The sequence below is a fragment of the Populus euphratica genome, unplaced genomic scaffold (genome assembly GCF_000495115.2).
Source record: "Populus euphratica unplaced genomic scaffold, PopEup_1.0 scaffold35.1, whole genome shotgun sequence".
NCBI classification, from domain to species: domain Eukaryota; kingdom Viridiplantae; phylum Streptophyta; class Magnoliopsida; order Malpighiales; family Salicaceae; genus Populus; species Populus euphratica.
The window spans coordinates 1,425,563-1,497,651 of NW_011499860.1; the positions used below are offsets into that span (position 1 = coordinate 1,425,563).

General features: G+C 31.0%; 4 protein-coding genes, 1 non-coding gene and 1 pseudogene across 6 annotated transcripts in view; 5 read left to right on the forward strand and 1 right to left on the reverse strand.

The window, feature by feature from the left end:
* The first annotated feature begins 16,719 nt into the window (after positions 1-16,719).
* Positions 16,720-19,870, forward strand: LOC105124554 (gibberellin 20 oxidase 1-D-like). The gene is made up of 3 exons (XM_011024620.1): positions 16,720-17,498; positions 17,970-18,291; positions 19,390-19,870. The coding sequence occupies exons 1-3, from the start codon at positions 16,945-16,947 to the stop codon at positions 19,660-19,662; spliced, it is 1,149 nt and encodes a 382-aa protein (XP_011022922.1). The 5' UTR covers positions 16,720-16,944; the 3' UTR covers positions 19,663-19,870.
* A 3,617-nt stretch (positions 19,871-23,487) lies between these two features.
* On the reverse strand, positions 23,488-29,434 carry LOC105124553 (probable methyltransferase PMT26). The gene is made up of 9 exons (XM_011024619.1): positions 29,071-29,434; positions 27,187-28,344; positions 26,955-27,104; positions 25,827-26,097; positions 25,500-25,610; positions 25,239-25,413; positions 24,666-24,938; positions 24,207-24,401; positions 23,488-24,093 (listed from the first exon to the last, which is right to left on the reverse strand). The coding sequence occupies exons 2-9, from the start codon at positions 28,303-28,305 to the stop codon at positions 23,865-23,867; spliced, it is 2,523 nt and encodes an 840-aa protein (XP_011022921.1). The 5' UTR covers positions 28,306-28,344; positions 29,071-29,434; the 3' UTR covers positions 23,488-23,864.
* Positions 29,435-32,709: 3,275 nt separating this feature from the next.
* TRNAL-UAA (transfer RNA leucine (anticodon UAA)) lies at positions 32,710-32,792 on the forward strand. Its single transcript has one exon. It is a non-coding gene; the product is annotated as a tRNA-Leu (tRNA).
* A 2,306-nt stretch (positions 32,793-35,098) lies between these two features.
* LOC105124683 (protein trichome birefringence-like 14) lies at positions 35,099-40,374 on the forward strand (annotated as a pseudogene).
* A 7,722-nt stretch (positions 40,375-48,096) lies between these two features.
* On the forward strand, positions 48,097-53,914 carry LOC105124555 (protein trichome birefringence-like 14). 2 transcript variants are annotated; one of them, XM_011024622.1, is made up of 6 exons: positions 48,097-48,397; positions 48,960-49,005; positions 49,102-49,260; positions 50,775-50,978; positions 52,435-52,630; positions 52,745-53,914. In XM_011024622.1, exons 3-6 carry the CDS (start codon positions 49,104-49,106, stop codon positions 53,571-53,573), a joined length of 1,386 nt encoding a protein of 461 aa, XP_011022924.1. In that variant the 5' UTR covers positions 48,097-48,397; positions 48,960-49,005; positions 49,102-49,103; the 3' UTR covers positions 53,574-53,914. The 2 variants fall into 2 exon arrangements, with proteins under 2 accessions (XP_011022924.1, XP_011022923.1); XM_011024621.1 differs by having other exon boundaries at positions 48,960-49,260.
* Positions 53,915-71,906: 17,992 nt separating this feature from the next.
* Positions 71,907-72,089, forward strand: part of LOC105124558 (uncharacterized) — a 2,092-nt gene continuing 1,909 nt past the window's right edge. Inside the window, exon 1 of the mRNA XM_011024624.1 lies at positions 71,907-72,051. The gene's annotated coding sequence lies outside the window, so the exon portion shown is untranslated. The remainder of the gene's footprint in view (positions 72,052-72,089) is intronic.

The following is a 72,089-nucleotide window of genomic DNA, read 5'->3' on the forward strand; positions in this document are numbered from 1 at the left end:
TTTCTCCATTACCGATCATCGAGGTTTAACCATCTCAACACTGAGTCGTTCATAATCAATAGCAAGATAAGTCATTTGAGCTTGAACTCATTACTCTAAAATCACTTCAAACTTCAAAGTTTGAGTACTTAGAATTGATTGCGAGCATTCAACGATTGAAATACTAGGAGTCGTCCGCAAATCCTCAACTGTGGTGTTAGAGAGATCATATACTTGATTTCTATCAGGTCCACTAAATGATCTTGCCTCCAACCATAATTCTGGATCGAGATCCGAATTAATTATAGGATCGTCACTGTATATCTCCTAGATAGTATTTGGTTAATTTGAAATATGATTGAAATACTAGAGGTCATCCGCAAATCCTCGACTGTGGTGTTAGAGAGATCATATACTTAATTTCTATCAGGTCCACTAAATGATCTTACCTCCAACCATAATTCTGGATCGAGATCCGAATTAATTACAGGATTGTCACTGTATATCTCCTAGATAGTATTTGTTTAATTTGAAATAATTTATAAAATTAGAATTATTTTTTATTTTTATTATTTTTTAACTTTTTTATCTATCATATTTGACCCTTATTCTTTTGATTGCTATTTTTTTAGTTTTTTTAATGTTATCTTGATTTATTTTATTTTTAAATTTTGTCCCTTATTGTTTAATTTCTTTTAATTTTTATACCAAATTTGGTCCTCATTCTTTTTATTGCTATTTTTGTTTTATCCTTTTCATGATTTCTTTTATTTTTCAATAACATCCCTCATTTAATTTTTATACAATTTTTTATCCTTATTTTTTTATTGCTATTTTTTTTTTAATTTTGGATGATTGGGAATTTTGCTTCATGACTATTTCGATTTTGCCTTTTAAATGGTAACTCAATCTCATGTCATGAGTTTTGAATATTGACTTGATTTGACTTTAGTCTTTTTTTTTTGTTTTTTTTTTTTCTTTTTTTCTTTAACATTAAGTTATTAGGCCTTCAAGTTCATGATTTTCTCCACTTTTGTTTGTATGAAGTTATTTCGGTCTCTTATCTCGATTCATGAGTGGGTTCAGTTAACCTAAGTTGACTTAGTTTTGTTTTATGTTTTTTAAATTAATTATTTTTTAATTTCACCTTTTATTATTTAGTTTACTTGAAAGTTGATCTTTATTATTTTATTCAATTTTTTATATATAAAATTATCCCAATCTCCCAACCAGATTCTGAATTTAATATGCTGACTTGAGTCAAGTTTTTTTTTTTAATATTTATTTTTTCTCAATTCATCTTTTAGTGTTGATTTGCTGGTAATTAAGCTTATGATGTTTTTTATGTATTTTTTTATGAGTTTATTTTGTTCTTATTTCATCTTTTGCTTTATAATAAAATAAGAATGTTGAAGCCTTTTTAAGAATAATGACAAGCATTTATTTTTTTCGGTTAACCATTGTCTTTTTTTTTTATTGTTGTTGGCTTTTTTTCTTTTTATAATCATGTTATTAAATTAATCAACTTATTAAATCCATTCAAATCAATGACTTGAGTCCTAAATTTCATATATAATTATAAAAATGTAAATATATGGCATAATAGATTAATTTTTAAAATATTATTTTACTTCTTTATTTAGATATAATTTTATTTTAAAATTAAAAAAAAAAGTAGAGGAGAGCTAGTGAATACCACAAGCATGTCTAGGCCTTCAATTCCAGATTTATGGGCATCTCAAGAATTGTTTTTGAAAATTGAGGACTTTCTCTCTTATATCTTAGTTTTTTTAGACTGAAATATAATAAAAATAAAGTTATGAATAGCAATATAAAATTCTAAAATATTAGGGACCAAATAATGCATAGATCAAAATAAAGTTTTTGTGGGGAAAAAAATGAAATTATTTTTTTATTTAATTTAGTCCTTGTTCTTTTAATTAATTTAACTATAAACTTATATTCTATTTTTGAGAAAATGATATTTAATTAAACTCTAGAATTTTCTAATAGCATTTAATTAAAGAGAAGCAAATCCTAGTATATAAATGACATCAACATAATCTACGATGAAAAACTTGAGAAGAAATAAAGTTAATTGATGAAAACGAAAAAAAGAAGAAAAAAAGAGCATTGTTCCTGGAATAGTATTGCTCACAGTGAAATATGTCAACATTTAACTAAATTAGTTGATGTCAACTTTATGGATCGCAATATAAAATTCTAAAATATTAGGGATCAAATAATGCATAGATTTAAAGTTTAGGAATCAAAATAAAGTTTTTGAGGGAAAAAGAAAATAAAATTAATTTTTTATTTAATTTAGTCCTTGTTCTTTTAATTAATTTAACTATAAACTTATATTCTATTTTTGAGAAAATGATATTTAATTAAATTCTAGAATTTTCTAATACATTTTGAGTACGGGAGGGCATTTAATTAAAGAGAAGCAAATCCTAGTATATAAATGACATCAAAATAATTTACGATGAAAAACTTGAGAAGAAATAAAGTTAATAGATGAAAATGAAAAAAAAAAGAAAAAAAAAAGAAAAAGAAAAGGAGCATTGTTCCCGGAATAGTCTTGCTCACAGTGAAATATGTCTATAACTACAATAATGAATCGAGAATCTTAACTTTATTTTCTATATTAAAAAAAAATAAAAAACCACAAGTATTGGTTTTGGAAACCCAAAAAACTGAATCATTTAACTTTAAAACTATTTTTTATAATTAAGAAAAAAAATATCCATTAGAGAAGTTATTATTTTTAATGTATGCAAATAGGTCCTTGAAGCTATTATGTTTTCATAATCTAGTATTCTTCTTATCTTCTTCTAGTGTTATCATCAATAACTTTTGTAGTAACAATACAATAATTATTATAATAAATTTAATGGAAACCATCTTTTAAATCCAGGAAAAAGGACACAAAAGCATGTTAATAAATAAGAAGTCTCCATTCCACCTTTGCTTATCACAGCTACCACAACTTTTTATCTTTTCTTCTCTTTTTTTTTTTCAAAAAAACATTAGCACACTTTTAGCTAATTAATTGCTTAATATGAGCACAAAATGTTTAAGAGTTTTCATCCATAGCAAATTCACATGTAATTAACTTGTAACTATTTGTTTTTTTCGTGTGTTTTTATGGTTTTGATATGTTGAACTTGAAAATTAAAAAACCCTAAAAATAGTTATTTTATTGTATTTTTAAATAACAATATACTTTTAAAAAGTATTATGCACCATAATACTAAACACATACTAAATATATATTACTAAGTTTTTACCCATGTTACTTTAGATCATTTTCTTTTATAATGCTTAAAGAAATGTAAAGATGTTAAGAATTCAAGGATTTGATATATAATGGATGAATCAATTTTAAAATATTAAAGTAATGATATTTTGGATGAAAACCTTTTTTAAAAAGAATATTGAGAAAACAATTTACTGGAGTGTATCGTTGCATCCAACCATATTTAACCCATAAAATCTACGATATGGGGTATGAACATATTATAATTCCATGGAATTAAAATTAAAAAATTAAAAAATAAAATTATAATTAACTAAATATTGAAGACCTAAAAAAAAAAAAATTAATGACACTAGCAAACCTAGATTGGTGGCCCACACTATGCTGCAACCTAGATCAAATTGCTTCTAACATTAAAAAAAGATGCTCAAGCATTGCAGAAGATAGAAAAATTTAAGACTCCAGTTATTTTAATAGCTGAATTTATTAAGCAAAGCTAATTTAATAAAATGATTAAAAAATTAGTAAGAACAATAAATAAAAAGACTAGAGGTAACCCCTGTAGTTTTTAAAATTAGTAAAAAACTCCAATAGAAAGGGAAAAAATAACAATTACAAAAATCAATCTCTAAATAAATAAAATATTAAAGGATAAAACTGAAAAAACACGAGCTTAAAAAATAATAAATGATTTTTTTCCTCGTTTTACGTCACGAGCTGAATATTTTTGTATATTCTTTAAAAAAAATGTAAAAAAAAGGAAGATGGTGACACAATAGACAATATTGTTTCTCAAAAAAATATTGAGAAACTAATTTAATTTAATTTAATTAAAAAAATTCTTTTTAAATAAGCTAAATCTATCAAAGAAGGAAAAATAAAAAGACCCAAGATAATTTACATAATTTTTTAAATCAATGACAAATCCTATCCAAGGACAATAAATAAATAAATCATGGAAACAAATGTCTAATCAAATCAAATTCTATATGATAAAATTGAAAACAAATTTTTTTTAAGAAAATGACCCCAATTGAATTTTGTAAACATGGGTTTAGCTCTCAACAACTTCATAAATCCTAAAGCCAAAGTTAATCAAGAACCTCAATTTAATATTAAATGATAATATATATATATATATATATATGTATATATTAAAAAAAAACTTGTGAAGGTAAATTAACAATAATCAAAATAATAAGGATAAAATCTTATATATAAATATAATAAAGGACAATGAAATTATAAAAAAAAATAATTTAAAAAATTACCCAAAATAAAATAAATAGAAAAAAAAGAATGAATATCGAATTTGAAATTAAAAAAAAATAATAGAAGATAAAATTAAAAAAAAACTCAATTCTATAAATCAATTCAAATAAATAGAATAACAATTAAAAGAATATGAATTAAAGGACTTATATGAAATGTTGCAAGGCTAGACACGAGAATAAAGGAAGGGAGAGGGGAAAATTTTGAAAAAGCAATTCAACACCAAACCGAGGGTAATTTAGTCACGCATGTCAAGGAAGTCCTTTTTTCACCTTAGTGAGCCATTGATTAGTACTTAAAAGTGCATTCTCATTAAGGATTTATGTCATCATATTGCACCTAAAGTATCATTAAATTCCCTAACAAAAGCATGTTTTATATTAGCAAGTTTAAAAATATAATATACCTTTAATTCATGGTAAATGTTCATCCTAAATGCAGGTCTATTACATAAATAAAAATATTAATTGATAAGTTTAAGTATTGAAATTGAAAAGACAAAGAGAAGGCCAAACTTAGCAAAGTGTTGCTGGTGCATTCCAAACTCGAACACCATTCAGTAATTTGATCATATCTGGAGCTGTAGATATCAGATTTAGGTCCATTTTATATCGATGGAAAGGTAAGACATAGACCTACAACTTTCATATGAAGTCAAAGACTCAGTTCTGCCGTTTTCAAGCCCAAATCTTAGCAACAACGAAGACGTCGGAAGCTGTCCTGCAGCTCAAGCACTATTCGGTTTTTGGCTCATATCTTGAGTTCTAGAAGTCCAAATGAGCTCTGGTTTTTTTTTATGGAAAGCTGAGACAATTGCCCACAGATTCCACAATTCAGTTGGCTATAATTCTGATGTGAGCAATGACGTTTTGGCCAGCCAACAATATCAAAAATCAGCCCACAATATCAAAAAACCAGCAGCCATTAATGTCAAAAACCAGCCACCAAATCAATGGATGCCCACCAATTCTTCAATCAATCAATAGTTCTGAAACTTAGCCTATAAAAGGAGGCATTGTCCATGTATTTAGTCATATTAATTTTCAGTCTTAGTCTATAAAATGAGACATTTGCCATGTATTTAGTCATATTAATTTTCAGATAAAAGTTATCTTCTTGCTTTCTCTCTACATCTTTGTAATGTTCAAGTTTTCTTTTATGCTATAGTAATCTCTTGTTTATGCTCTTTCATTTCCTTTCCTATACTTAGTTAGCTTATATTATGTTTATGTTCTTATATTATTTATTTGTGTTTTTCTCCTTCTTAATGTTTAGCTAACTTAATTATGTCAAGGTGAAAAGGTTTTTCTAATAGTGTTAGAATAGGTATAATATAAACTCAACATGAGCTTTAAATGTTTATATCCAAGAAAGATTGTTATTAACATGTTTTATCTTTTTATCTTACTAATTCTTAATACCTTGCTTATTAAATGTTTAATTTAGATTTGTGTTGTATAATATTTGGTACATCAAATGCTTGATCTTTCATAGTTTTCGGCCGAAATCGTTATTATGATAGAAACTTGATTTGTTGTTAACATAAACTAGCAACATGAATGCTTGATGATATTTATAAGTATGGTGTTACTTAGATTAGATGATTAATATGATCATATTAATAATTTATAATAAGCTAATAACGAGAAATCATCTGATTGGAACCTCCTTTGTGTGTGGTTTCCAGTTGAGTAATAAAAAGAGTTTATATTATATTTATTTAAAATACCATTAGTGAATCTTATAACCTTGACATATGTTTTATTATTGTTTAATTTTTACATCAATATCACATCTCAAAACTCTCTTCAACTCTTTTTCTGTTATTATTCTCTTCAAATCTTTTTCTTTATTTGTAATTTATATAATTCACCTTCCTGTGGTTTGATCCTGGTCTTGCCAGGTTATTTTACTTTGACACTCCTGCACTTGAGATAAGACATCAACTCTTTAATTGTGTCAGCCATGACACACACCGCCCGAAGATAGCGAGGTAGCTTACTTGTTCACGTGTATACTAACAACTTTTTTTAATTAAAATACCAAATCACCACTAGGACCATGTCATAATTGCAAGAAAATAAGGATGTAATGATGAAAATGCCCATAAAGTCAAGCCTAAGATTTTTTTTTTCAAGGGTGATAAAGTAACTACACTGTGCATGGCAAAACAAATGGTCAAAAAAACTCCTAGGTCAATGTTAATGTTTTTTTTTTGGCTATAACCAAGTAATTTAACTATAACTATGTAAAAAATTATGAAAAGAGAAATTTGGCTTTTAAGAATAACCAAGTAATTTAACTATGTAAAAAATTATGAAAAGAGAAAGTTATCTCCAAATAATTTTAAAATGATAGATAAATTTTATGAAAAGACTCTTTTACCTTTCAAGCTAGTTCATTAGTTTTTTTTAGTGAAAATAAAAAATATTAATTTATTATTATAATCCATAGTGAATAATTTCCCCACATAAAATTGTTTCTATTAATTGCCCTTGCAATTTTGGCCTACTGCGTGGGAAAGGGCGGTCACATGCCTTCTACAAGACAAACATGGTATTGGAATTTGGAATTTGGAAATTGATTCCAAGCAAGATTGGGCTACGCTTCCCACGAAGACATTGGAAATCATGCATATTTGACTGATGCCTTGCTTTAGTATTCTAGTCTAGACTATAATAATAATAATAATAATATTTTCGAGTTAAAAAGCAATTGTATGTCGTCAAGAGTTTAGAAGTTAAAACTCTCAAATGCTTCTCTTTAATGTCCTTCTAAAACTAACATATTATATATATCATATGCGGGAGTAGCTGCGTGAATGAAAAGATTTTGAGAATTAATATATGCACAGGAAGTGATCTTTGTGAGGAAATATGATAAAACTATATTCTTGTCATCATTGTTGATCAGGACTTGGATAAAATTTTGAATACCACTGTTTGCCCCTTCAAAGCCACAAATCAACCCAAATAATCAGGATGATGACAGTTGAAGGATAAGAAGGCCGCAGAGGACTATGACAATAAAGATATTACTACCTACAAATCATACATGCTTGCTTCTCTAAGATGAAAACCTCTTTATAAAATTTAAATCAGAGCATGAATATTAATAAATTAACTATTATGGTAGCTAAATTTATTATAAAAAGTTAAATTATGTTGAGATTGGTGAAGGAGAGGGTGATTGTTTGTTTTAGAAAAATTGCTTAAGAAAAAGAGAAAAATAAGAGAGAAGAAGAGAAGAATTTATTGTCAGGTTATAAATTAAATATTACTGATGGATTTATCAATAGAATTATTCTATCATAATAAATTTTACTATCAAAGAAGCATCTCACCTAAAAACTTAAGCTATTAGGTGAGGTCCCAAGATATGATTTATATTATTCTCTAACACATCTCCTTAAGTGAAAATTCTTTGGGCTTGAAACTTGCACAGACCAACATTATCTTGTGCTTAATTTTTTTATGAAATAAATGAGGATGGTGATATTCAAATTCGTGACCGCTTGGTCATCAAGGCTTTAATATCACGTCAAAGAACTATCTCACCTACAAGCTTAAGCTATTAAGTAAGGTTTCAAGATATGATTTATATTATTTTCTAACATTTACCGTCAGGTTAATTTAATTAGTAAAGTTGTTGATAAAAGTTACATGTTATCATACTTTTTTATTCTTTTTTTTCCCAATGCAATTTTTTTGATATATACTAATAAAATGTTTATGTTTGTGTTTTTCGACATATATAGTAATAAAAAATTCTATCGGTAAAATTCACTGCAATCTGTTGAAACAAAAATTATGTCGATATTTTTATTTGTATTTATCAATTTTTTAATAATAGTGATATAGTAATCAAATATTTAACAGTAAAATTCACTGCAATCTGTTGAAATAAAAATTATGTCGGTATTTTTATTTGTATTTATCAAATTTTTAATAGTGATATAGTAATCAAATATTTAACTAACATCCTAATTTCTACTCTTTCTATAAAAATGACTTTGAAAAATATTTTTAATTGTACTTGTTTTTTATTTTTTTATATAAATGTGTTATAATACTTTCAGTTATTTGATAGATAATAACAACAAAATATGATGATAATATGCAATATTGATGGAATGGTGATGATTAAGTCATGGGCGATGGTGGAATAATAAGTGAACAAGGTGGTGATTATGGTGGTTATAACGAAGATAAGATAGTGGTGGCAAAGTGGTGGTTACGGTGACACTACTAGCCGCAATGGGGTGCTGATCTGTTTACAGAAAAGCTAAGTTGAACAGATTTTTAAATAATTTTTCGTACGATATTGTCTTATTGAAGAAGATAAGAAAATGCCGACGTAGTTGGCCCTTGGGAACCAGCAACTTCAAGCAGCAGAAGAGAAACAAAAGGCAAAAACAAATGATATATAGTAGTGGTGCATGATGATTTTAGTTTGCTTTCAGATTCTAAAAATTAAAGTATATAGTGTACCAATCTTCAAACTGAGAGTGACCAGAGCGGATGAAAGGGCGACCCCTCGTCTCAGCTGCTGGCTCCATAGCAACCCTCCAAATCTTTAAATGTCGATCTTTCCAATGATCGACGGCATTTTGGCCTTTCCCCTCACCCTCTCTGTTTTTCGTTTTTTTACCATTTTATTCTTAGCTGGAGCGAATCTATTAATATTTGAAACTATTTAGTGTTATCGCTCTTGCAACAAGAGGTCCAGATTTTGAGTAACAAAAAAAAAAAAAGAGTTTATCAATAGACCAGGATAGGCAGAGTTACGTGGGCCTTCTTTATGAACAATAATAATATAGTCTTCGAACTCTTTTATTTCTTTCTTTCTTACGTACTCTCTGTATTTTATGTATCTTGTCTTCTTTAAGAAATTATTGCTGGGCTTGTCATAAATTACAGACACAAGTAAGAAACATTAAACTCGTGTATTTGTAACCTTAGCTTGCTATGGAACTAAATAGCTAATTGGAGAAGTCAGGAACTCTGAGTCATATAAGGATGTAATATTTTAAGTCAAGATTTATTTGTGAGTGTGTATTCTGTATATTTTAATGGCTATAGAAAAGACAAAGTTTGAGAGTGATTTCTTTTGCACGTGTGAGGTAGCTTTGTAGAGAGAAGAGAATGGGGATTTTTTATTTTTTTTCCTTCTTTCTTGTTTCACATTGAGTTATACAGTAAGTTTTGAGTTATTTGAAACTTTAGGTGTGAGAGCAATTTTGAGTGATACTTTATAATATTTAGCTTTCATATAATAGATTTCTTCAATAGTCTCACCTATAAAATAAATCTAAGTTATTGAATCATATAAATTATTTATGTGATCATGGTTGTTGTTTTATATTTTTGTATTTGCCAATTGTTTTGAGATTAATGGGTTATTTCCATAAAAACAAAATGGTATCAAAGCATCTCATACCATCAATTGGCTTTTGTGAAGGTGGTAAGAATGACATCGATGGTGGAGTTCGATGTAAAAAAATTTAATGTTAGTAAAAAATTTTCAGTCTTTGAAATATTAAGATGTGTATCTTGTTACTTTAACATGGCTAATTTAAGGCATTAAGATCTCATTTGTTTTTGTATTTTAAAAGTGTTTTTTTTAAATAATTTTTTTTTTATTTCAATTTTTTTGTATTTTCATATTATTTTGATGTGCTAATGTCAAAAATTATTTTTTAAAAATAAAAAATATTATTTTGATATATTTCCAGGCGAAAAATACATTGAAAAACAACCAATAACACATACCCAAATAACCCCTAAAAGGTGTAAACACTTTGCCTGAGATGGAAGATAAGGAGAAAAAAGATATTATAAAACAAGCATATAATATTATTCAGTTTTGTTTGTTCGATGAGATTTTAAGAGAGGTTGTTGATGAGACTACTATTACTAGGTTTTGGAAAACAAAATCAAAAGCTCTTTAAATAGCCAAATCCTTGAAAAATAGATTGAATTTAAAAGCATCAACCGGGCACTCTCCATATGGAAGAAGATTTGTCTATCAAAGACCATTTTGATAAATTCAATAGGATAATTTTAGATTTACAAAATGTTGATATTAAAAATGAAGATAGCACTGAGCCTTGATTTTGTTTTGTGTATTACCTTTATTTTTTGATCATTTTATTGACACTTTACTATATAGAAGGGATATTCTTGGTTCATAACATGTTAAAGATTCTTAAACTCATGGTAGTTGAAAAAATAAGTATCAAAGAGTGATAATGATGATCATATAAAGGACTTATTTGTGAGGGGTAGAAAAATAATAAGGGCTTGAATAGTAAAGATATGTGTAGCTCAAAGTTGAAGTCTATGAAAAAATAAATTCTTTAAAGTGTCACAAAACAGGTTCTCTTAAAAATAATATTTCTAAGTAGAAAAAATAAATGATGAAAAAAGGAGGAAACCTTTGATAATATATAATGTTACTAGTAAAAAACAAAATTAATGATGTTGAAAATGCTCTTGTCGTATCCATTAATAGTTATAATGATTAGTGAAATCTTATTCGAATTACATATTTATATTTGTCCTAATAAAAGATGGTATGTTTTATAAATAAAAAAGCATTTGATTTCTTAGAGTGCTTGAGTGCTAAGGTTATGGTTATTCCACTAAAGATGAAGTTTTGAAGTTTATAAAGATGCTCTTATCATAATAAAATGATAACTAGTTATTAAGCTTTATCATCATAAGGCTTAATAGTTGTTGATTTAGATAGTGTTTTTTTCTCAATCATAGTATATGTAACTAAGACATATGAGTGAGAGAAAAATGATCAAGTTAAGCCAATAAAATTTACTATATGATCATAAATTAGGTAAATTGAATTTCTATGAGTATTGTATTTATGATAAGTATGTGTAAAGTGATTTTCAATATAGTTATTCATCATATCTACAACACTATGAATTATATTCAATCTAATCTTTAGGGCTTATTCTTTTATTATATAAAAGGTAGAGCATAATATATGCTAAACTTTATTAATGATTATTTTAGAAAATTATGGGTATATTTCTTGAAAAAAAAAGAGTGATATGTTCATCACCTTCAAACATAAAAAGCCTTAACTGAAATGTATATTGGTAAGAAAACCAAACTCTTAACAATTGATAAAGGTTTACGAAAACACATGTATTGCTAAACATCACATTATATAAATACATCACATCAAAATATGGTTGTGGAATATATAAATATAATACTCAGAAAAAGCACCTTGTATGCTTTCACAAGATGAATTATCAAAAGAGTTTTAAGATGAAGCAGTCAATATATCTTTTTATTTAGTTAACAAGTCGCTATTAATAGTTATAAAGTTGAAGAGTCTATTTGAGGTACAATCTAGTTTAACTACTAATTATTTTTAAAGTGAGAGTATTTAATTGTCCTATTTATACTCATGTTAAAAAAAAAGATAAACTTGATTAAGAGCAAACAAATTTATATTTGTAAGTTATGCATTTACGACGAAGGGATGTTAATTATGGTGTGTTAATCCCAAGTCACATAAGTTTATGACTAATAGGGATATGATATTTGATAAGTTTGATATATTTTGTAAAGAAAAAGAGTTGATTTGTTAATATTAGAAGGGACTAAAATATTGGAAAGCATGTGGAGTTTGAGATTAGAGCTTTAGAAATAAATAAAAGCATTAATTAAGTATGGTTATGCTAATTTAGGTTAACTACAACTTTATGAGCATAATATAAAGACAAAAGGCACATATCTTGTGTTTCATATATAAGTGTAGCTAAGAGTATTATACACATGTGTACACATATACACACACTTGTCCAACCCTAAACATTATTTGTTTGGTTAGTAGTTTTATAAAATAAAATCATGATAAAGTTTATTAATGGGTTACGAAATGGACACTCCATTCTCTCAAAAGTAATATATATTTTGGCTTAGTATATGATAAACTAGGAACACTAGTGGCAGTGTTGTCTAAGAATTAGAGGTTTGGTTGGTAATCTTACTTCAACACGAGAGTTTACTGTCATGCATTTTGATAGCTAGAGCGTTATTTATTTAGCCAAGAACCATATATACCATGAAAGAACCAAATATATACCAATGTTAGGTATCACTTTATCTAAATATCATACCTTATGATAAATAAATAAAAAAAGATTTCTATAGTTAAAAACCCTTCAAATATATTGACTCATGCATGTGGTCAATTTTAGATGTCTTTTGCATTTTGTTAGTTCGTGTAATATCTGAGAGGATCTTAAAAGAAGCCATTGGAGGAAAGTTTAAGTTTTGTAAAGTTAACTCAATTTAAGTTAAGGTGATTTGTTAGGTTTATTTTAGATTATGGCCTATAAAAGAAATAAATAAATTCATGAGCTTGTAAACATAGCCTATTATAGAAACCTAACTAAAAGAGCTTATTAGAGAAACCAAGATAATTAGGTCATATAAAAGTATAAGGTTGTTATATTGTAGGATAATGCTTATTTTTTAGTACTCATTCTTTATATTTTAATGGCTAGAGAAAAGAGAAAGTTTGAGAGTAGTTTCTTTGTTCTTTTTTTTTTTATGAGGTAGCTCTATAAAGAGAAAAAAAAATAAGAAATTATTTATTATTTTTTCTTGATTATTTGTTGATTCAAGCTAGAATATATAGGATAAGAAAAACTAAGCTTTAAATTACTTTAGATTGGATGAGAAAACAATTGTAAGTGACATCAAGTAATCTTCAACTTTCACATAATGGATTTATTTGATCATCTCAACCATAGAGTAGGCCTAAGTTATCGAACCATGTAAATTCCTTATATGTTTTTGTGCGATTGATTATAATTATTGTTTTATATTTCTTTACTTTCCAATTTTTTTTAGATTCTTGGTATATTTTCATAACAAATATTATTTTTATTATTCATTGTGTTTGTATTAGATTTTATTATTTTGATGATTCATGGTTTTAGTAGTATTAGATTTGATAGTTGAGTTTAAGTTTCCCTAGAAAGATTTAGAGATTTAACTGTTAAAGTTGGTTTCTTTTTCAAATATATATAATATTAATAGTTTTTTTGTATATTTATTTTAGATGGGATAATTTCTCTATCAGTTATAAAATATTAGAATCTAATACACCAATCAATTAAAGTTTCATGTTTTCTCAAGTGTTTATTTATGAGAAAATTAAATTAAGTTGTTGTTTTTGTTCAACCAAATTTTATAATAGTTTTATATATTTTTCAAATTGGTTAAAAAAAATTTATAATAATGATTATGTCAAAAAATAAAATAAAAAACAAAAAGGGAGAGAAAAGGGCTAATCAGGTCATTAAAGCCTAACCCAAACAACCTTATGAAGCCTAAATAGGTTGTCCTTCATGTTTCTTGGGCCTCGACCTAATACTCCTATTAGGTACATACCTCTATATATTTTTTAATTCCATAAAGTCAGAATAGCACCGTGCACCACCTATTAGAGCGCATTGAATTTTCTATATAGAGTAGAGACTTCTTTTTTCTCACCAATGACTATTTCTTGCACACATGTCATCTCAAACGGTACCTATCAATCCCAAACTCTTTACCAATAGTACCAAGGTTGTTAAAAATATATTTTTGACACGACATAGAAAATACAAAATAAACTTAGATCATAAAAACATATCGTAAAATCATAAGAAATTTTAAAATACATTAAAAAAATAAAAATTCATGCTTCAAATTAGTTTATTAAACCAATTTCTTAAAACCATAATCTTTATTACAGCTTTTAGAAACAAACTTGACATAATTCCTTATTGAATACCTATCTGTTGAAGCATTGGAGGAACAGCCACAAGCCACTAAATCAAGTTTAGCCCTTTCAAAATCAAGATTATGGCATGTCATTGACATCAATTTTAATAGCAACACCTCAAAAAAAGTTAAAAAGAGACAATTTTCTCTTAAATGGAAGAATTTAGGTAGCATATATTGCTCAATTTGCCATATAACAACCAGCAGTTACTGAGAAATAAAGCGAGAAAAACAACAAGAAAGCTCTTGCTCAAAACTGAAAAGAAAGAAAGGAATGGTGAAAAATATGCCCCCGTGTAAAATGAAATCATCACCACATTCAATTCTCTCATATAAAAAAATCCTAAAACTAGGTTTCATTTTCTACTAATCACAACATCTAGATTATTAACATGCTACAAGAACCCAAAACTAAAACTTTCCCCACTATTATTCACCAAAGTTGCTGCAACTCTAACATTTCTAATAACAAAGTCTAACAAAATAAATGAAAAACCCGTGACCTGATTTTTTTAGCATCATACTGAGAATACCAGACAAGACAGAAAAAAATAAAAATTAGGAATAAATTCTTAGCTTCTTCTCACCAAGAACATCCCAGATCTTGATACCAAGATGAGAGAGTGGAGATTTAAGCCCACTTGACTGGACCCAATATTCACTTTGTTGTATACTAGCTCTTAATATCCTCTTCATTACATAATAAAATTGATCTAATAGACTAAAACTCTATTATTTCATAGATTAAAACCAAGTACTTACCTAAATCTCATACTTGAAACTTAATGTTGTTGTACTGTAGGGTTTCTACATTGAATGCAGTCGTTACACCATATAAAAAAACATCAGATTAGCAAAAATTTAGAAAAAAATCATACGGTAACATAAATTCCTAACTCAAATTTTCTTTCTTTTTTAAAAAAGAAACGCACTTGGGATCGTGGAGACTACCTCTTCCATTTGAAGTCGATCTAAATCACAAAAATAAAACACACGAAAACATCATAAATATGTAAAACTAGAAAAACCTAAAAAATGAATAACAAAAAGAAAGTGGGGTGGTTACAAAGAATGGTGGTTTTGCCAGCATTATCGAGGTTGAGGACAAGTATTCAAACTTTTTTATTACCAAATAAATAAGAGAACATTTTACTAAACAAAAGACCTATTTTTTCCTTTTTGTTTATGTTTTTCACACTTCAAAAATTTCTAAGTGCATGTTACGAACTTGTTTAGTTTTGCAAGTTTTTGTTCATACCAACTAGAGACAATTAGATTCAGATCAGAGGCGCTATTGGTGAGTGGAGAGTGGAGAGTGGAATCAATTTTTTAATTTGATTTCTTAATCTACTGGCGATTTGAGGAAAAGAAAAGGGGGAAATGGGAAGGGTGGAGTGTCTGGCGGGGGAATGGGGATTAGGGACTCATGTGGAAAAGGGAGTGTTGACTCAGCACTTAGCAGCTGTTTTAATTTTCACGTGAAATCATGAAATCGGTCTGGTTTGAATGGTTTTAATGAGTTGGACTGATTTTAAACGAGTTTGATCGATTTTACTGGTTTTTAACCCAATTTAACAAGTTTTTATGTTTTGACTCATTAAATCACATGATTTTACGAGTTAAAACACATTTTTAATAACCTTGAATAACACAATAAAACACCATAACTAATAACGTGCATCAACATTTCCATAAAGATGTAATGATCAATAACTTATATTTTTTTCACTCACTATAAAGTAGCTCTCCATTATTTCTCCATTCTTTGAGAGATAAGTTAACTTGGCCAAGGTCTTTAAATACCTTAAGTCACCATGTAAGCTAACATGAGCAACTACATAGCATAAGAACAAGTGTTTACAATAGAATCCCTCATAAAAAATAATAGATCACACAAATACATAAGACCACACGCTACCATTTCCTAGTTAGCATCTCTAGTCATTACTTCTTTTTAATCACTACCACTTCTTAGTTAATACCTTTTGCTCACCACCTCTTGATCATTACAACCACTTCCTCACCCCATGATCACCTCACATCATGATCTCCTTTTTGCACCTTGTGCTTTTTTTTGCATCTTTTTTCTCTCATGTAGTCTTTTTATATATATATTTATTGACTTAAATATTGGATGAATTACTTCTACAATTAAAAACTTGTTTTTGTAGATGAGTATGAGTTTTTGTAGATGAGTATGAAAGTAATATTGTCAACTCACTAGACTAATGGTCAGGTCCAATCACTTCAAATGGTGTCCAAGTTCATTATCCCACTACCTCATCAACTAGATCATCACACTATCAACCCTAAACACAATTTTGAGAAAAACCAATCATGTTTGAAGTTTTCAAGACTTGTCAAATAGTTATTGTTCACTGGGTGTCTTTGAATTCCATAAGTAGCCAACTTAAAATAAGAATTGTGTAGTATGATTCGAATTGTGAAAACTGAGGCGTCTTTTGATTTTTTCTGAAACCCAAAAAAAAACACCTTATAACTGATTTCGTTCAAGAAATCATGTCCATATAAAATTTATCCTTCTCTAACCCTCTCTCCGTATCTCTCGTTTTCTTCTGAAATCAATTCAATAAATAACTTGTCCAAAAAACCAGCTCCTCATCAATGTCTCTCCTAATGGACTCAACTTCTTCAAGTCTTCTCTTGTGTCCTCCTCCGTATCTTCCAAAAGACGAAACTGGGGCTCTTGTTTTTGACTCATCTTTCTTGCAAAAACAAGCCAACTTGCCCACAGAGTTCATGTGGCCACATGGAGACTTAGTTCACAACGAAGATGAGCTTAAAGAGCCAGTGATAGACTTGGAAGGATTCCTTAAAGGTGATGAGGTTGCAACTGCTCAAGCTGCTGAGCTTGTTAGGACTGCTTGCTTGAACCATGGCTTCTTTCAAGTCACCAACCATGGTGTTGATATAAGTCTCATTCATAGTGCTCATGAAGAGATTGGCAAGATTTTTAAACTGCCTATTGACAAGAAACTCAGTGTCCGTAGAAAGCCAGGTGATGTGAGTGGATATTCTGGTGCCCATGCACATCGATATTCATCCAAGTTGCCATGGAAGGAGACATTTTCTTTTGGCTACCACGGGGATGATGATTCTGTGCCACTTGTTGTTGACTACTTCAAGTCCGCCTTAGGAAAAGATTTTGAACACACTGGGTAAGATAGCTGCGTCCTAAGTTACCGTACTATCTTGTCTCTTTAATGGTAATAATCTAGAAGTGACTTTTTTCTTCACGTTTTGTTGATTATTTGAAAAGTCTTTCCGGCACACTATGCCTGAAGCAGTCTTCTCAATATCCCAATATTGTAGTTCTAGAAATTTCCAAGTTTTTTTTTTATATAATTTACAAAATCTTTTTACCAAGAAAAAAAAACTGGATTTTACTAATTTATACAAAGTAAACCAAAGCTTTCTAACCGTATGAATAAAGTATACATGTCTCGAGTTTGGTAGCCCTACGGTGCAAATAATTTTGTTTCCTTTTTTTAATTACAAAACAAAGATTTAAACTTGAGATTTATTTTTAAAAATGACATAAATACCAGATAAGTTAAAATTTATTGTAGTTTTCGTCTTTTTTAAAATCACGAGGACGCAATATCAAACATGAACATTGCTATGTGAAGGTGGGTTTACCAAAGTTACTGTGAAGCAATGAAGAAAGTATCCCTAGTGATATTTGAGTTGTTGGCCATCAGCCTAGGAGTTGATCGTTTACACTATCGCAAATTCTTTGAAGATGGAAGCTCAATAATGAGGTGCAACTATTATCCACCTTGCAACAATTCTACACTCACTCTTGGCACTGGTCCTCACTGTGACCCAACTTCCTTAACAATACTTCACCAAGACCAAGTTGGTGGTCTTCAAGTATTTTCAAACAACAAATGGCTAGCAATCCGACCTCGTCCTGATGCCCTAGTTGTAAACATTGGTGATACCTTCATGGTAAGTTAATTTCTCATTAACTTTTTTACAGCTTCTATTTTATCTTCACTGTTATTTTACATTGGTAGATTTCAAACTTAAAAGAGCTTTCAAGGGTGTATTATAAAATATATTTTTTTTATTAAAGGTAAGGAGGAAAACAATTAAAGGACACTATTGAAAGGTTAAGCAATTTTGAATGATATGACATCACACACACAAACACACACACACATATATATATACATGTTTTTAATACTTTTGAAAAAAAATAAAGGGGACAAACAAATTAGTACGGAAATATGATATTAAAACTTTATTAGCCAAATTCTTCAAAATTTGAATTTTATTATCTTTATTTTTTTATAATTAAAATAATTTAATAATAAAAAATTAATTTTAAAAAATATATAACCAAGAAAAATATAAAATTATATTTTCTTCCAATGAATTGAGATGCTTTTTTTTCAAATAGCAATAAGTGATTACGACTGGTCTATGTAGGTACAAAAGAAAATGTCGCGTTGGAAAAGTTCATGTCATGATGAATTATTTCTAGTTTAGATTAAGACATTTGACTTTAGACAAATATTGGCATCACCACAAATTTTGAAGGGAAAAAAATATTTGAAACCACATATATATATATATTAACTGATTGATGTATTATTGAATGGCCAGTGCCAAGAAGAGAATGATGTTAAATGAATACAAGCCAAGTCAAAAGGAAAAGGAAGAAAAAATATGCACAACCAAAACAGACCATTAAATGTTTGTCCATGTCAAAAACCTTCAGGGCCTCGAGCTAGCGTTTGGACTGCAGCTGTTTCTATATGCTTGTCAACTCAAAATCGTCCAGATCACACAAATTGAATGGCTATCATCGCTTCAAAGAAGTAAAAAGTTTCTACGAGTAAAATGTTCAGATGCTTAGTAAAGTTTTAAGATTGTAATATATTCTGATTAGACAACACTCGCGGAGTTTCAAACGTTCAAGTCTTAACGTATACATCAAGTACATTTTTGAACCCATGTAATAAATACATGTTGACATGTGTGATTCAATGGCTTTTGTACTAGCTGAAATCATTTGATGTCATTTCCTTGTTCGATGCGTAGGCATTATCCAATGGGAGATACAAAAGTTGCCTTCATCGAGCAGTGGTGAACAGGGACAGCGGGAGAAGATCACTGGTTTTCTTTGTTAGTCCAAAAGAGGAAAAAGTAGTGAGACCCCCACGAGATCTTGTTTCCAGAGAAGGGCAAAGGATTTACCCAGATTTCACATGGTCGGATTTGTTGGAGTTTACTCAAAAGCACTACAGAGCTGATGTCGCTACACTCCAAAGCTTCATTCAATGGCTTTTATCTTCTAAATCATCTACCTTTTAGTCGCTTTGGATACTCTCGATGATTGTTTGCCTTTGTGTATCATCTAATTTAGCTAGGCTAGCAGCGATCTCCTTTTATATTTTCTCAAGTGGGTGCCTGGGTTGCCACCAGTACCTTCTATGTAGCTTTCTGAATTCACTTGCAAGAAAAATTGAGCGCCAGTGTTCTGCCTATAGCGCATTCAAAGAACAAAAAAACTATTCTAGTATCCATCCCTTTTTACTAAAATTATTATAATTTACACTTTAATTTATCAAGATAAACTAAATAGTTATCATAATCAGAAACTATATGTTTAATCTATTTGTTTTTAAATTTACTTATACCTTAATATTTATTTATAATTTTTTTAATCAAACTATATTTTTTACATGTTATTTATGTTATATTTTGAACCCACCAAATTTATTGTATTATGTTATGGTAATCTTCATGTTAGTTAATTTTCAACAAATGCTGAGGAGGAGTTGGATAAAGAGATTTCAAGGTTTATTTGATGAGTTGGGTCTTTTTTTTCTTTTTTTTAATAAATTCTATCTTCTTTTTTTATTGAATCTTTTTTATTTTTTTTTAATTTCAGCCTTCAATATTTAATTAATTTTGAACTTGTTTTTATAATTTGTTTTGGTTTACTTTTAATGAGGTTATTGCAATCTCAAATAAATATCCGGTATTTGCTTGGTGCTCAAGTTTTTAAGTATTTATTTTTGTTATCATATCATTAAATAAAAACTTGTTTAAGAAAACAAAGTTATTAAACCCAATAAAGTTCATGATCCGAATCATAGGTTTGATTAGGTTAAATAATAAAACTCGTGTCGATCTAACATGTCATTATCTCAATATTAAAAAAAAGATATCATTTTGATTTTTTTTTAAACTAAATTAATCTTTTTTATTTATCATTCGAATTGCTTTTGAATCCATCAAGTTATTGGAATCATGTCAAGACAACTCCCATGCAGGTTAAATTTAAACTTGAACTAGGTAATGAGACAAGTAAAGAGGCTTAAAAATTGACCTGCTAGGTTAAGTTTAATAAAAATATCAAATAATTGCTTACAAGTTATTATTTTTTTTTGTTTAAGCTACAACTTAAATAAAAAAAAGTTTATATAAAAAAAATTTATATTACAAAAACTATTTGATATTATTATTAAATTTATCTTAACATATTAACCTTAAAATTTTTCAACCCAATTAAATTCATCTTAACATATTAACCTTAAAATTTTTCAACCCAATTACTTGCCTAGAACTAGTTTAACATTAAATCGTCTATATGATATCGATGCATGATTCAACTGGTAGAATAACGTCCAACAGGAATGGTTCAGCTAATTGGAGCAGAAGCAAAGCAAGTAATTGATCCACTCGTTAAAATGGGCACCAATCCCATCTGTTTATGCAACAAATATATTAGATTGTGTTTACTATAATGTGGCCAAATTTTTATTTTGATTAGTAATTGGGAGAACTTTATGTTAACAAAAAAAAGATAAAGGTTGAAGAAGGATAAAATTGAAATAAAATATTAATTTTATAAAATGTTTTAAATAAAATAATTAATAATTAAATCTAACAAATAAAAAAGTTAAAAAATAAAATTAAAAATTTTTTAATTTTATAAATTATTTCAAATAAAATAAATAATAATAAAAAAATCACATAATATAATATATAAGTTTATTGTTTTGGGATATGACAGCGAAGATTGTGACTGTGGAGGAGGTTTGATGGTAGTGATACAAATGTAAAAATAAATTATTATTTTATTTAATTTGTGTAATAAAAAATAATTATTATTTTATTTATTTTATAAAATAAAAATTAATGGCAAAATATTCCGTCACAAAATAATTTCATCATCGTAAACCATTCAGCAACGAAAGAAAGATTTTGCTACAGGTATTGCGATGAAATTAATAGATTTTGTGCAGAAAATTCTGTAACTATTTGCTTGCTTTCTATTATTGACATCAGTCTTTCATGTTATCTCGTTTCTATAAATTCTAACTCCCTTACTCTTCTAACTTTTTCTCTTCAACTTTGAATACAAGTGAGAATAAAATGATTTGAACCATTTTATTTCCTTTACCAATTAAATAACGATTTCAGTGTCCTCCAACATTCAAGTGATCTAAGAACAGCGTTCCTTTCTTTGAAGTTCAAATCTTATTTTGAAATAAATTAGCTGCTAAATTAATTGGAAAGTGAAACTAGAGATCATTTTCTTTGAAGGGTGGTGAAAACGAAAATAAAGAGACCATGTGAAACTACAGATTACTTGGCATATATCGATTTTGGAGTTGTAAATGTTTCAGGATGGAATTAGGAGAGAAAGGCGAAGGAAATGGTTGATGATCAGCTGTCATAAAAGATGGCGGCTGAGATGTAAGATGTGAGGAAGAATATACATTAGTGTAAGGTAATATCATATTTTGTTCTTGTTGTTGTTGATGATGATGCTGTTGTAACCTTTGTTGTTCCCTTCTTTGTTGCTTTGGAAGATTAAGCTTTTCTCCTTCAATCTCTAGGGTTGTGATAAAACTTAAGTGGAGCGATAAAGTCTTCAAACCCTAGGGTTGTGATGGCCAAATAATATCATCACCATTAATAGTCTCTCTTCTCTCTTTGGCATTTATCAAATGCTTCTCCGGTAACAAAGCTGATGACGCACTCTTGAACTGACTCTTTCGATATTTCCCCATTGTCTGGAATCGCTTTATTCATAACTCTGCCAACATTTGCTATAGGAAGGAAGTGTCGTTGCTATTTAATGTTGTGATTGTTGCTGCTGCAACTCTTCAAACATGGGTTTTCTGGGCTTCCCCCACCGTAGCCATCCGTTCTATTTCCACGGTTTTCACCTTCCATTTCTCTCCCATGCACACACACGCCCTCTCCAAAGTGGAACAGATTGGTTTTAACGTGGATAATAATGTTAAGGCTTGTTTTGTGGAATGAAATAACTGGAAAGAAGAACCAAGAAAATAGGCATGTGCAGGGGCGGAGACAGGGGGAGGCTGGCAGGGCCCCGGCCCCTGCAAGGAAATTTTTTTTCCAGTCTTCTTTAAATTTATTCTTAGTATTCTTATAAAACACTGCATAAACAGCATTTTGGCCCCTCTTGATTTTATATTTTGGTTCCGCCCCTGGGCATGTGAAGAGAGAAAATAAAAGACTTGACTGAATTTTTAATAGATAAGCTGCTTTCGTGGATACGTAGATTACTGCCATGACCTAATCTAACTTGTGTTCAAAGTATTGATCGGTTTTGGCTTTGATATATATACCCCCATCGTGACAAGCTTTGGTTTAATTGTTGGGGTTAAGGTAAGAGGACGGTTTCACATGGTTTCTTCTGAACCTCTTCCATTGAATCTGGGAAACTTGATAAGCAGTCAATTTTGTTGCAACTTACGTAGTGATTGAAAGAATCTCATCTTAGGTTAATTTAATGCTCCTCACTTTAGTAAAGCTATACATATATAAGCTAAAATAAATTAGGGTTTTATGAACAAAGGGGAATGTTGTTCATGCAAATTGCAAACTGGTATCATTTTTCAGATGAGGTCCAACCTAGATAGAAACAATGTGCCATTTGCACATCATTTTCCTTCGTAGAGAACATACATGAGGTTCGGTTTTTTGACAAATATATTTCTGAGAAAGGCAAATGGAGTAAAATAGACGGTCTGCAAAAATCAATTACAGAACTGCAAAACAATTGTTAAGACAGTGAGGAAACAAAAATTGAATCTCCAATAGGAGCAAGTAAAAAAGGGTCATCATGTTCTTTTCAAGGGCCGTACAAAATGTAGCTGTCCACAATCAACTTTTCTTTCATTGAGATGCAATAGAGACAAATTCAGCATTACACATTTCAATATGATATTCAAAAAATTTGATGTTCGTCCAAACCTATAACAATTGGACTTTACACTTGAAGAATGTATTGTCATCTTTTTAACAATAATATTAACTGAAACTGTGACACAAATCTTGGGATGAAGAAATCATAAAACTAAAAGATACGGAAAACATCTGACAATGACAATCCTAATTATCATGGTAGATAAGCTAACATGGAGATGCAGTTACATGAATTGTAATTAGCAACCAGAGCAAAAAGAATACCTAATCTCACTTGCAATAGAACACCGAGAATGGAAATGCCACTGACTGGGCTGGAATCATGCTTAAGCAATAGCATAAGTGAGTGTCTCTGACTCACTGGGTCGCCACATGGATTTCTGGACACACAGCAATCCTTCCTTGTCCTTAGAGTAGGTCATACGAACCTCCCACTGCATAGACCTTGCCATGTTCTCCAGCTCATTAATGGTCTCAACATTGTCCCGGACAATGAGCTTCCCTTCTGGCCTCAGAATTCTATCAACTTCCGCAAATACAGCCACCATACTGCACCTGTAAGACTCACAAACCATTGCAAGGTTAGACACAGAAAGCAGAGAAACAGTGAGGTTTATCAAGTGCAACTTTCCACGGTAAGAAATGCACTTTAGATGATTATTATATACCTCTTTTTAACCTTGGAGAATAGATGGTCCGCATGGAGAAGATCATAAGATCTAGGATAAGTGCTGAATGATTCACACCAATCATGATAAATTCCAAACAGCCCACGTTCATAAATTATAGGTAGAGTATCTGGCGAGTCTACTGTGATCACATTCATGACCCACACGTTCAAATCCTTCAGAGCTGCAGCAAAACTGCCAACACAAGAAGAATATCAGACCAAAGAAAAAGGGCAATATTTACATTTTATTATGTAGCTTGGAAAAAGCACCAAACCCTGCTAAAAGGGAACGTGGGGAAGTAGATTATTCTTCTTGCCAGCATAACAAATTTTTACATTATAAAGAATCATAGCAAGAAAGATACAGAGTTGTTAAGTGTGGTATTTTGCCAGAGAAATAAACAGGAGCATTAATCATTTAACACTTTCAACAAGAAACAACAAAAATTGTGCTTACCCTCCATAAACAGATCTCATGTCCATGGCATTTCTCACAGATGACCAGTTTATTCCAATTCCATTTAGATATGAATTGGAGACCACCCGCTTCCAGTGCTCATAATCTGCAGTGAAATCTTCTGGTGCTGGTTTACCATAAACCCCAACTTGGGAACTCAACATCCAATAAGGTGTTTTACCCAACCTTGCCGGCCATTGCTCTGGCCATTGAGACCCACGTTCCAGTGAATCTACAGGCACCTTATGCATACATGCTTGCAGCGGCACATTCCTAAGCACAAGAATGAAATTAAACTATAAAAGTTATGCACCTTGTGATGCATGCTAGCTATTCCTACACACAGAAATTTGTTCCAATAAAAATTGTGGCAACTCCTTCAAATTCAATGCATGTTCTCCAGATTCACATGCAACTTTTCTTTGCGTGTATGTGTGTGAATAGAAATGTAAAAGAGCAGAAAGATTTCTTGAGATACATATGCATGGAGCAATGGTTGAAAGACATATCCACGGAATTTTAGCAGTAAAACATTGATTATTACTATATTCCTCGCCTTAACATTAAAATTACCAGGCTGCGTTTGGATCATCAGATGCTTCACAAAGTGGAGGCTCTTGTTTTGATCTTTGCTCATAGCAGTCATTGGAAGTAGGCTTCCTGTATGTAGCTACACCCACTCCATTAATTGTGTCCTTGTTAATAGACACAAGTTCCCAGCACATAGTTTTTGTTAGTTCGGTCATGGCTGCAAGCAATACCCATGAAAAGCACATGTTAGATTCCATCAACTCTCTCAAAAATCAGTTCATGTTTGGTTAAGAAATCACCAACCTTGCCAAATTTCAACATCTTCAGCTAGCTTCTGATAAACAGGAGTAGCAGACCACACAAAGAAACCACCAGGCCGCAACACGCGATTCAGCTCCAGAAGAAGTTTACCACCTGCATATGTCAATTGCTCAATTAAAATAAAAACAAAATTGAATTTTATATTCTCTCTATATTTTGTTAAATAAAACTAAGAAATCCCATTTTATATAGTATCGATCAGAAGAGATCAGCACATGGAGCAAATCAAAGAACATGGCCCAAAAAGGAATATAATATAAGTTTGGATGAGCTTAAACCTATATGAGGAAATGCAAAATAAGTGCCCACCTTCAATATGCCACGGTACTCTACAGCGCGCACAATGAACAGCATCAAAAACTCTGCCAGGGTAGGGAAGCCTCTTTGTTCCCATCACAGCTGATATAGCTGGGATTCCTCTTTCAAGAGCAAATTGTACTTGAGCTTCATGCTCATCTTTAGGGGCAAATGACATTGTTAGAACATCTCTGTCAAAGAGATATCCTCCAAAGCTAGCAACTCCACATCCAACATCCAATATCACACGGGTTTGTTTTCCCCATACAATGTCAGGCACAGACTGCACCATACAAGTCTCAACATTCAGAATCTCACAGGAAAATGGAACACAAAATTCGAGTAAAAGCAATTGAAAGCTTACGCATCTTGTTATATATATTATTAAAAAAAACAGTAAATATGTAAGGCATTGATAAATAAGCTTTTCAACATCAAAAGGCAATTTTGCTGGATTTTGGAAAAGTTAGGATGCTGTATTATCAAAGATTTTCAGATTTAATGTAAACAGGAGAATTGGAACAGTGTATCTAAGTACAAATAATCATTCAACACACATGACAATAAATGAAAAGCTGACTGAATAATCCCCCCCTTCACAAGACCATGCTACCCGTTTCTCATCATTTTCCAACTCAACTCCCACACTGCAGCTCATCTTTCTTCCAACCTAAAAATAACTTCTGCACCTCCCTTTGAATTATTTTTCCAATCTTTCAAGTTTTTCAAACCACATCCTAAAGCCTCCAATACCCATGCTTATTTAGTGATGACTCAAGAATTTGGAGATACCATGCATCCAAATTTATATCCAAGATGCAGGCCATCAAGTGCAGGGGTAACCTAGATCCAGCCAAACTAGAACTTTATTGATTATAATAACCACCAATAGTAGGGGTCAAAATTATTCATGAGGCAAAGATCTTTAGACAGCTTACCACTCAACCACAATCTTAAGTTTACTTTCAGAAAACTAAAGACAACAATATTTGTAATGATAACACACAGCCACGTATGCACAATCACATTAGTAACTCCAGAATGCTTGCAACCCAAAGGGAGGAGAGTAGCAAAGTAGCAACCATACATTCATAAAACACATAAAAAGAGGGCATTAAAATAACATATAACTGGGTTCACCTCACTTATGAAGTCAATGTAATGAAGAGCGCCATGCTTAAACTGGGTTCCACCACCAGGGAAAGTGAGGAATTCACCAGTAACTTTCACCCAGTTTTGATGCCCCTTAATTTGTGCAAGCTTGGTGTGGGGAACATTATGGTACCATATCTGCAACAACACCGAGTATTAATCCAACATTGCAAGAAAATGGTGGAAAGTCAATGAACTTGCATAAGCTTATTGAACCTACCTTTTCCCTGCTTGTTGGCCACTCAATTGGGCGTTTATATCCTTCAGGAAGAGGAACAAGACAGGTTGGGGGTTCTTCAGGACAGTGCCTCTCTCGATGTTCATAGTGCTTTGTAGAATGAAGACTCCTAATTTTTTGCCAATTGTCAAGACATGGGATGTAATCAGGCCCAGCAGTGACATTGCACAGTTTCCAATTGTACCTCCCTTGCTGATTAGAAGACTTTTGAGTTTCCTTCTCATTCTTTGACTCTGCTGCCTGAGTTGACCACGAACCACTCTGAGTGGTCGTTTCATTCAAAAGCTCTGACTGAGCCCCTGAAGGAAGTAACTCACCTGAACCCTGGTTGTTGGCCTGCCCATCAGAACTTTTATCCGCCTCCTTACTATCTTTCTGATCCACCTTCTCATCTATCTTATCATTCCCTGTTTCCCCATCCTCACCTTCACCAGTATTCTCATCCAATTTTGTTTCAGTCTCATCAGTACCAGGTTTCTTCTCCGTTGAATTCTTCTCAGAATCTCCTTGTCCAGCTGCATTACTTTCTCCATCATCTGGCTTTGTCCCTCCATCTTTTGTGTTTGTTTCTCCATTGTTGATCTTAGTGTCAGCATCCTCTGCATTAGTTCCTCCATTTTGTGTCTCAGTAGTTGACCCATCATCGGACTTGGTATCTTCATTTGATTTTTCCTCAGGCTTCTCCTCCGGCTTCTCCTCAGGCTTCTCTTCTTGCTTCTCCTCCGGCTTCTCCTCTGGCTTCTCTTCTTGCTTCTCCTCCAGCTTCTCCTCTGGCTTCTCCTCTGGCTTCTCTTCAGGAATCTCCTCGGGCTTCTCTTCAGGTGTACTGCTGTCTCCTTGTGTTGCATCCTCAGGCAAATCACCCGGGCTATCCTCAGGTTGCTTAGGATTGATTTCATTGCTTTCAGGAACTTGTTGCTTCACCTCATTCTTGTTTTCCTGAGCAGGAACATCAACACTTTGTCCAGGAACCACAGAAGACGATGTCATCATCCATACCCCAACCAAGCAGAGACCCACAAACACCGTGATTGTCACTGTCGAGCAGTAACTCGAATTTTGTCTTCTATTGTCTACCCTGCTGTATTTTCCTAACGCCATGTTCTCCTATAGCCAATCAATTCTCAAAATTTTGAACACCTGCATATCAAAGTTGAAACCATGACAAATCTCACAGCGACACAGCCTACAAAGCATAAATTTTGACACATCGGTCAAAATTTTCAAATCGCATTTCATCATATATTTTACACGCATAAAGTCGCATAGCTCCCAAAATATACAAGAAATTCATCCCGATTTGTGAAGTCCAACCTTAAAACAGTAATACATCCACATTCGCATGGTTTTAAGCGTAACTGGAAAACATAAAATCTTTTTATCTCATGAAATTGAATTGGCATCGAACACAGGGAGCACAAAACAAATATTAATGCTTAGATCGAGAATGGATCAAATCAACTAACCTTCAAGAAAAAGTAACAGATTTTTAGCATGCATAATGACAAACTTCAACAAAAAAAAAACTACTACCACAAAAAAGCAAGAGATTCAAACTTGATAAAAGGTTGTCGTAAAAATCCCATTACAAATAACCACAAAACACAACATTACAAGCAAAAATAAGAAAGTTGTAACAAGAAAACAATGCAGATCTATATAATTGAGCCTTATAATGACAACCTTTTGCTAAAACCAAGTATTATAAAGGGATCGCATCAAGATCACATAAGATCCATTAAGACTTAGTCATGTCTCACATGATTTGCAAAAATTAAAGAAGCCCAGATGATGTAAAACAAATCCAAGATACAATGATGAATGAGCTGAAGATAACAGGCACTGAAAAATAGCATTCTGGCATACCTTGTATTGATAATACGAAGAGAAGCAGATCTCGGGTGTGAAAGATGCAAGCTTTTATAGCCTTATTTGTTCATATTTCTAAGTTGGCAAAGAGGGAGGGAGAGAGAGATTGATCCAAAGCTACTAATTGACAAGAAAAGGGAAAGATAAGGATAAAGAAATAGAAGTAGGAGAAGAATACGAAGAGATTAGAGATGGGTTAAATAAGAAGGATCAGTGTTCACTTTGGTTGTGTTAGTACAGAACTCCTATAATCTACGTAAGAGGGAGAGGAAAAGGGACGGTCGAACAAGACACGGAGAGTTAAAGCCACAAGAATTGCCGTGAAATCAGCTGCTCTTGAGAGAGAGGCATTGCTGATAGAAGACTACCGCTTATAATAGAGTGGAGAAGAGGACCAATTTTATTTTGCAATGTTTGCAGGTGCAATGATCATTTTGGTGCTTGAACTTGTGTACATTATTCAATTTCATCTTCAATTACTGTCTCTATTGTTATCATATTTCTATCATTTACAAGATTAACACCCACGCAAGTACATATGAGGTAGTCAGGGGTGCCTGTGTTCTCAGTACTTGTTGTTTGTTATTTTTAAAAGTATTTATTGTTGAGAAATATATTAAAATATTATTTTTTTATTTTTAATATTAATATTTTATTTTTTATTTCAAAAAAGTATTTATTGTTGAGAAATATTAAAAAAAAATATTTAAAATAAAAATATTATTTTAATATATTTTTCAACAAAAATTAATTTAAAAAACAAGTTATACCATAACTCTATAGCTCCAAACACGCTAATAATTTCCTCCGCTCTAGTTAGCTAGGGATGTTTGAAATAATAATTTTCGTTATTTTTAAAAATATTTTTTACTTAAAAAAATATTTTTAATATTAATATATTAAAATTAAAAAAAAACAAATAAAATGAAAACTTTTAAAAACTCTCTCGTCGAAATATGTCCAAACATACTCTTGAAGGAGCGTTTGGCAAATTGCCTAGGTTGGCCTTTTTCTCCTTTTCCCTAATAAAATAAAATATAATATAATTACAATTATGGTTTAAGGCTTAAAGTTCAAGCAAAGGCCATCTTTGTTATTAAGAGATTTGCTTGGTTTACACGATGGATGGAGGGTTGAAATTGCACATGGTTTGCTACTCTTAGGACTCACTCGACGGAGAAGATTTGTTGCCGTGGTTTTCAACGCTTTCTAGATCTTAATTATTTTGGGTTATTTTTTAATATTTCCCATCAGCGATATATTCAACGTTACATTAAATTTATTCAAACTACCATTTTATTTTTCTTTTTACAATAAAATGGTAGTTTGAATTAATTTATTTTATTTTTTTATCTACTAAACTATTCTTCTTTGATCGGATCTTAAACTTCGCCGTTTTATGAGGTTTCTTTTGGTATTCAAATCACATCCATTACTTAGGGTTTAGTTTTAGTGTCATGAAATAAATAACAATAACATGTTTCTCTGTAATTTTTGTTTTGAAAATAAAAAATTAATTTTAATATCATTTCAGAAATATATTTATTTTATATTTTTTATCTAAATCTCTCCTACAAAACACGATAATTTTTAATTTTTATTTTAATATCGATCTCGATTCTTATTGGAGCCAAGAATACAATCGAAACAAGCCTGGCTTCTGTTATTCCATGTTAAAGAAGGTTGCTTGAATCGGCATGCATTCTCAATTGTATGAAACCCTAGAAAGTTCAGTAAAAAAACATAAATTACTCCTGGCTACAAGTCATGAAAAGATCTGTCAAAAAAAAGCATAGAACACAACTTAATTTCAAGAATATTATTTGAATTATTAGACAGTTGAGATATCTAGCTGCTTTGAATGAAATTGATCGTGGCCATATTTTGCTTTTCCACCTTACAAAATAATGCTTTTTTACCTGTCGAGAGAGCCGTGGAGATTTACCAAAGAAGAGAGTGATGACAATGGCACTGACTGTTTCTGTGTTCGGCAAAACCATTGATAGAAATAGGAGGCTGTAGGGGCCAAGGCTTCGGAACATCTTGCCAATTGATGAGGTTACATGGCATGTTCCAAATCATTTGATGTGAGGTCACACATCCACGCTTGATTGTCTCAGTATATTTTTTGTGTTTTAAAAGATTTTTAAAAAAAATTATTTCTTTCTTTAAATTAATTTATTTTTTTATATTTTAAGAATATTTTAATATATTGATATCAAAAATAATTTTAATATATTTTTAAATTAAAAATACTTTAAAAATTAATTATTACTATACTTTTAAATACATTGTAAACCAGGCATTGATGTACATTTTAAATTACGTTTCTCTTCAACAAAATATTCAATGACTTTTTATTTAACATAATTTGAGTTTATTTGGCTCTTTTCAAGTTAATGTATTTGTGTTTTAGAGATTTTTATGGTTATGATTTGAAAAAAAAAATAAAAAAAAAAAGTATTTTTAATTGTAATTAGTTGAATTTAAATATATATTTAATAAAAATTATAATTAAAGTTTATACGGAGTAAAAAATATATATAAAGTATTAAAATAAAACCTTTTAACTTTCTTACAAACAATAAAAAGGAAACCAGTAAGGATTTTTTGGTAATTTTAGGCAAACATATTAGGAATATTACAAAACTTGATTAAAACAAATATATAGAAATTGCTGTATAATAATTATATTTTAAATTTAATTTTTTAATGGGCCTTCGCAACATAAAACTCATTTCTTTTAAAAACCAAACATGTTATTGAGTATAATTCACAAACATGAAATCTCCGAAAAACAATCACAGTATTAGTTTTAACATGATATAAAAGAAGAAAATTCTGGCCTTTTAAATTATAAGAAGATGGCTAGAATTATTATATATATATTCACATTAAAAATAATTAAATTAACTGATTTAATCACATGAAAAAGAATCTGGAGAAACGTCATTCCTAATAAAAACTCAGCCCATCATTTAATTTTAATGACTGAGATTAGCACCAACTTAAAAGGAGCCAAATCTAAGTTATAACGAGAGTAGATCTTCCCTTCCTAAATCCCTTTTCATCTTTTTTTATGCTTTAAACATGATATTAATTTCCCAACGACGATCTTAAATCATACCCGTCGAGATATCTTCTTGAGACACTGTATGGATCGCATTACACCATAAGAACAATGATTGATTAAGATTTGGAATATAGCATGATTATTGTCACGTAATGTATATTATTGTAATATAGCATGACCTGATTATCTTTTTTTCCCTGAAATTAATGGTAGTATTTCAGATATTTAAATTTAAATTACTAGCTAATATCATTCATTATTCTTAATTACAATTCTTCATTTTACAGCCCCACTAGTCTGAAGTTGAATCGAAGATCCCACTTAAAGAAATCGAATAATACAAGATATACAAAACAATTACTTACTAATAAATTACAACCAACTCGTGTTTATACTAAAATATTAAATTAATTAATTAATTAACAATTATATTTGATTAGATGAGTTAATAATCATTCTGCCATAACTTTAACAACCTTCTCTGCATAACAAATGCCATATATGAGGAACATAGCTTGGAAAAATTATATAAATATATAAAATACAATCTCTCATTCACATGAGCTGGTTTGCCCGAGAGGTTAAGGGGGAAGACTTAAGATCTTCTGTACATAAGTACGCATGGGTTCGAACCCCATAGCCAGCAGCGCTTTCTTCTCTAAACATTGATTTTCAAATTAAAACTCGGAGATCAACAAGATATCTCTTCACAACCAATTCCTTAGAATATATCTTATTATTTTTGTATATTTTTAAATTGTTTTGGTATATTAATATAAAAATATTTTTTAAAATTAAATTACTTTAATATATTTTTGAAAAAAAATTAAAAAAATCATTCTGTCGCCGTCAAACACCCTCGTAGTAAAAATGAAATGAATGTCGGTGTCACCGCGTACAGCTAAGAAACACCCATTTTCTCTCCTTTAAATATTCATTCCTGAATAAGGCCGCCGGATGCGCCACGTGCCCAGACAAAAGTTATTATGATCTCAAAAGATCAAACAAAAACCATTGCTTTTTTCTTCATCTTAACGATTATGAGATTTACCCGCCAGTTTTCGTAACAAGAAAATTAATTATTTTTTATTAAATTCAAATCTATAAACTTTTTTTAGCATATTCTTTTGAATTCAAAACTATACAGTCACGTATGAATTATGGACAGTTATTATATATTGTATCGCCTAATAAAATCAATATCGTATATTTAACACACGTTTTGGATAATATATTAAAGTTTTTGTACCATACATTGAATTATTATCATTGTAACCAAAATTAAAAAATTGAAGGTCAATGTACAGCGAACCTCTCAGCCCAGTTTCTTTTATTTTTAATTTTTTTTAAATTGCGTCATTTTATGGTCTAATTATATAAAATTAATATCTAAATTAAAATACTGAGAAAATACATAATTCATCCGAAATTTATAATAATTTTAATTTTGATTCAAATTTTTTTAAAAAAAAAACAGCTTCATTGTTTTTTATTAATTCCTGGAATAACACACAAAAATTATGAATTCCGTGGGCGTTGTCCTATGGGAGGAAGTAAAAATGAACATATATAGTTTAGATCCATTGCCGACAAAAGAAGGTCACAGGGTCCCACGATCCATATCTGGTCCCACTAGACCGTGCACGTGAGAACTGGAATGCTCTGAATGAGTACAGAAGAAGAACCCCAACGTGTAGGTCACTGGTTCTCACTCTCTGCCTTGCGCCCTGGCAGTAGTGTTTTTTAATAAGGAGATCCAGAGCCCTATTGCGTCTTCACATGGATATCTCGGACCGATCATGCTGAGGCGTGGCGTAAGTAGATACCATGTGAATGGTTGTTTTTTTTTAAAAAAAATGTTTTAAAAAAATTAATTTTTTATTTATTTAAAATTAATTTTTTATGTTTTTAGATTATTTTAATATCTAGATATAAAATAATTAGTTTATTATTTTAAAAATATTTATTTATTTTTTATAATTTTATGAATAATTGAATTACTCTATTACTCTTCCCATTCAATTTTTTTAGTACTGGCTTTAAAAGCTTGATTATGATTTCATAAAAGTTTTTTTCTGTTATTGTTATTTAGTTATAGGAGCATTTCTTATTTTATACATATATAAAAAAAAAAATGTTAATGCATGCTTGACATTTATTAGTCGCTTCATTACTTTTGAGCAAGGAGTGAAGTTGATTACTTTTGAGCAAGGAGTGAAGTTGATGTTGATAGTTGAAATCAAGTTTTTACCATATTATTGAATGTGTCTCAATGTCTTTTTTCTTTTTGTGCAATGCATGTATAAAAGTAAAGTCTAGTTTGATGTCAATTAACTTTTTTTTTTAAATTGTCCAAAAAAATATTTTGAGGATGTGTTCTAACTGCTTTGATTTTTATTAAATGAATGATTTAATAAAAAAATATTTTTTTAAAATTAAAAATGTTGATAAAAAAAAAAAAGCAATGCAAGTGAGTTTTAAAAACAAAAACAAATCAATGAGAAAAGGCATAAACATGAGCAAGCCAAGTAAGCTGGTAATATCTAATTACACAAAAAGAAGTACAGGAATTGACAATAAATGGATTAAAAGTACAGGAATTGACAATAAATGGATTTAACAGGACAAAAAACAAAAGAACAAGAAGATTTTATGAGAACTCGAATAAAAAAATGTTAAGAAAAATGAAAAAGAAAATGAATCTTAAATTCTAGCCAACCCAATGACACGACTAAAAGGTTGATGTCTTCTCCCAAGTGCAGGAGTGTCGAAGTAATAAATAACCCGGCAAGACCGGGGTCGAACCACAAGGAGGTTAATTGTACAAATTATAAATAACAATAATACAACAATAACAATAATAACAACAATAATAATAACAATAACAATAATAATAATAATAATAATAATAATAATAATAATAATAATAATAATAATAATAATAGTAGTAGTAGTAGTAGTAATAATAGTAGTAATAATAATAATAATAAAGAAAGAGAAGAAGAAGAAGATGATGAGAACTTCGAGATGGAAAATTAATGTAAGGATTAAACAATAATAATAACAAATGTCAAGGTTAGAGGTTCCACTAATGGTATATCAAACAAGTATAGTATAAACTCTTATTATTGAAATGGAAACCACACACAAAGGAGGTTCCAATCAGATTATATATTGTTAACATGATTACATTAGTCATCTTATTCAATTAATGCTAATACTTGTAAATCTCGTCAAGCATTCATGATTATAACTTATGTTAACAACAAATCAAGTTCCTTTCATAGCTCAGGTGTCGGTTATACCATACATTATGGGCTATGAAAGTGCCAAGCATTTGTTGTACCAAGTGTTATACAACATAAATCAAGATTAGTCATTTAACAAGCAAAGTATTAAAGAGTGAACAAGATAACAAATATAAAACATGTTAGTATCAAACATTAAAGTCCATATTAAGTTTACATTATACTTATTCTTACACCATTAGTGTAACCTTTTCACCTTGACATAACTAACTTAGCTAGACATAATGAAAGAAAGCAAAATAGATAAACAAAATAAGAACATAAAAGTTAACTAAGTAAAGGAAAGGAAATAAAAAGCATAAACTTAATATTAATGAAAGCAAAGCATAAACATTACAAAAAATACAAAGAGAGAAAGGAAAAGCATGATCTTGATCTGGAAACCAAGATGCCTAAATGCATGGCAAATGCCTCCTTTTATAGGCCAAAATTGGGAACTATTGATTTGATGACTAATTGATAAGTGGGTGGCAAACTTTTGACTTGGTGACAATCCTTATCTTCTCTTGTCTGCCCAAAACGTCATTGATAACGTCAAAATTGGAGCCAGTTGTAAACATGAAAGTTGTAGGCAATTGTCTCAGCTTTCTTGTGTAAAAACTTCAGCTCATTTGGACTTCTAGAACTCCAGATATGGCCAAAATACCGAACAGTGCTCGGGCTGGAAGACAGATTCGAGCTTCTTTGTTGTTGCTACAATTTGGACTTGATAATGGCCTTTCTAGATCTTGGGCTTCATATAAAAGTTGTAGGCCTATGTCTTACCTTTCCATCCATATAAATTGGACCTAAATCTGAGATCTGTAGCTCCAGATATGACCTAATTATCGAACAGTGTTCCGGTTTAGATTGCACCGACATCTCTTTTCTAAGTTTGACCATCTCTTTATCCTTGCAATTTAAGTTCTTCAAGTCATCAATCAATCCTTTCATTTATGTGATAGGCCTGCATTAAAAATAGACATTTACCACAAATTATAGGTATCTTATATTATTAGATACATTATTATAAAACATATTTTAGTTAAGGAGTTATTGATATTTCAAGTGCAAAATGATGATATAAAACCATGATAAAAATGCACTTTTAAGTATTAATCACCCAACACAAAAAAGAATAAAAATAAAATAAATAATAACTTGAGCAAACTTGAGCGAGCATATCAAACTTATAATTCAAATCATGATACCAAGATAATTTAATAAAAAAAATAAAAAAAATAACAAAGCTAATTTTTTAATAAATTCAATGAAGAAGAATGAAATCAAAAAGAAAAAAATCAATTAATAAAAAGGATAAAAAAATAAATACCACCAAATTGAACAAGTCCACCAAACTCCACGACTCGGATTATGCGAATGAGAATTTGATAAAAAGAAAACAAAAAAGAAGCACAAATCTCAAATGTTGAAGGATAAAATAAATTTTATTTTTTTTAAAGATAATCCAGAAAACTTGAGTAAACTCGGATTAACTTATTAAATCTGCAATATAGGGATGTTGTCAGGATAGCTGAAAATAAATGAAATCAAATAAAATCATGAAGTCCAATTAAAAACAAAACACCAATTAAAAAAAAACATAATGTGAAATAATAAAATTAAAAAAAAAATCAGTGTAAAAAATCTAAAAAAAAAAAGAACAATGCTAACACAAGTTAAGTTTTTGAATTTACAACTTGGTTCACGAAACTGAGTTCACTCTATTGAGAAAAAACATTAAGGCCAATTTTCAATAACACTTATGCTGATTGATAAAATTAAAAAATATCAATTTTATAAAATAAAAAAAAATAAAGATTAAATTAAATATTAAAAAAAACGAGAGAACATTTTATATTTTTGAATTAAAGAATGAAATTGAAAAAATAATTCACAAAAGAATAAAAAACCGGTTAAAAGAATGAGAACTATATTCAAAAAATAAATAAAAGAACAATCTATTATTATTATTTTTTAATTAAATAATAAAATTAAAAATAATTTAATTTTTGAAAAGGATTAAAAAAAAATTAACAAGGAATTGGATTCTAAATGAAAATACAATTAGGGACAATACTATATTGAAATGGCTAACGTGAATTTTAGGGATAAAAAAAAGAAGAAAAGATTAAAAAAGAAGAAGTGTGGTTGATGATAGACCATCTTGAATGCCCCACGTGGAAGAGAAGGACACCCCATATTGAAAAACACCGTGGAAAATCGAATCTGGCCACCGGTCAAGGCAGCATGCACCACCAAAGTGTGACGCCCTCCCTCACTCTCTGCCATGTGAAGCACATATGCTAGCCAAACCTCCATTGCCTATTAACTACAACCCTTATATTTTTCTTTAAAATCCAATTTAATTTCTGAATCTCTAATTCTTTTAAATCAACAAAATTCAAACATGTTTTTACAAATTGAACATCAACCGAGTGTAAGACCTTTCTCTTGACATTGAAGATCTTTATATCCAGGCAATTAAAATAAATAATTAATTCAGTTCCTAAAAAAACCTTGGGAGAATCAAATTAAAAAAGAAAGAATAGGCACTAAAAATTAAAAAAAAAAAAGAAAAAAGTATTTTTCTTAACCATGCAACCTAGCCTCGAAATATTTCTCTGACACCGCGAGGTACTTATCCGTAGATAAACAAAACGAAAAGCCTATATTCCTATAATTGCAATGTCAAAGAGCTAAATAAAAAATAAAAAATAAAAAGAAATTGAAGGATAAAAAAAAAATACTGGAGAATATTACTGTAATACACAGTGTTTACCGAGGAGGTGTACAGTAATTCCTCCATCAGTTTCAAGTTTTAGTATTCCTGTAATGTAATGCTTGATAGTAGGATATCTAGAAATGAGAGTTGTTCAAAGAAAAGGTGAAGCCCATCGATTCTCTCTTGTTTATGCTTTTAGTCCAGAGGGGCTCCAGCCCATATAAGCTTTACATGTCTAGATATGAGGATTGTTCTTAAAAAACCTTCTACTCTCGAAGATGAAGCAACCCAGCCCTAATAACGTTGTCTAATCCTATATTAATTAAAACTAAGATACAAACACCACTGTTTTTTTTTTTTTTTACATACATGTTATATTAATTAAAAATAGGAGAATTATCATCCTCCTCCTCTTTAATTTCCTCTCTTTAAGCATACAGGAGAATGGTTTAAGCTCTCTGAATTTTTGTTGCACAAATAGCTAAAACAAAGGCTAGAACAATACCCCTAAAGCTTGTAATGGATTATTGCTGAAGGTGTTCATCTTTGTTTAAAGGCTTCAAGGAGTTCTATCTGTGTGCAGAGTATCTATGCTGATCAAAGTTTAGGGGAAGACATCTTTTCCTCTCTTTAATCACTCTCATTATTACATATATTGTCATTCGGACGGGAGAAAAACAAGCCATTCTGTTTTCACATGTAATGAACTCTTTTTTTTACTTGGATTTCTTGCGGATACCATAAACAGTAAAGAAGAGCTTGAAAGTTTTGGTCATGAAGTAACTATATCTTCAACTTCATTCCCTCCACAAATAAATGAAAACACTGGGGCTAAATGGGCTCCTTCCAATGCAGAAGGTAATCAAAAGTTCCCCTGTTTCAGTAGCAATTTGCATGCATATCAAAAGTGCTTCTCCTGTTTGCTCAATCCATGAAATCTTTTTTATATGCTTCTTGACACAGTTTGTAACTTTTCCAAGGGTAGATGGGTTGACAGCAGGTGGCCTTTGTATTCCGGTAAGAAGTGCAGACGTTGGTTGTCAGGAATGTGGACTGACAACCCGAACGGATATTTCTTACAAGGGATATCGGTGGCAGCCAGAAAATTGTACCATGCCAGAGTTTGAGCGGACTGCTTTCTTGAGAAGGTAGGCTTGTCTGGCTATTTTAATCATATATAAATTCTCGATCAGTTTCGTCGGACAAGTTCATATGCGGTTTTGCATCTGTACAAGTTCCTAACCATAGTTTTCGAGCAAGTACTCGCTGAAATATTTGTCATTGATATCAGATACTTACAATTGAATTTATCCACTTATACCCTTCAATAGCCGGCTGTTTAGAAACGACTTCTAATGTTCAATTCTCTAAATACGTCTGTTACCTTTCAGAATGCAGCACAAAACAATTGCTTTCATAGGAGATTCAATAGGAAGGCAGCAATTCCAATCTTTGATGTGCATGGCCACTGGAGGAGAAGACAGTTCTGAAGTTGAAATGTTGGTGAAGAATATGGACTTGTCAACTTCCTGAAGCAACTCGGCCTAATGACTTTGCTTACAGGTTCACAAACACCAACACCACCATTCTATATTACTGGTCATCAAGCCTTTCAGATTTAGAGCCCTTAAATAAGGCGAATCCAGACTCCAAATTGCAATGCGTTTGGGCCGTCCGCCAGCTTTCATGAGCAATTCCTCCATCAGTTGGATGTTTTAGTTATCAATACAGGAAATCATTGGAGCAAAGGAAAGTTCAAGAAAAATCGGTGGCTGATTTACATAAATGGAAAGGTTAATGAAGATAGAAATCTAGCAAGAATCCCAGTTGCCAAGAACTTTACAGTTCATAGCATTGTTTGCCTTGATTCACAAACTTCCATGCACCCTCGACTTAAAGTTTTCTTCAGGACTATTTCTCCGCGGCATTTGATCAGTAATGGAGAACGGAATACTGGAGGAAACTGTGAGAACACTGTACCATTGACTAGAGGGAGTGAAGTTTTGCAAGAAGGGTCAAGTGATGGAGAAGTTGAAAGTGCTGTCAATGGTACGAGAGTGAAAATCTTGGACATGACTGCTCTCTCGGAATTGAGAGACGAAGGTCACATAGCCCGTTACAATATGAAGGAAAATAAAGGTAGAAAGGACTGCCTGCATTGGTGTTTTCCTGGAATCCCAGACACATGGAACCAGCTTCTTGTTGAACAAATCTAGTTTTAATGCAATCTTAAATACATCCTAAATCCTATCTCTTAGTTGCAAGATAACAAAATCATTAATTTATGTAGATTTTGTATTCTAGGAGTTGGGAGTTCCAGCTATATGTTCATATAATTTTATGTTCGGAGAATGTAATCATGCATACAACTTCTCAATTGAAAGCTGAAAGAATGGTAGCAGGTGGTATGCCACAATTGAAACCTTTTTCTTTATTCTTGCTGTTCAAACTTCACGTTCTAGCGTGTGTTGCCATTGACAATATCTCTTCGTTAATTTATAACAATTTTTCATATTTTTAAAATATTTTTGTTTCATTGCAAATGGAATGTCATCATCGTCAATATACAAAGCACTAGCAGTAGCCCGAAACCTATTTCGACGACAATGGTATACTGAAGCTAGTTCTATGTATTAAAAATGATTCTTCTTCTTCTTCTTCTTCCAACTTGGAAGTTGCCAAATTGTACCACGACAACAAGGATAAAAGGCTAAATGATATTTAATATGTAAACAAACTCATCAATTGTGTTGTGTATGGTCCCACACCATGTGATGGTGGGACCATCACATTAAATTTCATGTGATGGCTGTTTCTTAGTGTTAATATAAATATGGTCTGGGTACTGTAGCTATAAGATTGAAATTAGAAGAGAGGAGAAGAAAATTAAGAGAGAAAAAAAGAAGAAGAGGCAGCAGAGTAGCCTGTGCTCTTTCTTTGATTTCTAGCTCGTTCACCGTTGGATCGGGCTGATATTTTGACAGAAGCTTCTAGGCACGTTGATCTTCATTATTAACGGTTGGATCGAATATTGGTGGTGTGTAAGCTGACCGTTTTGACAGAAAACGGGGCTGTCAGTTTTGTGAGTTTTTCTCAAATAATTCTCCTTTAATCTTGTTGTAATCCAAGAATAAGTTGTTCTTGATGATATATATGTTGTATCCCTTAGTTGAATCTGAGGAATAATGATTGTGAACCCATTATTTGTTGATAGTGGAAGTTTTTAGGTGAACTACGGTCCCGTGGTTTTTCTCACATCGAGTTTTCCATGTTAAAAATCTTGGTGTTGATTTTGTGATTATTTGCATTATTTTTCATCATTATTTGATTCTGTTTTACTGCACAAAGAGAGAAAGAATTGGGACTTGTGAATTGTAATTGTATTCCGCTGAATTGATCCGGGTAAATTGGTGTCCGGTTGTTTCGAGTTTTCCCAACAAAGTGGTATTAGAGCACTGGTTGTGTAGATTGAATTTCTTGTGCAGTTAAAATGGAAAAGAAAGATTCGGACATGATAAAGCTTACTTCCTCAAATTATTTTCTATGGAAAACAATGATGGAGGATCACTTATATTGCAATGATTTGGCTTTGCTGATTGAATGTAAAGGAATAAAACCTGATGATATGGATGATGCAAAATGGAATGGGCTAAATAGAAATGCTACTGCTAATGTTAGAAAATGGGTATCTTCTAAGTCCATTAATCATATTTCTCAAGAACATGATTGTTATATAGTTTGGAAGATGTTGGAAGAAACATTTGCTAAGGAGAGTGCACAAAACAAGGTTTTTGTAATTAGAGACCTTGTGAATTTGAAGTATAGAGATGGTGAAGATGCTTCAGTGTATATAAATGTATTCCAAGGGTTCTTGAATCAGTTTTCATTGATGAATCTAGAGTTAGCTGATGAAATGCAAGCACTAATCCTACTGAGTTCATTGCCGGATAGTTGGGAGACTTTGGTGGTGTCACTTAGCAATTCTACTTCGAATGGGAAGATCATTTTGAAAATAGTGAAGGATTGTATCCTCAATAAAGAGAAGATGAGGAAAGGCATAAGCTCTTCTGAGTCTCATGCACTTGTTACAGAAAGTCGAGGGAGAAGTCTAAACAGGTTCTCTCACAGCAAGCAAGATAGAGAATCCAGCAATAGAAAAGGCAAATGGAAGCCAAGAGGAAGATCTCAGTCAAGAAAGGGTTTTAAGTGCTATTATTGTGACAAGCCTGAGCATATGCAAAAGGATTGCAGAAAGTATAAAAGAGATAAAAAGGGTAAAGATGAAGACAAGAATGAAGAGAATGATACAACTGCAGTTGTATTTGATGGTGATGTTGCCATTGTTTGTGATGATAGTTGTGTTAATCTTGCATGTCAGGATACCACCTGGGTTGCAGATTCAGCAGCTTCTTACCATGTTACACCCCGACGTGATTTTTACACATCCTACACTGCTGGTGACTTTGGTCAAGTTAGGATGGGAAATCAAGGGATGGCTAGTGTTGTGGGTATTGGAGACATTTGGTTGGAAACCAATACTGGGTGCAAGTTGCTACTCAAAGATGTTAGGCATGTGCCTGATATGCACTTACACTTGATCTCTACAGGTACTCTTGATGAAAAAGGCTATCACAATTACTTTGGAGATGATAAATGGAAGCTCTCCAGAAATTCCCTGATTGTTGCTAAAGGGAGGAAGATGGGTCTCTACATGTCACAAGCCAAGGTGATCAAAGAAGAGGTGAATGCAATTGAAGATTGCTCTACTGATCTATGGTATAAGCGATTTGGACATTTGAGTGAGAAAGGTCTTGGCATTCTTGCCAAGAAGAACTACCTTCCATTAAAAGGTATGAACTTGAACACATGTACTCATTGTTTAGTTGGCAAACAACACAGAGTTGCATTTCAAAGATCACCTTCACATAAAAGATCACATGTTCTTGATTTAGTTCATACTGATGTTTGCTCTATGATTGACAAGTCTCTTGGAGGTGCATTGTACTTTGTTAGTTATTGATGATCACTCCAGGAAAATTTGGGCCACTTGTTTGAAATCCAAAGATCAGGTGCTTGATGTCTTTAAGGATTTCCGTGCCAGAGTTGAAAGAGAAACTAGTAGAAAGCTCAAATGTGTTCGAGCTGACAATGGTGGTGAATACAGGGGTCCTTTTGAGAAGTATTGCAGGGAACATGGTATCAAATTGGAGAAGACAGTTCCTAAGACTCCACAGCAGAATGGAGTGGCTGAGAGAATAAACAGAACCATTGTTGAAAGAATTAGATGTATGCTCTCTCATGCAAAGCTGTCCAAGTCCTTTTAGGGTGAGGAAATGAAGACTGCAGTTGCCATGATCAACCTTTCTCCATCAGTTCCTCTTGAATTTGATGTTCCAGATAGAGTTTAGAAAGGAAAAGATGTTTCTTATGCACACTTAAGAGTGTTTGGATGCAGGGCATTTGTACATGTTCCTAGAGATGAAAGGTCTAAGCTTGACAGCAAGACAAAACAATGTATTTTCTTAGGCTCTGAAGATGATGAGTTTGGCTATAGGTTGTGGGATCCAAAGGAGAAGAAAATTGTGAGAAGCAGAGATGTTATCTTCTTTGAAGATCAAACCATTAAAGACTTTGAATAGAAAGAGAAAACAGAGTCTACTGTTTTTATTCCAACTAATTCAACTCCAAGACCTGCTCCACAGTTACCTTTGATGCTTGCTAATCATGGGGGAGACTTACAAAATGATGATAATGGTGGTTCTCTTATTGAGCCATTAGTTGGTGATCCTGAAGCAGCTAATAATGATGTTGATGTTATTCCTGAACAGGTTATGCGGGAAGCTCCAGATGAGCCACAATTGAGAAGGTCAACTAGACCTCGCTAACCTTCCACCAGATATTCTCCTCATGAGTATGTATTGGTCACTGATGGAGGAGAGCCATAATGCTTTGATGAAGCTATGTCACATGAGAAGAAAAGTGAGTGGTTGAAAGCAATGCAAGAAGAGATGAAATCCCTGCATGAAAACCATACCTTTGAGTTAGTGAAGCTTCCTAAAGGTAAGAGAGCACTCAAGAACAAATGGTGTTCAGGTTGAAAATTGATGAACATTGCTCACAGCCAAGGTACAAGGCAAGATTGGTTGTGAAAGGCTTCAGTCAGAAGAAGGGTATTGATTTTAAAGAAATCTTTTCACCAGTGGTCAAGATATCTTCAATCCGAGTTGTGCTTGGCTTAGCTGCTAGTTTGAATCTTGAAGTAGAACAACTTGATGTGAAAACTGCTTTCCTCCATGGTGATTTGGATGAGGAGATCTACATGGAGCAGCCTGAAGGGTTTGAAGCAAAAGGTGAAGAGCAGCTAGTTTGTAAGTTGAAAAGGAGCTTATATGGGTTAAAGCAAGCTCCAAGACAATGGTATAAGAAGTTTGATTCTTTTATGGTGGATCATGGTTATGACAAGACCACTTCTGATCATTGTGTATTTATGAAAAGGTTTCCAGATGGAAACTTTATTATTATCTTGTTGTATGTGGATGATATGTTGATTGTTGGCCATGATACTAAGAAGATTCAGATGTTGAAGGAAGAGTTGAGCAAGTCTTTTGCAATGAAAGACTTGGGACCAGCAAAATAGATTCTTGGTATGAAGATCACACGTGACAGGAAGAAGGGAAAACTTTGGCTATCTCAGGAGAGATATGTTCAAAAGGTACTTGAGAGATTCAACATGAGCAACTCCAAACCTGTTTGTTCTCCACTTGCAAGCCACTTTAAACTAAGTTCTAAGCAGTGTCCTTCAAGTGATAAAGAAAAAGATGAGATGAAAAAGGTTCCTTATACATTCGCAGTTGGTAGCTTGATATATGTCATGGTTTGCACAAGGCCGGATATAGCTCATGCAATTGGTGTGGTTAGTCGATTCCTCTCCAATCCTTGTAAAGAACACTGGTCAGCAGTGAAATGGATACTCAGGTATCTTAGAGGTACTTCTAGTTTCAGCTTATGTTTTGGTAATGATAAACCTGTGTTGGATGGATACACAGATACAGATATGGCTGGTGATGTTGATTCTAGAAAGTCCACATCAGGATACTTGATGAAGTTTGCAAGGGGAGCAGTCTTATGGCAATCAAGGTTGCAAAAATGTGTTGCATTATCCACTACAGAGGCCAAATATATTGCTCTTACTGAAGGGGGCAAAGAGTTGTTATGGATGAAGAAGTTCTTGCATGAACTTGGCCTAGTTCAAGAGAACTTTGTGTTGCATTGTGATAGTCAAAGTGCAAGCCATCTCAGTAAGCATCCTACTTTTCACTCTCGATCAAAGCACATTGAAGTTAGATATCAATGGATTCGAGATGCTACGGAGATGAAGTCATTCATTGTTGAGAAGATCCATACTGATGACAATGTGTCAGACATGATGACCAAACCTCTACCGAGAGAGAAGTTTGAGTTTTGCAAAAAGGAAGCAGGCTTGTCAGAGCCTCCTAAATTAAATTTTACATATTGATCGCCGGTATGACGAATTCCTTACATGGTGTGTGAGGGAGAGATTTGTTGTGTATGGTCCCACACCATGTGATGGTGGGACCATCACATTAAATTTCATGTGATGGCTGTCTCTTAGTGTTAATATGAATATGGTGCGGGTACTATAGCTATGAGATTGAAATTAGAAGAGAGGAGAAGAAAATTAAGAGAGAAAAAGAGAAGAAGAGGCAGCAGAGCAACCTGTGCTCTTTCTTCGATTTCTAGCTCGTTCACCGTTGGATCGGGCTGAGATTTTGACAGAAACTTCTAGGCATGTTGATCTTCATTCTGAACGGTTGGATCGAAGATTGGTGGTGTGGAAGCTGACCGTTTTGACAGAAAACGGGGCTGTCAGTTTTGTGAGTTTTTCTCAAATAATTCTCCTTTAATCTTGTTGTAATCCAAGAATAAGTTGTTCTTGATGATATATATGTTGTATCCCTTAGTTGAATCTCAGGAATAATAATTGTGAACCCATTATTTGTTGATAGTGGAAGTTTTTAGGTGAACTACGGTTCCGTGGTTTTTCTCACATCGGGTTTTCCACGTTAAAAATCTTGGTGTTGATTTTGTGATTATTTGCATTATTTTTCATCATTGTTTGATTCTGTTTTACTGCACAAAGAGGGAAAGAATTGAGACTTGTGAATTGTAATTATATTCCGCTGAATTAATCTGGATAAATTAGTATCCGGTTGTTCCGAGTTTTCCCAACAAATTAGAAATAAATAAATATATGAGATGAAAAATAGCTTGTTGCACTAACAAGGAGCCAAGTGTTATTCACTGGTTCAAAATTAGGCCTTCTAGTTCACGTTGTTTTCTTGGTGATAGACTAATGAATGGACTGAATCTTCTGATTGCAAATACATTTTTTATATAATAAGGATATTCTTGAATTAACGTGGGCGAGACTATTCTTTCTTTCTTTTTATAATAATTTTAAAGACACAATATTCCCATATCATTTTGGTGCATTTACAAAAAAATAATCATATTTCAAGGTGTTAATTTTAAGATTTGAACTCTAAAAATTAAAAAAGAAAAAAAAACCCCTTTTGCATGGTAAGTTAACCCCTTGAACAAATTAAGTGGCGAGGGAAGGAAACTATATGCAAAACCTTGTTAAATGAAAACCTTATGTTGGATCACTTGCCCAAATCTCACATCATTAATTAAAAAAATATTGCTGCAGCTAGGGATGGTGATTACATCTGATATCATAACGATTGTTTTTTAAAATATATTTTGTTTAAAAATATATTAAAATAATTTTTTTAATTTTATTTTTAATATTAATATATTAAATATTAAAAAATATTAATTTAAAATAATTTTTTTAAAATACAAAAACAAAAAAACACTTAAATAAATAGGGTGGTGATTGTTTCGGTTTTTTTAATGCCAGCCTTAATGAAAAGGACTAATTTAGTTTAGTTTCTTTGGTTGGAATTAGTTAGTCTATACTCTCCATTCAATCCAATTTGAGACGATATATATGAAGAAAATCAATGAGAAAAAAATATTTTTAATTTAGAAAAGCCAAAGAAGTTTAAGTCACAACAAGTTAGTCGTAGGACATACACTACAAGTCAGTCTTGCATTTACAACCAATAAAAATGACAAATGTATTTAGTGGTTGTAAAATATAGCTTTCACATGTATTTTGTATTTTATTAAAAGAAAATATGTGATAAATATTACACTTCTAGAAAAATATATTTTTTTTATAGAAAAAATATAGATAAAATTTAATCTTGATTGATTTAATGGTCGATTTAAAATTTAATTACCTAATTAATCTGAACTTAACTCATAATTTTATAAAATAAAATAGATTAAGTAACCCGAGTTTTTAATATAGAGTTTTTAACTTGGTTCGTTAGAGTTTTTTTTATCTTATATTTAATCCATGTCAATTTAAAATCTAAATTAGTTGAATTTTAAATTAATTAATTAGAACAATCTTATATTTATTTTTTATTCTTTCATTGTTAAAAATAAATTCTGTCCCCCTCTTTCTCTGTTTTGTAATAAAGAAAAAAACACATTTTTTAAAAGTGTAATATTTATAACATGTTTACTTTTAATTACATATAAAATACATATGAAAACTATAGTTTACCACAACTAGATATATTAGATAATCACGCTGGTCGTGCATAGAGTACATGCGGTGAAGTTGTTGTGCATGATTGATTTGATGCTCCTGTAATCCATGCATGGCTTCTTTAGTTATACTAGATTATTATTGTTTTTTAACAATATTAGTTTGAAAAATATTTTCTTATTACTTTGTTAACGTGGGAAAAAACTCGGAGTCTTCTCTGACCTTTCTCTATTAATCCGTTCATGTCCTTTCCTCTCCCTCTCACCTCCTATTATTTATTATATTAAAGAAAAACTCACGCGCACACAGTCACTGAGATCGCCGCGATTCACAAAATGACATAACACTCCCTAATTTTTTAACGCAACATAATAGGCCAAAACCATAATCTCTCTCTCTCTTCTTTGCGTCTGGTTGGGGGCTTCTCTCCCTCTGCATTTGAAGTTCAGTTTGGCAGATCTGTGAATGCCAAAAGTTTTGCCATTTTTATAGGAAGAAGGAATACAATTGCAGAAGAGAAAGGACGAGAAGTGAAGAGAGGAGAAGGAGGCTTTAATATTGTACTCTCTCTGCGCGTGTCATTATATCATCAGGTTCGTTCTTGTTTTTTCTTTTTTATTTGCTTTCTGTCCTTCAATTCCTTGCTGTAATGCAAATCTTACCTTCAAATGTTCTTGGGTTTTCTTGTTTTGACAATTAGAATTCTGGGTCGTTCGTTTTTCAGTACATGGACACGTAAAGTTTCAGTTTGTGTTTTTTTAATAATGCCTGTTGGATGGAGTTGTGGACCTTGATTCATGACTTCTTTTCTGGGAATTAACATGGTAATCAAAGTGTAATTATTTGGACTCAAATGGTTTTTTTTTAGTTTGAAAATTTCTGGTGATAGTAAATGAGCTTGTTTTTAGTCTTTGAGTGGACGATCTATGAAAATTTATAGTCAAATCTTAGAGCAAGTAATTGATATTTAGCAAAGAGATAATGAAATGTACTTGCTCAACTTGTTTTTGATTAATAAGACCCGGGTGGAAAGTCATATAGCTAAAAACTGTGTGCGATGGCATAGCTCTTAAGGTGGCCTGTCTAAAACATACAACATAGGAGAACGAATGACCATAACCATCCTTTATTTATTTATTTTTTCTTGCCTTGCAGCTGAAGCCTCTTGAAGGTCGAATATACTGTGTAAGGGTATCCTAAGGTGGATTTTTCCTGAACTTCTTCGCGGTTGCTGATTTTTAACCTACCACATGGAATGCTTGTAATGCATTGAAACCTGCCCTTTGTTGTGTAGTAGAGATGAAAGGAGCAAATTTTTATAGATTGAGGGGAAGACACTTTTCTGCTACTCTGCTCTTCCTTACTTTTACAACCTTTTTTTTCTGGACGTGGGAAAAGAATCCTTTTGCTACTACTTTGTGGTCAGCGCAAGAGCAGTTTAATTTTCATACTTCAGGTTCGCTTCCCATTTCACTGTTCACATGGATATATACACGTACTTGTTTGTGTGTGTGTGTGGTGTGGGCGAGGATGTGTAAAGAGAGCATAAATTCCTAATTGTATGACCTTGCAACGTAATTGTTTGATTACTTTATTTTTTGAATTTTTCTGAAGATAGGAACTCTATAATGAAGATGAGGTATCAGAGAACTTCTAGATGGGTGTAGACTTGGTCTCTCCTTTCTGCTAAAAATCTTGAAGGGTACATGGTTGGTAGCTAGGATGTTTACTTTGACCTTATTGCTCTAGTTGTGTTTGGTCCCTGTCTAGTATTTCTCATTTTTCTGAAGTGCTTATATAACTGAAAATACCACATAACAGAATATAACAGAGTAAAGATTTTGATAGATAGTTTTTGCTTTAACATCCCAGAGAAGTTCTTCTCTGAACAACCTTGCAAGGTTCATTCTGCATTTTCTTACTTGCTAGAAAATTGCCAAAACCCTCAATCAAATTTGTAAGAACACTTACATTCTGTATGATTTAAATTTACAGAGATCGCATTTCATCTACATTTATATGGACATGACTCAAGTTAACTGTGGCACGGATAAGGTTCATTACCATAAAACTCCTGAAAGTGCCCTTTTGCAGTATCTTTTCTTGATTATTTATAAGGAGGCGTCAAGGATGATTTTGGCCTAGATATACTTTCGTGGTAGGATGAGGATGTAGGTAGTTAAATGAGGTGAAATTTAACCACGGAAAATTTTAATGTCAGGCAAACTCTTACAATGCCTTTTGGAATCTGGAAGATGTTTGCCCTAGAACTTCCTGAAACAGAGAAGTGCCTCTGAATGTTTATTGCATTCAGAGTGCAATGTTTTTGCTGGAATCATCCTTGTTTCAGAAAGGAAGGATGGAAAGCCCTTGTGGAGGTGTGTTGTGTTTACAGCTGTATGGAACAGAGCTCCAGATCTTTTGAAGGGCATTCTATTGAGGCAATTGTTATGGGATAACATTTTTCTAGTTCTTATGGGTAATGCTTAAAGGGATTGTCTGCTTAGGTAATATTCAGTGGGTTGGAAGATCTGTTGTCTTAATTTTTCTTTCTTTCTTGCTGTGTCTAGGTGGATGCCTTATTGCCTTCCTTTTTAACCATTTGTTTTGTCTTTATATATCTTTTTTTCTCCAAAAAAATTAAGATCCTTGGACTGGATGGTGCCAAGTAGAATAAATAAGTGACTGGAATAGTATAAGGCCTATTCTATTGATATTTTTGCCTTTGGCGCTGGGATTGGAATAGATAAGTGATCAGATGATAAGCTTTGTTTTGGGGCATAAGAAGAATGGCTTCTAAACCAAGTGTAGTTTATTTATATTATATATTTTGCTGGTTGAGTTAATTTTTATTTTTGCTGTGATGAGTGTTCATCAAATTCTTGTGTACAGCAAATAAATCATGATGTCGCTTAACTTTATTTCACGGTTATCAGCTGACTTACTCTCTTTTCTCTTGTTTTGGCTCAGAGTTTGTTGTTGATACCCTCAAAGGCTCCTCTTCTGATTCTTTGACCCCAAACAAGCATGTTGAGGAAACAGATACTGATTCTACAAGCTCAGGAGAATCACAAATACCAGAAAAAGAATTTGACGCCTCAAATTTTACCAACTCATTTGCTCCTCAATTGGAAGATAGGGATGCAGATAGGACACCGTCTTCTAAGATAGAAGGTAGAATCCTTTTCATTTACAGCCATAGAACATTATTTTAATAAATCTAGGAACTCTGGGCTTTCCATTCTATAATCAGAGTGTACTTGTATTCTTTGGAACTTAAACAGATGATTGAAATGCTTGTTCAACTTGTTGATTTGGCTCAGTTAGAATGAGAAATATGCATAACTTTTTTGGGGACCATTTCCTTATCGTTTTGGGTGCTTTCTTAAATAGTACGAGGGTGGTGCTCTTTGTTTTTGTTCCACAGTTAACTCATTATATTATTGGCTGTACTTTCCTCTGAACTTTGTTGTACGAACATTAGAGATGCCTTTTGTCTAAATTCATTGGTTCAACTACCTTGCTTTTCATTAACACTACTTGCCTACTGCTTGTGGCATTTTTTCCATGTTCAATGTAACAAATATTTAGTTCAGTTTTCATGACCTAGAACATTACATGAAAATGCATGACTTACTGTGTCCTCAATGTCCTTGCTATCACGGTTTCTTGTAACGATCACTTGCCAGCTACAACTATGGTTTGCATTTGTACTTTGTTGGTTCTAGTTAAGTTATAAGCTATAATCAACGTCAGACAACAATTGTATTCAACATGGGAACAATAATATGTGACAGTGGAATCTTTTCTTTTTGATGACAGAAGAATATTACATTACAAAGAAGCAAATGAGGATACCAAGACAGAGTGACCTATAGGGTCACAAACACATGTATCCGGGGTTTGGCTGCCATAATCATTAATTAGCCAAAGCCAAACTTGGGTTTCACAGTATGCTTAAGATAGGACACTGGGATCCAAGCAGCACCGAGTTTATTACTTTTCACGCCGCTCATTTTGCTTTTTGTTGTTGTTAGAGTGACAATTACATGTTTTCCTCTTTAGTATTGTGCCAGGCCAAGATATGATGGCAGGAAATTGAAATAAAAACAGGAAGGAATGAAAATATGGATCAACTACACTTATCTTCTTTGCCAGTGGGTTATAGATTTGTACTATGATGGACACCATGGCTTACCACATAACTAAGTAGGGTGATTTAGTATGAGGGTTAAACTAGGAGACTTTTCCTTGTTCTGCTAAAGTGCAAGGAACATCCTTATATTACAGCAATAATTATAGAAATCAAAAGCATTGCCGGGCAGTGTAAACTTGAAAATTGAGAACGTTACAGTTGGGGTAATGGTAATTACTTGAGGAGTCTGAATGTGTGGCCTGCGTTATTTAGTTACATTGTCCTGCTAAAGATGATAGAAAAATCAATGGCAGTAAAAATTTGAAAGCTTAAAACAACACCTGTTGACTAGGTAACTTCAGACGAAGTTTCAAGTCTCCTATTTGTTTATGAAAACTATAAATCTGTTGCTAATCTTTGTGCACCAGTTACAAGTTATGCATGCACCAAGGTCTTATGACTGGTTGAATTTTAAGGATGCTGTCATCTTTGCAGGCTGCAATTATTCCAAGGGTAGATGGGTTGCAGAAAGCAGGCGGCCTTTGTATTCTGGGTTTGAATGTAAGCAGTGGTTATCTGAAATGTGGGCGTGTAGACTAACCCAGCGAACAGATTTTTCCTTTGAAGGATATCGTTGGCAGCCAGATAACTGCAACATGCTGGAGTTTGAGAAATCTGCTTTCTTGAGAAGGTCAGTTTCATTTTCTCTTGTTTTGATTCTGAAAGGACAACATATGCTCTTGTTCTCCAAACCACCAAACAAAGACGTCTTTTGTTCAGTTCCCTGATTATTATTGCATTCCAGGATGCAGGACAAAACAATTGCATTTATAGGAGATTCATTAGGCAGGCAGCAATTCCAATCTTTGATGTGCATGGCCACTGGTGGAGAATGGAGGGCAGATGTTGAAGATGTGGGCAAAGAATATGGTCTTTTTAAACCTCGTGGAGCCATTCGTCCTAATGGCTGGGCTTATCGGTTTTCAAACACCAATACCACCATTTTGTATTACTGGTCATCAACCCTTGCTGACTTGGAACCTTTGAACATCACTGACAAAGCCACAGATGTTGCTATGCATTTGGATCGTGTGCCAGCCTTCATGAGGCAATTCCTCCATCAGTTTGATGTGTTAGTTCTTAATACAGGACATCATTGGAACAGAGGGAAGATTACAGCGAACCATTGGGTGATGTATGTAAACGGGAAACCCCTTAAAGATAGACGACTCATGGCAGTTGGGAATGCCAAGAATCTTACAGTGCATAGTGTTGCCAGGTGGCTTGATTCACAACTCCCTTCTCATCCCCGACTTAGGGCATTCTTCAGGACCATCTCACCAAGGCATTTCCGCAACGGAGACTGGAACACCGGGGGTAATTGTGACAACACCACTCCCTTTACCGGAGGGAGCGAAGTGTCACAGGATGAATCAAGTGATCCAGTTATTGCGGCTGCTGTTAAAGGTACAAACATCACTCTTCTGGATATCACTGCTCTCTCTGATCTAAGAGATGAGGGTCACATCTCAAGGTATAGTGTTAAGGCAACAGCAGGCGTAAATGATTGCTTGCATTGGTGCTTGCCTGGCATTCCAGACACATGGAATGAACTTCTTGCTGCACAGATTTAGACACAGCCACTCCAATTAAGACAAAGATGGACAAATGCAGAGACCAATAAGAGACTTTTTATGATCTAATACATTTTTTTTTGACACGGCGATTTTGTGACAACTATCTTATTGATTAGAAGGGGACAGGTGAAGCATCTAAGCTAGTCCCATCCCAGTTCTCATATTCACGTAGGATGGGATCTTTTGTAGCCTGAATCAACACAGCAGTTGCTAGATAAGCCTGGCAAAGCTCGAAGAAATAGTTTTCAACCCGAAGTTCTGGAGCTTAACGTGTTCCGAGGATGTTGTATGTAAATTCACGATTCTCAATACAGGAAAATATTTATTCAGCCTCCCAATTTGTGTTTCAACCATGTAGCTATAGTGGTTATGCAAGTTATCATACGCACCTGCGAGACTTTTCTGTAATCCTTCATTTCACCATTTATAGCAATTGACATCGCAGGTATACTCGTATTAAACATGTTTTAACTATTGAATTCAGTTCAACAATTTTTAAATCTGAATTAGTTGTGTCAAGTAACAGAAAATAATTTTTAACATGCTCTTTTTTTAAAGTTTTTTTTTTCACTTAAAAAAACAAATATTTTTCATAAAAAATCAAAATAATAATTTGCAAGTGATAGTTTCATTATAGAGTATTATTTTTATCTCATTGTATTGCTCATGTTCTTCATTTGAAAAATAGTGGGAAATTGTATTATAAAAAAATATTGCAGATTTTAGTTGTGGTTATTGTTTTGAATTCATAGCAATTAAATTAGTAATAATACATGTTTTTGTAATGGATATATATATATATATATATGATAACAACACTTTTAAGAGTTAGAAATCATAAGAAACAATCCTTTCTAGACAAAAAGAAAATAAATAAAACAAATAACAAGAGTCAATTCTCATAAATCAAAATGAAAAACAATAAAATTAAAAATAAATAAATAAATAAATAAAATACTAGAAAACAACACTTTAAAAAAACTAAATGAAGTTTGTTAAAATAAATTATAAGAGATGAAATTGAAAAATAATTTCAATAAAAAAAGTAAGAATAATTACAAATAACAATAAAAATCATATTTAATATAAAAATAAAGTGTCAAAAAATTAAAGTCAAAGACAAATTAATTAGATAAAGAATTCAAAATCAAATATATCACAATTAAAAGAATAAGTATCAAATCTAATATAAAAATTAAGTTTAAAAGGATTAATTTAAAAAAACAAATTAATTCAATAAGTAATTTAAAGTTAAATACATTGTAATCAAGAAAACCTAATTTGACTTACCAAATAAACAGATAAACTTTCTTGTTTTTTTTTTTTTTAATAACTTGCACGGTTTGTTAGAAGAAGAAGAAGGTAGGGAAAAACCCTAACCGGTGCGCCTCCGCATGCTGTCTCGGCACCCGCGTTTTGTTATCATAAAGGAGACGGTGAAGTGCATCGAACCCGCCCAGCATCAAACTTACAAGCCGAAGCTTCATTTTCCTGCCCATTGTGGGAGAAGAAAGACTACCAATCGATGAACAGTGTAATGTTCTTCTCCATATCCGGCTGGAATTTGAACTTGGAGGACGCTGCGTCGTCCGATTAATTAAAAAATTGGGCTCACCTATATTTTCAAAAATGGGCCAAGCATGTTTGGGCTCTTTTTTTGGTCCAGATGCATGGCCCAATTATCTTGGACCTAGCTAGCATCTGGCGTGTTGTCCTTGGATTCTTTGAACGATCTTAGCGTTGAAGGGCTATGAACTGGAAAATGTTGACGGATGGGATGACAAAGTGACTCATTTTAATAGCTATAGAAAGCAACATTTGTACATTGAACTTGCTTGCTAGATACTTGAAGGCTAAAACTAATTCAAGTCATCGGAAAATGACTGGTTCATTGTCCTCGAAACCCTTCCTCTCATCAGCCGTCACTCCATTCTCTCTTTTCCCACGCTAAATCTTTGATTTTGAGAATCCATGCTATATTTGTCAAACTTGTTAATTAATTTGAAGTGAAAGAAGATGGCTAGATAATCTGCATGTAGATAGAGCATTGATGCTAGCCTACCAAGCGCGTAATGGGAGAGGCATGTAATTTAGCAGAAGTACGTGCCTTTCCACGTACTTGAACTTTCGAAGCTCGATTTCATGCTTTGTTGAAACTTGGCTTTGGTTAAAAGAGCATGATTTCTCATTTTCTCGGGTGTGAGATTCATGAGAGGCTCAGAAAGTATGAGAGGACTAGACAATGAAGATAACTTTGCTCCATTCCCAGATTTTCAATCCATTTTCTTGAGGATTTGTACACCTGCACACAACGAAGAGATGTTCACGGAACAGGAAAAATAAAAATAAAAATAAAAATGACGAACTCAATCAATACAAAAAGGAGGAGTAATTTGTTCAACGCCCCCACCATATCATTTTCCATTTCTGTTCGAGAGAATCTCAAAGTCTTCTGTGAATAAAAGAGGAGACCGAGTTTACCAGCCGAAGTCAAGACTACAGGAGCAATGCATTGAACAAGAAACATCTATATGTTCTGTCACCCCACTTGCATTCTGTTGATTTTTATTACTCTTCTCCTTGTATTTATGTTCCTGCATGCCCGACAACAATTCATTATTTTAAGAAAATTATATTAATTCTAGAATTTATACTTTTTCACATGATGTCCTTTTTTTTATTCCCCTAATGTTAAGGATGACTTTATACTTGTTTTTACGTAGTCAAATTATTTGGTGTCCATCTAAATTCTAAGCAGGGCATCAATACATGAACCACTGCATTTACAATAACTTGTTTTCTTGCGGCCTCCTCTTCAATTTGGAAATGATGGAGTCTAAACTTGCTTATCAATTAGACTAGTCCCCCTAGGCTCTTACTACCTCCTCCTCCTCATTATTATTATTATGATCTTCCCACCTTATCAAGTGACTTTATGTGCCTAAACTAGCTAATTAATTTCTAATATATTGTAATATGAAATTTTATTTCACAATTTAAAACATCATCCTACAAGATATAAAATTATAGTTTTTAAACTTAATTTAGAGTCAACTAGAGATAATTTTTAGGTTTCAGGTTAAATGGGTTAACTAGAGTAATTTCCGATCAATCTAATTTTTTTTATTTTATAAAAAAATTAAAATAATATTATTTTTAAAAAATAAAAAAAATAATTTGTTTTAACTAAATTTTTCCCCAGCTGAATGAGTCACAAGTCAACCTGTGTTTTTGACAAAGCTACTCCAAGTCAATTATCCTCCTATTTGTTTATTGAAATCCAGCACAACTTAATATATAATTAAGTAGAAAATTATAGGGGATGGATATTTTCAAGTGAAAGATTGCATTATTCATCCTCTCACACGTAAATGAATTGTGCAATTTTTTTTCTATTTTTGATAAGGAAAATAATATATAAATATATTTTTCATACTAGTATTTTATACAAATTGATATGTCAATTAATTAGCAGTAAAATATGGGTTTTATAAATAATAAATAATAAATAGTTGATATTTATTAAATGAAAAATTACCCTAACTGTTTTAGAGTTTAGTTATTTTTTTTTACTTTATTTTATTTTGAAAACATTACAATTTACATTTGGTAATTTAATTAACTGTAAAATATCTATGCTCATTGTGGAAACAAAAATGAAATCCGAATTCAATGTACTTAGAAGACCACAAATAGTCTCCTCCCCACCAAGTGAAAAGTAGTAAAAAGAAAGCAGCAATGCCTGTTATTGTCACTGCCACCAAAGGAAACAGGTTTAGATTCAAAGTTTGCTATCAAACTCATTTCAAACTTACAAGTTTTGATACATCGTCATACATGTTTTTATTTTTTATTTTTGCAAAACCCCCCAGATCACACCATACCATTTCACTTTCTATTACTTTTTTTCTTTTTTATGAATCTTTTTTTTTCAAACGTCCTTGTCCAATTTCTTGTCTACTCCAAACTTTAAATTAAACCATTTTAGACTTGTTATGAAGTTATCTATTCAACTTGACAAACAAAAAACAACTAAAATAATTGATAAAAACATAAGTTGGTTAAAAAAATCAATATAATATTTTATAAAAAAATATTGAGACAATGATATATAAGATTAATTTCAATTAACCGATTAAACTCATAACCCTAGTCATAGTTTTATTAGGTATAATAACTTTGTTTTTTATATAACTAATTTTTATTTAATTATATAATAAAAAATGTATGTTTAAGAAATTAAACACTGACCTAATATCGGAATGTTTATTTGAAATTGTGATGATTTTATAAAAAAATACTAAAATAAATTATAAAATTTAATTCTTAACAATATTTTTTTCATTTGAGAAATTAAAAAATGCCATTCATTTCTTATAAAATAAATTAAAAAATATATGAATCGATAAATCAAAAGGAGTTGTTAATACCAACTCATTTTATCTTACCAGCTCATTATTGTTGATAATAACAATATTTTTTTATTTTTATAAAGAATTTATACAAATACAACTATGTCGTATAAAATATAATAAGGAAAAACAATTCAAGAAAAATTAAACAAATCTCTACAAAGTATCATGGAACTGAAACAAATCAAACATTGTTTAGAAAACAAAACTAATTCAATAAAAAAAAAATTAAAGAAAACTTTTTATTTTTTTGCCTCATGAGTGAATGTGTTGACCACTCTTTTTTATTATTATTATTAAGTTTATAACATGTAACCTATTATAACATGTGACTGCTAGCTAATTGGGCTAAAAAATTAGAAAATGAGTTTTTTTGGTTATAATATCAATTTCATTTTTATTTAAAAATATCTAATAAATACCATAAAAACATATATAAACCACTTAGCACCCCTAACACACTCCAAAATTACTAAAAATAACCTAACTAATTAAAAAACTCTAAATGAAACCAATTTATTTTTTAGGCATACTTATAAGAAAAAAAGCACCAACTTTAAATTCTTTTTGTTCAATAAAACATGTTGATATCAAAATTGATGAGTTTCGTTGCTGAAAAATAGTTATACACCAACTTTCTATCTTCTTCAGTTTTTTAGGCTACTCTATTTCCTAAAATTTTAGGACTAAAATATTAATAAATAAACTTTTAAATTAAAATTAAAATTACAAAAAAAAAGGAATCTCTTTTTTTTTAGGCATACTTATAAGAAAAAAAGCACCAATTTTAAATTCTTTTTGTTCAATAAAACATGTTGATATCAAAATTGATGAGTTTCGTTGCTGAAAAATAGTTATACACCAACTTTCTATCTTCTTCAGTTTTTTAGGCTACTCTATTTCCTAAAATTTTAGGACTAAAATATTAATAAATAAACTTTTAAATTAAAATTAAAATTACAAAAAAAGGACTATAGAGTAAGAAGAAAGAAAATAGGTGAACTAAATAGAACTTTTTATAATGAATTTGAGATTAGCCATGAGATTGCTATTTATTTTAGATTTTACTTTTTTTTTCGGTTGAATTTGTTTTCTTAATAAAGTTTAGTAAATTAATCATTAAATTAGGCATAGAAAGCTGTAATTGGAAAAGAAAAATTTTGGAGGATGAAAATGAATAATAAGATACGGGCTACTCTGAATATTAATAGTTTATTTTATAAAAGATTTTAAAATGTGAAGTCTAAGAGGCCGGTTATATAGGAGGTTATGTCTGTATTTAAAACATGCGCAACCTATTTAGTAACCTCAAAACACAATTTACTGTATATGGGGGATCCACATAGATTTAAAAAAAATACAGGTTTGCGGAAAGCAGCTCTTAACTGCTTTCCGCAAACTTGCAGACGCGTTTAGTGGAGAGTGAATTCTAATTCACTCTCTATTTAATGTTCATAGTGGAGTTCAACTCCACTATGTGAACCCTATTGATCACGTGAACAGTGGAATGTAACTTCACTGTTCATAATTTATTGTGTATGGGGGACCTATGTAGATTTAAAAAAATACAGAAAAGCAGCTTTGAACTGCTTTTCGCAAATCTGTGAACGCGTTTAATGGAGAGTGAATTCTAATTCTCCACTTAATGTCCATAGTGGAGTTCAACTCCACTATGTGAACCCTATGTGAAATGTAACTTCACCGTTTATGTGAATAGCGGTGCATGATTTCTGCTAGATTGAATCTAATTCAAAGTTAAATACATTGAATTGGATCTGACTCAGTAAAAAAAATTGAATTAATTTTTTTTATTTTTAATTATGTTTTATTGATGACGTAGCATTTGTAGAATTTGATCGCAATCTGAATTTTATTCTTGGTTATATTTTTCTTGATGTTGTTATACGCTTAAAAAACTAAGAAAACTGTAGTACTTGTCGGATGTATTTCATATATAATGAAATTATAGATAGCTTACTTGAAAAATAAAAAGTATTTTATATAAAATATTATTTATTTGATGATGTAATAGTAATAATTAAATCTATAATATTTAAATTTAAAATCATCAATATATATATATATATATATATTTAAGAGGTAATTTTTTAACTAAATATATTAAATTATTTTTTGTTCAACTTTAAATTCAATTATATTTTTAACTATATATATATATATATAAATATCAAATTAATCTTAACTAAAATAATTTTTTTAAAATTATAACAAAAAAAAATATTACAATATGGTATGGGTAAAAGTTGTTTTCTTACATTACATATACACCTCCCTTGCAGTAATTACTTTTAACCATTAAGAATATTTATTTGTCGTTGATTATAAGAGCGCATCTGGCATCCTGAGCAAGGGGAGAGGTGTGGTAATTAGCTAATAATCATAGTGTCTTACGTTAGCAATACTTCAATTAATCTCGCTTGTGAATGATGTAAATGTTGATCACCCTTCATTTTTCACGCCCTGCCGCTATTTAAACAGGGTTATTTCAGTTCATGAATCAGACTTTTCTCTCGTAACCTTTTCAAAACTCATGTTAGTACTAACTTCCCAGAAAAACCTCACCGGCCATCTAAGTTAACACCTCAAAGCTGTAATTGGATGGACATATTCAGACAACCAGCACGCAAGGAGATGGCTTCAAGTCAAGCCTCGCGTGGTTATATATTTTATAACCCATTAAAGCTCTGTTTCGATTATTCTACTGTCTTTGTTTTGTAAGAGTAGAGACAGAGCATCGCCGAAATTTGGGTGTAGAATAAGGAAGTCATTATCATTTTCATCAATTCTGAAAAGGTTGATTTTAATATTCACAAAATTCATTTAATAAAAAAATGATAGTGGTTAAAAACTTCAATATTTGTAGAATCTAGGTCAAATAAAAAAAATCTAAGTCAACAAAAAAAATTTAACCCAGTTTGATTTCATATTTGTAGAATATTTTTTGAATTTTTTAAGTTGAGAAATTGATTTCTAAATATTCTTAAGGTGTTTTTAAAAAATTTAAAATAGGTTGAAAAAGAATTTTTAGGGTAAAACACTTTTTATCCTGATTTTTTAACCATCATAATAATAATTATAATTTAAGCAAACAAACAACATGTTATTTGATTATTTAAAAAAATTAAAAAAATATATTAGGCTCAAGTGTTTGGATTTAAGTGAGGGCTCTAGCGTTTTTTTTTCCTATGCTTTTTTTATAACATTTTTTTTTACTTTATATTCAGATACAAACTAAATTTTTTTAAAAATATTATTAGAACTAGTTAAGTCTACAACCCGGAGCTTAGATTCAATAGGTTTAGCCATAACTTCTAGGCAATTTTTTTTTTTGTTATTTATTGCTTTTTTTGTTTGTCATTTTAAGACTTTGTTAGCAATAATCTATTTTTTTATATTTAAATTAAAATAAAAAAATATAATTTCATCGTCCGTTATTATTTATATTAAAATATTATATCTAATTTTGTTATCTTAGTTCCATGTGATTGTCCTGATAATGACTAAAATTAAAAGGTCTTTTTTATAATAAAAAACATTATGCATATAAACACAAATTACCGTGGATAATTATAATTTTTTTTTTTTTTGTTGCATGAATCTCAAAATAAAAGAGGAAAAAAAAAGAAAACAAAAGGTTATCATAACCATCTTGGGAGTATGACTTTGGTACACATTGTCTTGGGAGAAAAGGCTCAATGAAACAATTTTGTCATTACTAAGAAAAGGCCATTAACAAATCATGGAGGAGGCGGCACGTGTCAACTTAACCTTAATGATCTTGTCAGGTCAATTTGCAGGGCCAACTAAATTTTTAATTATTTTTATTTTTTTATAAACTCAATCCAGTTTCAGTCTCGAATTAACTAAATTCCAAGTAGAATTGACAAGCCGGATTTTAAAACTATGCATAAAAAAAAATCAGGTAAATAACTTGTATTGAAAGATCAAATATCTTAATCTATACTTGTTTTTAGATTTTTTTAGTTTTATTTTTAGTTATCATTTATATTTTATTTATTTATTTATATAAATGGCTATTAATTTATTTAATTAAATACATATATAGGTTTTTTGATTTATATTTAAAATTTGTTATGTAAAAATCCATGTCTAAAAATTTTGTATATTCAATTTTTTTAATGAAAAAAAAAGAGTAATGGACCGCCAATCAAATAACTTATTATATGTTAAATATTTTTTATAAATAAATATTTTTTACAAAACGGACAACCCTAACACTCATCTACTGTTCTTCTCTCTTTTTCAACCTTCTCTTTATCGTGTGAACCCGACCTTATTAATACTTCAATTTTGTGCAGCTAAACAAACACGAAAATATACTCCTTTTAAGTTTTGATGAAAGAAGAGGAAATTGAACAGTAACATTGTTCAATGAACTTTGCTTGAAATGCTGGAAACTATTTTTTGATGGAACCAGAAAGAAAGAAAGAAAGAGACTCCCTTCGGAAACGATAAATTAAAGACGCGTGTTAATAGTAACTCAACGCTACCTATATAAAGCAACCCCATGCTGACAATTTTACAAATTAAACAAACTTGAAGGTATCTCCATTGTTGCCTCTGGTACCTCGCAGTATCCCCGCACTTCCCTCTTTGATTCCTTGCTTTGGTTTCGAGAAGTTTATTATCTGGTGAACAAGAAGGTGGGTGCAACAATGGCTCTAGGATCTAAAAAGCTTGAAGCTGCAGGCAAGAAAAATCGCAGGAACCAGAGGTTGCTTCCTCCCGTTAGAGGACAAATAAAGCGCCAAATACTTGCTTGCTTCATGAGGAACATCAAGCTTGGAGGCCAAAATTCCCTCGAGTTTCTTTTGTGCAAAAGTGGTCATCCATCCGTGGTAAGTTAGCTAGATGGTTTGCAGTTGCTTACACTTGTGCCCGCATCACACACAGTTTCATCATGATGCAAACTTGTTAATCTCGTGTGCAAGGTTTTGTTGCAGATTGAGAGATGACAAGGTAGTGCAGCTGATGAACAAGTAGAATTATTTTTAAATGAGTGATAGAGCTCGGAAGTTATGTGAGGAAAGTTTGAGTTTTGACTTTTGAAAGTGTGCATTTTTTTCTACATAATTAGTGTTCTTAATCTTCGGTATTTCTTTTGATAACATATGAAGATGAAATTCTATTGCCTCACAAGATTTCTGTCGCAAATTGTGGTTGTTGCAGTTTGCGGTACCATATCCAGGATTAATAACAATCACTGCAATATTAACAAAAGCTCATTCGGGAGAGAAAAACATTGTTCGTCGTTGTAAGAGGATTTAGTATTTTTTGAAATAATATAATGATTATTTTATACTTTGGAGGAAAAAATCAATGGATTGATTATCGGGAATAATATAATTTTTTTATAAGATTTATTAGTTATTATTAGATTGATCATAACAACTTAATTTATTATTGAGAATAATATGATTTTATTATTAGATTGATCAAGACAACTTAGTTTTTTTATATTTTTAAAATACAAAAAAAAACTAAATTATACTTAAAGAAAAATTTATTTAGGAGCTTTTTTGAATCTTTAATTTTTAAAGTATAATAAAATGATTAAATTATTCTTAAAGCAAAAAAAAATTAACTAGAATTCAAGGGTTTTTTCATATTTTTATCTTAGATTTTTACTTATAATCAAATTAGTTGAGGAACAATTTGATATTTTAATAAATATAAAATATTATTTAAAAATCAAAAAGAGCTATTGCATACATTGTATGCATTAACGTGTCCACCGCTATGTGTGTTCAAGGGCATGTGTAGTAGATTCTGGCAACCAAAGACAGCTTCTCTTGGCATCTTGGGATCATCACGACAAACTTTTCACCTCTAAACAATATACGTAGCTTGCTGACTTCTAGTTTGATGTCATGATATTTTTTCTTCTTTTTTCTTCTTTCATCTTCATGATTTTGGTGTATAATCTTCTAAATTTTCAAAGTAACTCTTTAATTTTTTTTTCCGGTCCTTATTTCTTTAATTATTATTTATTTTATTTAAAATAATTTAGAAAATTAAAGATATATCTTCTCTATCTTAAACATGTTTGATTAAAGGAATGAAGAATAATTTTTAAATAAATTTATATCTTTTCAAAATATAAAAGATTAGGGATATGCCTCTCTATCTTAGTTATCTTTATTTTTAAAATTTTAATATAGTAATCAAACACAACATTATTCTTCTTTACACGAGTGATTCATGGCAATAAAATGAAAATTTGAACTTTGAAAGTATTGCTATTGTAATCATATGGAGAAATCAAAGTCTAGGAAACCAGTAAAGCATGAAAGGGAGAAAAGGCATCCTCTTAGAGTCTCTAATGGTCTTTTCATACTAATGGGCCTAACACAGAAGGAAGGACTTAATGTGATGGATATTTGTTGGACGGATTGGTGTTTACTTGTACTAAAGACTATCTTTCCAAATGGTAGTTAACAGAAAAATAGAATTCTCATAAATCCTTCCATTTAGCATGGATAATTCTCATCTGAAGCATAAGCATGGAACGTAATTTAAAATATTCTCATAAAATTGTACCTTGTATATATCTATAAAATAAAATAAAATAAAACTAGATTAGTTACGATCAGTTCCTAATTACAACGAGTTCCTATTCTCATAAATTAAATAAATTTTTTGAATGAATGATTTAACCTTTTATCAATATCTTGTTATGATTGATATAAATCCATTTAAAATATTTTATTTATTAAATTTTCTGAATGTACTTAGTGGAGAGTGAATTATAATTCACTCTTTATTTAATGTTCATAGTGGAGTTGAAATGAGATGGGCAATTAAAGAAAATTTAATATTAAACTGTGAACCCTATTGATCACGTGAACAGTGAAATGTAATTTCACTGTTAATGAGATGGGCAATTAAAGAAAATTTAAGATTAATCAAAATATAAACTCTTTATAAGATATCAATTATCTTTAAAAAAAAAAGGTGTCTGTGTATAATTTCATCTTTCTTGTCTAGAAGACGTGCGATACAGACATTTAAATAGTAAAAATTAACGTTGTTTAATTTGGAAAATCTTTCTGCTCAGATACTTGTGGTTGTGGTGTGAACACCAGAAGACCTTCAAAAATTGTCAAAGCATTGATCAGGTCCACCTGCACTTTCCGTGCAATTTCTCTCTTTTGTTTGTTTCTCTTTTGGAAAATTCTTCCACAACGCGAGCTTTTGCCATCTCATTGGTAGAACTTTTTCGTCACGGCAACAGCCTCTGCATATAAGAAAGTAAACTCTAATGCATGGAACATCACAAACAAGACGAAAATTGACACTCGCCTTTGGTAGCTAAGCCCTCCTCCCTCTGTGGCTCTTCTTGTTTTGTTCCTCATAGCCAGCATTAATTTCTTGCCGTTTTCTGAGCTCAGGCGAGTGACGACTGACCGATAATTATAAGAAGATGGTTGTGCCGGCTCTAGGATCAAGCCAACTTGAAGTGGTGGTGCCCAGAAGAGGAAGCAAAAATAAGAAACTGATTCCACCGATTAGAGGGCAAATCAAGCGGCATATTTTTGCTTGTTTCATGAAAAAGATGAAACTTTGGACACAGAAACTACAGAATAGCCTTACATGTCTCTTCTGCAATACCAATGATCCCTCTTAGTTGCCACCTTCTTTATCTTGCTCTGTCTGGGTGTCTCTCTCTCCCTCCCCCATTATATATATACTGAATCATGTAAGAAATAATGAATCTGCATTACTCTTATGTTTGCTAGTGTTAAGGTCTCGTACGTTAGCTTTCCTTTTATCCATCCTATTTGTTGTCCCCAGAGCTAGCCGCCGGTATTCCTCTTCAACTTTACGATCTATTCAGGTCCAATAATCTTTTTTTCATGAGTTTATAGAAAGTTTTCTTTTCTTTTCGTGTCCGTTTGAAGAATGTAGGGAGCAACCCGTACACTTGCACCATGGCTAGCCTACACTAGCATATACGACGGCTTTGTAACGGAAGGGGAAAAAATACTTGAAAATGGATAATACAACCCTATAAAACGAGAAAGGTACCGAAACAGTTCTATTTAACCAAAAACAAATTGAAGTAGACTAGATACATGGAATTAAATGCATATTTATTAATGCAATGTATAATATTTTTTAAAAATATATATTTTTTAATTAAAATTTATTAAGATTATATTTTTTTAGACTTTTTAGTATCAACACATTAAAACTAATGAAAAAGTACAAAGAAATAACAATATAATAATTTTTATATAATAAATAATTTAAAAAACGATTTAACCAAAAAAAAAAAGAAGCCGAGTTATCACTTTTTCCTTAATTAAACAAAAAAAAAATAAAAAAAGTGGCAGATAGGTTCATAAATATGCAAGTCAACGTCAGTGATCTTGCAGGAGTAGCCGTGTGGGACCTCATGCCGTCTCCTTTAGTAATTCCGATATTAAAAACAAAAAGAAAGATAAATTTTATTATTATTTGACTTGAATATATCATTTAATTTACAACACTGTTTGATCTCCGTTATTCTTAAAACTTTACGATGTCTTAGGAACGATTTTATTATATTTTCTATCACATCAGTTCAAAGTAAAGGCATTTTTTTAAATTAATTTTTTGAACTTATATCAATATTCCATACTGTAAGAGCACGTTATGCATCTTGAGGAAGAAGAGAGGAAGAGGTGGTCTTTCTGCGAAAGCGTCTCGTAATGACCTAATTATTAGTGTCTTTCGTTAGCAATACTTCAATCTCGCCGGAGAATGATGTAAATGTTGATCATTCTTCATTTCTCCCTTCCCTGCCGAAATGTAAACAGTCATCGGGGGTCCGTTTAGGGTTTTTTTAGTTCATGAATCAGGCATTTCTCTTGTCCTTTAAGAACTAACTTTAGAAAAAACACCTCACCGGCCATCTAAGTTAACACCTCAAAGCTGTAATTGGATGGATATATTCAGACAGCTAGCACACAAGGGAATGAAGCAGTTTTTTTTTTAATTCTAGTCCTTAATTTTTTTTCATTGGCTAAGTAATTGCTTTTTATTTGTTGACCAGGAGTAAATTTAAAAGAAGAAGGATCAATGTGAAAAAAAAAAAACGCTCTTAATAGGTGGAGGGTTGAAGGTGGTGTGAAAAGTTCAATATAGTCCTCTACTTTCTAAAATTATACCTTTTTGGTCCTTAAAAGTATTTTTCAAATCCAAATTTGGTACAAAGCGTTGTTTTTATTATTCTTTGGTCTTTGGTTTGTGAGAGTAAAAAAAGAGCATTGTCAAATTGTTGTGTAGAGAGAGAAAGTCATTATTTTTATCAATTCTAATCACCAAAAAAAATTGATTTTGGTATCTATGAAATTCATTTGATGAAAAATGTTTGATATTGGTTATAGAACTAAAATAAAAACTTTAATATTTCCTCTCTTTTTAAGACTTTGTTAGCAATGATCTATTTTTTTATATTTAACTTAAAATTAAAAAAATACAATTTCATTACATGTTATCATTTAAATTAAAATATAATGCCTAATTTTACTATCTTAGTTCCATGTATGTGTACTATAAAAGACTAAAATTAAAGGATCTTTTCTATAGTAGAAAGCAACATGCATATACATACAAATTATTATGGACGACTACAATTTATTTTTCTTGTTGTTGCATGAATCTCGAGACAAGAAAGGAAAAGGAAAGAAAAAAAAAGTTATCAAAATCATCTTAAAAGTACAACACTCATAAATGCTACTTTTTTAAAAAAAAGCTTGACGAAACAATTTTATCAGCACCAAAAAAAATTATCATCAAGTCATGAAAGAGACTGTATGTGTCGTCTCAATCTTAATAGTCAACTCACATATTGGTTTTTGAAACACACATGCAAGTTAGTTTTTTTATTTTTCCCAATTCTTTTATGTCATTTCAATTTAATCACATATTTAAGTCTTTTTTTTATTTGGTCCTCAATTATTTTATAACTCTTCAATTTAATACCAAATTCATCTGACCAATGGCTAATTAAAGCTCCATTAAGGCCTAGTTGAGAAGACAATAAAAGATAAGAATTAAAAAGTCCTATTGTCCAAACGGGTTATTGAATTAGTATCATGTCCATTTATTATGTTATGAATTTCATAGGTTAACTCAAGTTAAATGAGATCAATATAATATAATATATTTTTTAAAATCTTATCTCTAATTTTTTTTTTATAACTTTTCAATTTGGTTGCATATTTAATCTAATCCAGGATCAATTAAGACTCAATCAGGGCCAATTGGGAAGATAACAAGGAAAGAAAAAAGAAAGACAGATTGTTCAACCCGATTACTCATTATGGTTATATTTATTACCCGGATTATAAATTTCACTTGTTAGCATAATTTTTTTTTATTCAATAACCTTTGAGAATGAAAATTAACAAACTTCATTTTATTCTCCAAATTAATTAGTATTGTGTCTAAGCTATACTTTTCTTAATATTTTTCTTTTCATAGTAATAAAAAAAAATTAACATATTTAAAATATAAAATATTCACTTGCCTTGCATAGATTTGTAAAAGATTTAAATGAAGAATATTGTGAAAACAATTATTATAGTGATTTAAATTTAAAATTTGCACGTGCAGATTAATACTAATTTATAATATTATCTAATTCTAATTAAAAAAAAATAAGTATAATAAGATTTAAATTTATGATTTTAATATAAAGTTAAAAAATTATTCTAATCCAATGATTTAATCTATTATATAAGATTACGATATATGAGATATAACGTTTAGATTATTAGATTAATTATTAGAATGAGATTATAAGAAGATAATCCCACAATGATACACCTCCCTAATAAAATTAAAATTAAAATTAAAATTAAAGTAAGGTTTAAATGAAATGAACGCGTTGAAGTTGCATGATTAGACGTGTGGGGCAGCATTAAATTACAAGAAGCTAAGATAGCGATTAATTAAAGAGGCCGGCATTCAATGACTTTTTCCCACTAGAGGTAGGCTTGTTTGTCTCCCTAGCCGAGCACGAGGAAGACTTTATGTGCAACAGCCATGGCCCATGACCCTACCGATTCGTTCAAGTAGACTTGTTCGACATTTTATTCACTATGTTGAGAAGAAACATTAAGTCTGAGAAAGTCTCCTTTTTTTTTATTAACGTGGATGTCGGGCTAGTTTATGTGTACCATGTGAACAGGTAAGGTACTGCGAGGTGACAGACGTACCACACAGAGAGAAGCCAACAAACATAAAAAGAAAACTATTTGCCAATCTCATTGCTACTGAAACTCAAATCAAAATTCAAAAAAAAAGCAAGCCGCATCACTGACCTACGAGCTGCTTGTTCTGAGAAAGTCTCCTCTTGATTTAGAACATGTTATAGATACATTGATAAGTGGACACTGACATGTCAATGAAACATCCTAGCACCTGAACCTGCGCCACAACTTCCATCATTTGATCCTGTTGGAATATTTTCATGAGAATAAGTTGATATCGGGTTTCTGTCGAAGTCAAAATATTAAACCCTATTAATCTCCTTGAACAAAAGAGCTGTCAAATTGTGAAAAACTTCGTTTGAGTGTAAACACATTGCAACACAAACTTAGTTTCAAATGGGAATAATATTGGATGTGATTTGGGCATTAGTTTTTCTGTATTGAGCTTCCGAGGCTCGTAGAATGAAAAGCCATTAAGAAGCTACACATGATATCATATCCACGGCGGTTTGTGTGTAGACACATTGCAAAACTACACAATATCAACAAGATATGTAAATATATTGATTCACTAATTAAGTGATAGATTAACATGATATATTGATTTAACAGACCTATTAACGTTCTTATTGGGTATCATAGTTATTAAATTAGGTTGGGTTTCATGTGTTAGTTTAGGAAATTCAAGATTGAGAACCTGGCTCGGACTGAGTTTTTAATTGAATTCAACCAAATATTGATCTTATCAAACCAATTCAACCTGATAGAGTTGATAATCAAGAGAAGGAGAAAAAAAAAAATATGAAACTCTATTATTTTAATCAAAACAATTGATCTAAATTGACTCGAGACTTACAAGTTAATTTAATAACCTAGATTATTTTTCAAGTTGGTCCTGACATCAGATAGTTGATACAATAACATCGTGCCGCATATCATGAAGTCTTGCTTTGGAAATAACATGCAACACAACATTTGGATTGAAACTAGTTAGTTTGCTTGCGCTTCGTGGAGGCTAGACTAATTTTTTTAACATAAGAAAATAAAGGTGCAAATGTTCCCAACAAATTTTTTTTTTAATGAAAAAAATTAATTGTAAATTAAAAGGATGATCCATATATTTAATTAAATAAATTGAGAATCATATGTAACAATAAATACAAAAAAAATATTATTAATGTTAATTAAAAACTAAATTAAAAAGTTAAGAAATAAATATAAATTAAGTTATTTTATCTTGCAACATGAGCCATTGATCTATTATATTTAATAATTTTATTTTTTAAAACTAATTTTATATTTAGTCTAATGATAATAAAAATATACACATATGATTGAATAAAGTTAAAAGAAACAGATAATGTAGGATGGAAAAATAAATAAATGTTCTCATTAGAAAAAAAAAAAAAAGGTTCATAATCTTATCAAAAAAGTAAAGTAAAAATTAAAAGATATTCTATTTAAAAAATTCATATTTTTTAATTTATTATTTTAATTAATCATAAGTAAAATTGAATGCCTTTAGGTCGGGTAACATACACACATATATATAATTTAATTTTTTATAAAATAAAGTAAAAAAAAGGGACATGCATTCAAGTCTACGTCTTGCCTTTTCTTTTATTTATTTATTTTTTATCATGCCCCATTTTTGAAAAGAAAGATAAAGATAGAAAATGTATTCACTACATACTTAGTTTTTTACCATTACAGAGGTGGTGGTGGAAAAGTTGGGTTGGTATTTTTTTTATTTAAAAATATATTTTTCAACTTGTTTTTATTTAGAAACATCCTTATAATATCAATACACTAATATATTAACTTAAAACACCCCTTAATTTATCTAAAAACACATTAAATTGGGAGAATAAAATCTCTCTCAACCTCAACCTCAACCTCAATTTACCTTTTCCAACAAGATAAATAAATAAAAAACCTAAATGAAACTTCACTTAATAGAATTCAAATTCATTGACACAAAGTATGACTTTTTTGTTGGTAAATAATTTTTTTTGCCAAATTTTTTAGGTGAAGAGAATATAGTTAACCGTGATTTTCTCTTTCATTTATAGTTTTTCGATAACTTTTCCTTTTTCCTCACAAATCAATAATTGAAATATTAAAAAAATTAAAGTTATGGACCAAAATATTAAACCTTCAAACTAAAAGATCAAAAAGGATTTTTGCCAATTTTTTAGGCCGACATTTCAAATAGCAGCCACAAAAGAAAAACTCTATATTCTTTTATTTTGTTCTTCCATCTTTTGTTTTTGCAAGCAATACAACAAATTGTTTTTATAAAATTAAGAATCAATGAGATGTTAAAATAAAAAATAAATAAAATTAATTTGTAAAATTAAATTTCAAACTAATATAATATCAAATAATGAATTAAAAAAAAACTAAATATTAAAATATGAAAAAGATAGACAAAATATACAGCTAGAATCCACAATACACTTGAGTTTTGGTTCCCGGAGAAGTGTACGAAGTTTTTAGGACGGGGCATAGAATTGAACCAATTAAATGGACACATTGATGACGGACTCTTTTCTGTGGGATTAAAAAAAAAAATATTTGGGCCGATAAATTAAATTGGGCCTTACAAGTATTTCTAACCGAATATTAAATTATTCAAAATCGAAATATTTCGTGTTCGATATAAATCTCGATTTACTGTAAAAAATGGTTAGGTTTGCTCTGGCAGTGAGCTCCCGAAACACAACATGGAAATTCAACTCTAGTAGTACTAGCTTGTTTGGTTAACGAGAAAATCAAGTATTCCCAGGAAATAAAAGTCTCTTTATTTATTACTCAAAGGTAAATTTTCCTTCATTCCTTCTTAAATTCAAAAATTA

What these genes read in the sequence shown, in the direction of transcription:
- LOC105124555 (XM_011024621.1), top strand. Translation starts at nt 49,104, where the DNA reads ATGAAAGGAGCAAATTTTTATAGATTGAGGGGAAGACACTTTTCTGCT. An exon ending in ACCGTCTTCTAAGATAGAAG is followed by an intron (nt 50,979 to 52,434) that starts GTAGAATCCTTT and finishes TCATCTTTGCAG; the next exon opens with GCTGCAATTATTCCAAGGGT. An exon ending in AAATCTGCTTTCTTGAGAAG is followed by an intron (nt 52,631 to 52,744) that starts GTCAGTTTCATT and finishes ATTGCATTCCAG; the next exon opens with GATGCAGGACAAAACAATTG.
- LOC105124553 (XM_011024619.1), bottom strand. Translation starts at nt 28,305, where the DNA reads ATGGCGTTAGGAAAATACAGCAGGGTAGACAATAGAAGACAAAATTCG. An exon ending in ACATTGACTTCATAAGTGAG is followed by an intron (nt 26,098 to 26,954) that starts GTGAACCCAGTT and finishes TGTATGGTGCAG; the next exon opens with TCTGTGCCTGACATTGTATG. An exon ending in TTCTCCAAGGTTAAAAAGAG is followed by an intron (nt 24,094 to 24,206) that starts GTATATAATAAT and finishes TGAGTCTTACAG; the next exon opens with GTGCAGTATGGTGGCTGTAT.
- LOC105124554 (XM_011024620.1), top strand. Translation starts at nt 16,945, where the DNA reads ATGTCTCTCCTAATGGACTCAACTTCTTCAAGTCTTCTCTTGTGTCCT. An exon ending in AAAGATTTTGAACACACTGG is followed by an intron (nt 17,499 to 17,969) that starts GTAAGATAGCTG and finishes TGCTATGTGAAG; the next exon opens with GTGGGTTTACCAAAGTTACT. An exon ending in ACATTGGTGATACCTTCATG is followed by an intron (nt 18,292 to 19,389) that starts GTAAGTTAATTT and finishes TTCGATGCGTAG; the next exon opens with GCATTATCCAATGGGAGATA.